At 32.0% G+C, this 68,821-nt stretch overlaps 8 protein-coding genes across 10 annotated transcripts in view; 7 read left to right on the top strand and 1 right to left on the bottom strand.

The window, feature by feature from the left end:
- LOC109329530 lies at window positions 3,634-4,647 on the top strand. Its single transcript, XM_019563216.1, has one exon. The coding sequence runs from the start codon at window positions 3,776-3,778 to the stop codon at window positions 4,289-4,291; it is 516 nt and encodes a 171-aa protein (XP_019418761.1). The 5' UTR covers window positions 3,634-3,775; the 3' UTR covers window positions 4,292-4,647.
- Window positions 6,606-8,510, top strand: LOC109328934 (autophagy-related protein 8C-like). Its single transcript, XM_019562578.1, has 6 exons — window positions 6,606-6,758; window positions 6,877-6,939; window positions 7,385-7,440; window positions 7,532-7,584; window positions 8,003-8,121; window positions 8,199-8,510. The coding sequence occupies exons 2-6, from the start codon at window positions 6,903-6,905 to the stop codon at window positions 8,291-8,293; spliced, it is 360 nt and encodes a 119-aa protein (XP_019418123.1). The 5' UTR covers window positions 6,606-6,758; window positions 6,877-6,902; the 3' UTR covers window positions 8,294-8,510.
- On the bottom strand, window positions 12,960-29,454 carry LOC109329868 (putative lactoylglutathione lyase). 3 transcript variants are annotated; one of them, XM_019563737.1, is made up of 10 exons: window positions 29,446-29,454; window positions 28,682-28,683; window positions 16,587-16,718; window positions 16,380-16,504; window positions 15,878-15,942; window positions 15,580-15,792; window positions 14,677-14,724; window positions 14,448-14,555; window positions 14,200-14,352; window positions 12,960-13,208 (listed from the first exon to the last, which is right to left on the bottom strand). In XM_019563737.1, the coding sequence occupies exons 3-10, from the start codon at window positions 16,694-16,696 to the stop codon at window positions 13,167-13,169; spliced, it is 864 nt and encodes a 287-aa protein (XP_019419282.1). In that variant the 5' UTR covers window positions 16,697-16,718; window positions 28,682-28,683; window positions 29,446-29,454; the 3' UTR covers window positions 12,960-13,166. The 3 variants fall into 3 exon arrangements, with proteins under 3 accessions (XP_019419282.1, XP_019419281.1, XP_019419280.1); XM_019563736.1 differs by lacking the exons at window positions 28,682-28,683; window positions 29,446-29,454 and adding an exon at window positions 17,944-18,023; XM_019563735.1 differs by lacking the exons at window positions 28,682-28,683; window positions 29,446-29,454 and adding an exon at window positions 16,867-16,915.
- Window positions 25,356-28,072, top strand: LOC109329867 (5'-adenylylsulfate reductase 3, chloroplastic-like). Its single transcript, XM_019563734.1, has 5 exons — window positions 25,356-25,511; window positions 25,607-25,753; window positions 25,844-25,967; window positions 26,599-27,406; window positions 27,522-28,072. The coding sequence occupies exons 1-5, from the start codon at window positions 25,424-25,426 to the stop codon at window positions 27,750-27,752; spliced, it is 1,398 nt and encodes a 465-aa protein (XP_019419279.1). The 5' UTR covers window positions 25,356-25,423; the 3' UTR covers window positions 27,753-28,072.
- On the top strand, window positions 35,041-40,302 carry LOC109330131 (high affinity sulfate transporter 2-like). Its single transcript, XM_019564175.1, has 14 exons — window positions 35,041-35,308; window positions 35,438-35,716; window positions 35,995-36,043; window positions 36,126-36,330; window positions 36,820-36,994; window positions 37,091-37,156; window positions 37,606-37,719; window positions 37,794-37,910; window positions 38,006-38,132; window positions 38,395-38,681; window positions 39,029-39,219; window positions 39,416-39,501; window positions 39,588-39,664; window positions 39,932-40,302. The coding sequence occupies exons 2-14, from the start codon at window positions 35,453-35,455 to the stop codon at window positions 40,070-40,072; spliced, it is 1,899 nt and encodes a 632-aa protein (XP_019419720.1). The 5' UTR covers window positions 35,041-35,308; window positions 35,438-35,452; the 3' UTR covers window positions 40,073-40,302.
- LOC109330132 (glucan endo-1,3-beta-glucosidase 1-like) lies at window positions 42,179-44,961 on the top strand. The gene is made up of 3 exons (XM_019564176.1): window positions 42,179-43,697; window positions 44,296-44,323; window positions 44,512-44,961. Exons 1-3 carry the CDS (start codon window positions 42,341-42,343, stop codon window positions 44,678-44,680), a joined length of 1,554 nt encoding a protein of 517 aa, XP_019419721.1. The 5' UTR covers window positions 42,179-42,340; the 3' UTR covers window positions 44,681-44,961.
- Window positions 51,966-56,528, top strand: LOC109329548 (transcription factor BOA-like). Its single transcript, XM_019563236.1, has 6 exons — window positions 51,966-52,289; window positions 53,032-53,108; window positions 54,181-54,220; window positions 55,011-55,146; window positions 55,823-55,952; window positions 56,105-56,528. Exons 1-6 carry the CDS (start codon window positions 52,004-52,006, stop codon window positions 56,297-56,299), a joined length of 864 nt encoding a protein of 287 aa, XP_019418781.1. The 5' UTR covers window positions 51,966-52,003; the 3' UTR covers window positions 56,300-56,528.
- The window catches only part of LOC109329159 (glycine-rich cell wall structural protein 1-like), a 1,871-nt gene continuing 607 nt past the window's right edge, over window positions 67,558-68,821 (top strand). Inside the window, exon 1 of the mRNA XM_019562832.1 lies at window positions 67,558-68,537. Coding sequence (XP_019418377.1) covers window positions 67,631-68,537 — 907 coding nt within the window. The 5' untranslated portion in view covers window positions 67,558-67,630. The remainder of the gene's footprint in view (window positions 68,538-68,821) is intronic.

Raw genomic sequence — 68,821 nt, 5'->3', positions numbered from 1 at the left:
TCACTAAATTGGAAATAGAATTACAAGACTAAAACTCAACTAGAGTTTCGTCTAATTCTTTACCGAAAATTCCCAGAAATTCATTTTCGAATATATAATTAATAAAAATATTAATAAAATCTTATAATTCAAAATCGTAAAATTCGCGGTGTTACACAAACCAACCATTGAAGATGAAAGAGAGAGAACAGATCATAATCTTGATCCTAATGAGATACTTATATGATGAATAAGAAAGAGAGGTAAATGATGAAGAATAAGAAAATGATGTAATATAATCTTGTATAGGATAAATTGGTCATGATACTTCATTCTTGAAGAGGTTGAGAATATCAAGAAGCTAGCTTTTGTACTTGAAAAGAATTCTTGACAAAAAAACAAACTCATTTGATCTGAATTTGAAGGTCGACGAAGAAGGTGATAATGAAGAATTTAGGGTCATATGTTGAAAAGAAACATTGGATGCTGAAGAATAACGCTAGAGCAATCAAAGAAATCAAGATACTATTGTCACATGCAGCATTGTCACCTATTAGAAGCTAAATAACACTAATGAAGGCCATTGAGATGAAAAAGAAGACACCACCATGTTTTTGATTGTTAAAGTTTTCCATGAAATCCTTCATGGAATCCTATGCGGAAGCTATCAAAAAATAATTATGCTATGATATATGTTAAAATGTTGTAAGAGTCATGAAAAGAAAACTTCTTGATGAATCAAGAAGCGTATAAAAGAAAGCTTAAAGAATCTTAAAGAAAGAAGAATGAGAAACAAAAATTGATAATATTCTCATTGAATGAATTGAATTGATTGAATAAGAAGTGAGTCAATATAATAAAAGAAAAAAAGAAAGCTTGTAAAACATAAACCTAATTTTCTAATTCTAACTTTCTAACCAACTATTATCTTCTAAAATAGCGTTTCATATATCTTTAATACATAGAAAGAAAGAAGGATTATCTAGGTAGAGCTTTTATATGCGACAGCACCACCTCTCAAAATCAACGTACGTGCAGGCTTGTGACGATAGGAATATACAATATATAATATATAATAGCACTGAAAAGGAAAACAAAAATATAAAATAAAATAAGTAATTATTAATAAATGCACTGGGACTGAGTTCTGAGTGAGTGAGAAATCACGTCATAGCTAGCATCCTCAGGGTGAGGCTGAGAATTGTTTCCTCTTCATAATTAGAAATGGTTTGATGTGACTCTCTCTCTCTCTTTCTCTCTCTCTCTCTTCTCTATCTATGGGTTTGCTCAATTTATGTGATGTGCCACTTCCTTCTTGTCTTTTCTCTATGCCCCTTTTGGATTTTTGCAATTTATCATTTCCATCTAACTATCTTATTAAATATATCAACTCAGATTCACCATCATTTTCATTTTTCTTATTCACAAACTTTATTAGAAACAACCTGAATTATAATCAGACTATAAAATTCTTATTGAATATATTAATAATAAATTTAAAATATAAATTGTTAATTTTAGATGTAATTAATAGTAAATAGATCATGTTGATAATTTCTAATTTTTTTGAAAATTGGAAGAAACTCTACGACCAATATTATATTTTCACTACTATTTCCTTTAAATTAAAAAAATTTTATTTTGTAAATATTTTCATCAATAAAAAAATGCTAAATCAATACATTTTTTATGTCAAAAATATATAATATTGATTACTCTTTTATACATAAGGATAGTAAGTACAAGATAATATCTTGTTATACATAAAAATAAAATTTATTTTTTTCTAAGGGATAAATATTCATGTAGTTAGTAAGAGTATCTTTTTAATATAGACAACAAAATGCTAATATATTCTTCGATCCATAACTGACTTTTAAGCTGAGAGTTTAAGTCCAAAAACCACTTTATCAAATTCTGACATAAAAGAAAGTTTTATATGTTATAACTACGAAAAAAATATAATATCAACTACAAATTATTTAAAAAAGATCGAAATTAAGTTTAAATCGTCCTAAATCGCTGAGCCAATTTCTAACTAAAAATTTATAAAATTTTCACTTTATTTTTAATACATTATCACTACTATAAAGTTTTAATATTATTAGTATTATTAGTGAAACATTTTTCGTGTAGTGTGTGAGAAAAGTTATTGGTCATCTAGAGTTAATATGTCATTTATGGTCATGGTCAATTATAATCTAGCACGTAATATTGCGCAGTTAAAAAGTAATAGAATAAACAAATCATTATCTGTCATATTAATATTGGTCATCACATATAATGCACCATCTAGTAATTTCTCGGCGAATGGTCGCTTATAAAGTTGATTAGGGTAAATTTAAATTTTGTAAAATTTATTAGAGGTAAAGTAAATTTGAAGTATTTACCCTAATAACATTATACATTTTAAATAATTCTAAGAAAAAACAATTTGAGATGAATAACTATATAAATTACGAGTTGAAGTGAGTTTAAAGTCGTACTTCGTTATTTTCCTATATTGCATACTTTTCTCCTTCCTTTGTAATACGCTCTATGAACTAGCATGGAAAAAATTAAATACACAAAGGTATAAATCTTATTATTTTATTAAAAAATGTTAAATAAAAAAGTTGAATGAGTTCATTCGGGAAATTCGAACGCAAAAGCCACAAGTTCTTGCTTATAATCCAGCATTTGAAGAGGAAAATGTTAGAAATTTAAATATCCAAAAACACCTTTACAATTTATTTATTTATCAAGCATCGTGATAAATATTAAAATTCACGTTAGACCTCACTGATCCAGATTCGTGGTATGCAAGAAAAGAACCGGACACAATTATAATGTGACAATGCATAATTTGTTAAATGTGTAAATTTATTCTTTGACACGCTTATAAGGTGACAATGCATGATTTGTTAACTATGTCAAAAGATATACTTAAATCTTTCTATTATTTGAGCATAGTTAATTTTATGCGTAACAACTATTTCTTTTTATATAATATATATTGTTTAAATTCAGCAGGGTAAAAACCCGACTGAAAAAAATATACACTATGATTTTGATGTATATTTGTTAATCGAATATAACAATGTTAACAATTCAATGCCACGAATAATCTAAATTTGTGTAACTTTCGCAAAATATAAGAGTATTCATCATTAATTCTATAACATAAATATGTATAGGAGATGCATAAATATAAGACGTACACGCACCTAGCATTTTTCTATTTTCTGCCCCCTTCTCTTATTCTATTTTGAGGTACATTTTGTATTTATAGTATTGGATTTCCTAGGCTTCTTCATTGTCCTAGTTAATATTCTAAGGAGAGATATCAACTGTTTTTAATTGTATCTTATGTCGAATCTCAAGCTAATTAAAATATTATCTTTTATTTTTTTAAATTTTATTTTATTCATATATCAATATTTAATTGATTTAGAATATAGAAGAAACATTAGCGGAGACATGTAATCTATATTTGGCTTAATCACAATTCCCACTTGAGATGTCTTTTTAAAAAAAAAGCCCTAGTTCCTTTTGGAGTTACATCGAAACAAAAGCAAATAGATTCCTGATATTATTCTCTTACACCTTTCTGCTTTTTTATTTCCAAGGACAAAAAAAGCCCATTTTATCTCATTACCAACCGCAATATCTTAAGGTGGAAAAGTTTTCAGTGGTCTCATCTATCTCTCTATATACTCAAATAGGAAACTGTGTCTTCATTCTTAGCTCATAATTCTACCTTCTTATACTGCACTTCTCTATTCCACAATCCATTTTTCTCTACTTGCATGAAACAATGGCAACAAATCAAGGTGGTAATTTTTTCAGTTGCAAAAGCAGCAAAGGTTTTGGTGGGGGTGCAATGGATCAGGACATAGATTTTGATGAAGATTTTTGGGGTGTAACCAATGATAAGGGTGGTTCTTCTTCTGCATGGCACAAAGCTAGTTCTCCAAGTAAGATTCTAAAGGCTAATAATAATGCATTACCCTCAAACAATGCTCAAGTGGTTCAAGGTTCTTCTTCTTCTTCTGTGCCTATAGATATTCCTGATTGGTCAAAAATTTATGGGAAGAAATATTGCAAGAAAGGGTCTAAGAATGGTGGTGTAAGAAGCAATGATGATGATGATGATGATGATGGTGATAATGATGATATGAGTATTCCTCCACATGAATGGCTTGCTAGAAAGCTTGCAAGGAACCAGATTTCATCTTTCTCTGTGTGTGAAGGGATGGGTAGAACACTGAAAGGGAGAGATCTTAGCAAAGTGAGAAATACTATTTTGACCAAAACTGGTTTCATTGAGTAGCTACTGCATGATGGAGTCATCACCATAAATCCATAATCATGATCATCACCATCCATGTCATATCATGTCATCATGTCATCATATAATCTTCATTTTGGCAGCAACATTATTAGACTTGGTACCCATGCAATCTTTTGTTTTGTTTATTGTTATTATTATTATCAAATTATTAATTATTAATATATAGTATATCATATTAGTATGGAATATGATAAGGAGTATAATGTCATTGCTAGAGCTTAAAAAAGTTTTGTTTGGATTATTTCTACTAGTAGATTTTGAGTATGTTTTTGGCCAAGGATGTGTAGTGAACACTGTGCACCCTATAAATGGAAGAGATGCTACTTATTTGTTTAGTTTCTGCTTGATCTATCATTGTCTAATGCTTTGTATATTGAAGTGAGATTCATGTATGTTCTAAATTATCTGATTCTACCATCCATAATTGAAAAGATGTTTTCATGATGTTCTTAATTTCCCTTTTGGAATGAAATTTGTTGTATTCTTCTTCACAAAATATCTTCCTTATAACCATGTTAAGGACTTTTGTAACAAGATTGAGTTCCTTACTTTTACAATTAAATCATGAGAGATGTGGAACATATATATAATATTTGCTAATCAAAATCATAGTCCCCAGTAGTTACATTTTTCGGGCATGTTATTGACTAGATTGAGCTCTTGATTTTTGCCAAGAAATTCAATACATAAAAGTAACACCTGGTCCAAAAGTATAGTTAGGGAGGTAGAATCTCTCAATCCAAGTACACCGAAAATGAAAAAACATATAACTATGTGATACTTTTATCTTTATGATAAGTATAAAAACAAGAATTTTCTTCCCTATTATTGGATTAGAGACGAAATTATTAAGAATGGATTAGATATTAACGCTTTTTTAATATAAACATAATTTATTATTGTTATGACTTTATTTAATCCTTGTAAACGACTTTCCTACTATATATTTTTCAAAAGCACCTTTTCTAGTGGATACAAGTCTTTTTAAATATGATATTGGTAATAGTATCATCAAGCATGACATGCTTATATATACACCCATCTTATATTAGGGAATAATTCCCACATTGCATTTTAATTCCCAAATCAACATTCCAATTCCAGCTTGAAACTCTTCAAAATAAACAAATCAATGACATTACTTTTCCCACCTTGCATTTTTTCCTCAAATCAGACATTTCAATTCTAGCTTGAAGCTCACTTTTTTCAGTCCCTGACCTCAGTAGCTAGGATTTTGTTGTATTAATAATAATTGGAGTTCCACAACCCAATATAATTCCAAGCATCCAAAAAACTATTAGGATTAGAGATGACAAAACCGGTTGTCCGACCCGTTCAGCTTGCTCCCGCAAATGCCTGTAAAAATTTAAGCGGGCACGGACATATTCACATTAGTTAAGAGACAAAATTCAATGCCCTTGCCCGTCTTAAAACGGGTTTGTGGGCGCGGACAATGTTGAATAATTAAAAAAATAAAAAAATCATATAATAAATGAAATTAATTAAATAAAGTAGTTCAAGATAAAAAATGAACAAAATATTTGATATTTTATATGAAGTTTAACAAATCACATTAGATTACAATTTTTTAGGGATTAAAAATCACATTATATCTAACTTATTTAATTTTTTTTTACATTTTTCTTAACGAAATGGACAAATGAACAAAATTTATATGCTCTACCCACACAAAAATGCGGGTTATGCGGTCGGGCCATGCCCATTTTGTCATCTCTAATCAGTATGTTTCATTCATTAGTAACCTCAAATACTATGAACTAACACGAATGCTTCACCTTATACTACTAAAGATGCCTTACATTCTCTTTAAGGATACCTCACCCTCTGTATAATATCAATCAAATGAAGAATTTCTCCTAAATTTAACGTGAAAATTCCCAATGTAATGCCAATTTTTGCATGATCAAAGTAATGTAATTTCACATAAATTTAACGTGAAAATACCCAAAGTGAGAACATAAAAATTGCGGGATCTATTCTAAATTTTTTCCATATACAAAATATAAGTTTCTCAAAAATGAAAGCAAGCCATTGAAAAACAACTTGGTTCACCTAATTTACATGGGCTTGGCTGAATGGGTATCCTAGGCCCAGCCAACCCATGATTTAAACTCACAGTCACAACCAACTAATAATAACAATAAAAATATAAAAAAGAATCTGGTACATTCAAAACGTCATCGTTTGGAAGGAGCTTCACAGCGAAGCTTACTTGGGAAAGAGGCAATCCAAGCCGTTTAAAGAAAGTAAAACTAAAATGTTCCGTGTTCCACTCGAACACAACAACATCAAATATAAGATAACAAAACCCTAATCTTTAAGATTATAAGGACTTTTTCTCTCCATATCAAATTTCAATTTTTCTGTTTCATCCAAAGACAGAAGCTTTTTCGTTTTCCTTCAATCATTGATCTTTTCGTGTTGGGTATGTCAATTAGGTTTTTTGAACCTTACACTCCTCTTTCTCTTTCTTAATCTTCCCCTTTCTTTTTTCCGATTTCAGGGGTAGAAATTTCTAATGTTTTGTTGTTTGAAAATTTCAGAGAATAATCATCATTTCAATTCCGTCATGGCTAAAACCTCCTTCAAGCTTCAACATCCTTTGGGTACAGTACGCTTTATTGTTATTGTTATTATTATTTTATTCTCTAATAATCTTATATTTGTTGGGAATGGAAACCCTTTGATTGGTTGAATTGAATTCTAAGTGTTTATTCCTTTTGGATTGTAAAAAGTTTACTTCTTTGTAGTTTGTACATTGTTCAATTATTTTTTTAGAGAGATTATTCTTATGAAATTCTAAAACCGTTTTTCAAATCCCGTTTGATTGGTTGAATTCAATGTTCATGTCTTTTGTATTGTAAACAAATTACTTGTTTTTGTGTTAATTTATTTCTCAGTTTTGATTCTCTACTATGATAATTATGTTCACGATTATTTTTCATATCAGATTCTAAAATCCCTTTTGTAAGAGGTTAGCTGTTAGTTGAAACAAATAAAAACATGCCAATTGAGTGAATTGGCTAACAGCTTATCATTTTTACATGTCAGAAAGAAGACAAGCTGAGGCTTCCCGCATTAGAGAGAAGTACCCTGATAGAATACCCGTAAGATTTTACGGTATAGAATATAGATTTTCATGGTGCTTTTTTTTTTTGTTGAAGCACTCTTGTTGAAATATATGGTGATTATATGCAGGTGATTGTGGAGAAAGCTGAAAGAAGCGACATTCCAGACATTGATAAGAAGAAGTAAGTTATTTTCTGATTCTATTCAGTTCCTTCTGTTCAATTTTCTGGCCTGAGATTGAGAATACAGTTTTGATGGTTGGATGGTTTTTACTTTTTTTGCTTGATTTTTTCTGTGAATATTTTTTAAGGTTTCTATTTTTGTGTGGTAGTATTATAGGCAATTAACCTCAATGTATACTGCATTCTGCATATGTTGAGGTACTCTTTTGATTTATCTATCTCGAAGTGAAGTTACCTCCAACAATATACATTGAGTTATATGAGTTAGTTATGAGTATTGAAACTTGAAGGACCAAACCTTGTTTCCTTTCCACATTACAGCAATCAAGGATTACAAGATATATTAATCTCGGCCAATGCATATGGTTGATCCGATTCTGTCCATTCTCAACTAATTTTGTTTCTCTTGATGATGTAGATACCTTGTTCCAGCTGATTTGACTGTTGGTCAGTTTGTTTATGTTGTCCGCAAAAGAATTAAGCTCAGTGCAGAGAAGGCTATTTTTGTTTTCATCAACAACACCCTACCTCCAACCGGTAAGTAGTCACTCAAACCCGAATGTCGTGGTTGCCTTTTTAACAATGTTTATGAACTAAATCTCTTGTTTTTGCAGCTGCTTTGATGTCTGCTATTTATGAGGAAAATAAGGACCATGATGGCTTTCTTTACATGAGTTACAGTGGAGAGAACACCTTTGGATCACAATAGACATGATTTGTGTCAACCTCTGTAAATATCTTCTGCAAGATGTAAATTCTCTGCAGTTAATTGCCAATAAATGGCCTATTGAGCATAGTTATTCTACACTTTGATTATGCTCATTCTCTTTCTTCCCCTACCCTCCAAATAATAACTTGAAAGAGTAGGATTTAAAGTGGAGACTATATTCTATTGAAATGAAAGAAGTAAAATGATATAGTTATCATATCTTATATATAACTTTTGATTTATTAATGAAAAATATACTCTCTCCTCCCTTTTCTTTTAAAATCCTATTCAGAAATATATTTATTTGCACGAGGCCGTGAATTATCATAATATAAATTATCCCCTTATCGTACTTAGTACTTCTCTATTCTAAAAATATTTATCTAGCGATGAAAACCTAAAACAGAAAAGTTTACAATGCTTTTTCTTTCTCCAATTTATCCTTATTTTTTCACTGCATGACTTGCCAACTCACCCTTTTTGTGTATTTCTATGTTATTAAACAAGCTTTGTGTGGCATTCTTAATTTATTTTTTTATCCACATTCATTCATCAACCTTATCACACATGGGTGATACTTGTGAGTTAGCTGTTCCATTAGACCTTGTGAATTGGGTCTTCTACCCTTGCACTTCTCTCTCTTCATTGGCTATTATAGAAACACTCTGATAAATAGTTTTGATTTACGGTCTTAATTATACAAGTTGTGACCAGACAGTTTAATCGATTAAATCTTATACATTACCTCTTATCCATGCTATTTATAACAATTACAATTCAAGCAAGAGATACGTTCATGAATAAAGTATCTCCTGATATAAGGAGAGAAATTATTTCTCACTACCACTAAAATTATGACATGTGCGTATTTAATCATTTTTTATAAAAATATTTTTAAAACTAATTAAAACAGTATATATGTTACACTTTTGTTGAGAGAGAGAATTATATCACAAAATAAGACTCGTGGAGCAAGGCAAAATTTCGCATTGCTCAAGTGTTCAAAATATTCTTTCCTTCCCAACTTGTTAGATCCACTGAATTTCAAATCTGGACATTCCAACTGTTTATACCATCAATGCATGCTGCATAAATTTATTGTATTGTAGCAAGAGTAAAAGACTTGTTCTAGACTGAAGAAGCATAGGCATTGCATTGTTAAAATGTATAATCCAGTCACTACAAACAGATGTGAGAGAAAACCATTAAAAGGCATATCCTAACATGTTATTCTACCATTAAAAGGAATTTGTTGTAACAAGTTTCTTAGTGATACCATAATTAAGAAACTAAGTCTAATATGAAGAAATTCAATTATGCAACATGCAATGGATATATTGTTTTTTATGTTCAAAACCAAATAGACATTGGAATTAGATCCATCATCTACATAAATTGTGATGGTATCTCTCAGCCATTACAAAGTTAGAGTTAACATCACATTTACTAAAAGTAAATTTTGTAATTTAAGAGAACCAAAATGATAGGACAACCCTGAAAGAATGAAAGATAGCATTTTGCTGACAAGAAAACTGATATAGAAGATTGGGGCAGCACTTGATATACAAATATGGAATAAAAAGAAACAACACATTAACAGAGTTTGTTTATTCTGTCCTCATTGGTTTCACCACTTCTGTAACTAAAATGCCCCAATTCTTAACCTCATTTCTAGTTCAACACTATTTATAAAATACACCCCACACAAAATAGAAACACATACATGTTATCTAAATGCGAACTGCATGTTAGTTCGCTTAGAAGTGAACAGCTTTATAGTTGTTGGATAATTTTTATTGTTACTGTGTCTTGTTCACCTTTTAGAAGTCGTGGTGACATTATACGACTTCAGTGTAGAAGTTGTGATGGTATAATTATACAACTTTTGATGAAGGTTAATTCAATTTAAGTGATTATGACTTCAACGTAGAAGTCGTGCTGACATATAACGACTTTAGTGTAGAAGTCATGATGGCCTATAACAACTTCAGTGTAGAAGTTGTGATGGCCTATAACGACTTTAGTGTAGAAGTCGTGATGGCCTATAACTACTTGTGAACTAAACAAAAGTTGTGTTGTGTTATCACAACTTCTAAACTAAGCAGAATTCATATTGTGTTGTCACAACTTTTAGACAAAAAACGATGACCGTTCACAAATTTAACGGATGAGATTAAAGACTATTTGATCCAACAACTTAAAAAACAGCTCACTTCAAAGCGAACTAAATTGCAATTTGCAAGTTAGTTGCACCTGTTATCTTTTTATATATATATATATATATATATATATCAAATGCTAAATAAGTTACTTTATATCATATATTCTCACAAACTCAACCAATAACGCATCCTAAAATTGTTGCAAATACTACAACAACATCAAACCTTAATATCACTAGATGTAGTGAACGATGTCATAATGTTCTATTATAAATTATATTTATTGACAAAACATTGATCTCTAAGGCTATGTTTAGTTGTAATGAAAATAGAAGGGAAAAAAGATGAGGAGAGAAAAGTAGAGGAAAAATTTCTTTTCATTCATTTGGTTGGAATAAAAGTAAAGGAAGGAAAGGAAAAAGCAATGGGGCCCACTAATTTTTCTTCTTCTCATATATAGAGTGAAAATGGAAGGAAAACTTAGCTTAAAATTAATAAGATTTATTTTTTGTTTTTGAACATTTCTTAATTTATTATTTTCCAATTTTTATTTCTTTGATATCATATAATTAAAGAATTATTTTTTATTAATATTTTTTTATCAACTTTTATTCTACTCACTTTTTCTTTTTAAACTAAATATAGTGTGAATTAAATTACAATATTGTTAAAATAATTAATTTTTTACATCAAGTTATAACTTTCGTTCCTATAGTGAAGAAAACAAATATGAATAGTAATGGGACACATTGAACACATATATAGTACTTTTCCATACTCATACTAGCACATTTTGTGGGTACCTATAAGAATAATAATTATTTGTGATAAGGGTTTTCAAATTTAATAATATAATTATATATTTTATAAAAGAAACATTCTATAATTAAAATTTATTATAAAATAATAAAAATATACTCAATATATAATTTTAAAGAATGAAAAAATTATAATATATAAAATATTTAATTAAAAAATGAATTTATTATTATGTGCATATCTATGGGCAAATATACTTGTATCCACCCATAAAAGCAAATCAATACATGTGATTTTTTTTTTAAAATAATTAAAATTATGTTCTTTCTCTTAACTTTCTTTCCATTTTCTACCATACCAAACAACTAAAAGTTCATCGCATTTTCCACTTATTTTCTTCACACAACTTTTCTTTCCTTAATTTTTCCTCTCCAAACTAAACATAGTGTGAAACTTTCCTAACCGCTTCCCCTGTAGTGCATCAAATTAATCATGATTCGAAAACATGACCTTTACGATTCACAAATTATCCACGAAAAGGGTAAACAGAAATGAAATGACCTAAGTACCCCACTGGCCTTTCAAGCAAGCATCCTCAGTGATCTTACCATCCCTACCGTACATCAATTCTTTCAACCCATCGATCTCTTCAGTATCATACACGTACACCTTCACAGACAGTTGCCCCGGCCACCACTGGGTCCCATCAAGGGACTTCCTTCTGCGACGGCCGCAACTGATCGCCGGAGAGGTTACAAGGGAGGAAGGAGTGGTCGAAGAGCCTGGTGAAGAAGAATGTAATCACCACGAGAAGCAAAGCTCCGATCTGGTGTGTGCGAGTGCACAGAGGATACTGGTGAGATGGCATTGGTTTCAATTTGTTGCTAGAGCTCCACATTAGAAGGTTCTAGGTTATGGTGTTGGTGGCCGAGGGAGTAGAGACTAATAATCTCCACTATTCCAGTAACTATTATGTATAATTCATATAGGTTTTTTTGATGAGTCTACTTATCATAAAAATGAGAAAAAAATACATGCACTATGCATCCATCATGAATATTTAATTGTTATTGATTTTTCAAAAAAATAATTTAAATAAGTAATAGATGATGAATTACATGTGTATGAATCTTTACACTAATCATACATAAATTTTATATTCTATAAAAATTTATAAACGGTCAATATTGTGCCTAAGTCAATTTATATACTCAATGTATATGTTTTTTATCTTATTTTATTTACAAGTTAATATAAAAAACTTTTATATCTTCTGCCTAAGTCAATTTCTCTCTTACCCTACTTAAGTAATTTGTTTATTTTATAGATTTTAGTGTAAAATTAAAAGCTTTCTGTATTTGGTTAAAATCAAAATGGCGAGAATTGCACATAAAAGATGGGAAAGACGGGGAAGGAAGGGGTTTAGGATTGGGATAAAGATGAATGTGCAAACCTTAGCTGAAAAAGAAGTCATGGAAATGGAAGGATACGAGTGGGTTTAACTTGAAGTTAAAAATGAACTTTCCATGATTGAAGAAGTCTTTATAAGTTCTGGTGCAGTTGCCATGATGAAGCATGTCTTCCATATAAAGTAAATTTTTCATTTCGCAACCGCTTCTAGTGATTTATAAGTAGAAATAATTTTATTTGGACAAAGGCGTTCATGGTTACTTTGACTAGAATTGAATTTGAAAAGTTTAAACCCTGAAATATTGTTGCGATTATGGGATTTTGATTTTACTCTGGACCGTATAGAATCTCAACCAAACACTTGATCAAAGGATAGCATCCAAATACGTGTTTTAACTGTGTTTTGAGTCAGTAGCCGAAGCAACATACTGAAGACTAATACATTGATAAATATACGTGTTGATCACTCATCAACCTGGACAACTTATTCACCCAAAAGCATTAGCAGTTCCTAATCATATTTCTTGAATGGCAAGCACTCTTCACTCCAGTTCCTTTAGAAAATCTTCATTGTCAACCAAGACCTACAAATGAATCATAACACATACTCAACATTGATATTGTTCGCGACAGAGAATATAACACAATGCACTTCATTTGGGTATCCACATGTTACCAAGAAATCATGTTATATTGAATGCAAATGGTTTTCTTCTTCTTTAAGTGCATAAAATATGTGGCAAAATCTTGGTTGTAAGTACAGGCAATAATTTTAGTATTAATCTCCTCAACTATGATTTCATATGCTAAACCACAATTTTCATAACAAATACTGTGTTAGGCATCAATGGGTACCCTTCAATTGTAAATATAAGTTGAGACATAAGATCCTATTTTTATCAGATAGTCAAAAGTTATTTAACATACCATGAGAAACGTACACTAAATTCAAATTTCTGATCAGTTTAAGTCACTAGTCAGAATCAATTTCTAGCTAAAGTTGAAACAATACATAATCTCTATTTGCTGGCTAAACATCTTGTTCTATACCACAAGAAACTTCTTGCTCTATATTTCGCATTCATAATCAATTTACATAAAGTTCTTTACAGACAACTATTTTGCTCCCCCTCATAAGCAAACTGAAGTACAGAATAAAGTTCTGCTATCAAAATCATGCAAGTTTAGTTCAAGCAACCTCTTTATAGTTAACCATATGTTCATATCTCTCCCCTTTCAATCCTAATGTTATGAAACAAGAAACAGTGTCCTCCAATTATAGATGGTGAGGCTCCTTGGGCCAATCCATAGTTACATAATTCTCTCATTTACCTTACGTACCGTGTACTGAATTAACCGTACCATGTATTGGTTTCGTCATAAAGAATGTCTCATACAATTAATGTAAAAATGAAGAATTGCATATCCAAGTGAACCACATACTCACTCAATTATATTGGATGTGGTTTAACATTGTAAATTTGTAATTGATCTATTATTTCAGTTTATGCTTCTACAATGAAACAAATAAGAACTTAAGTCACACCCTCACTCAGTATAAAAAACATGACTTACAGTTTTCCATCCATCTGGATCTAAGAAAGAAGTGATCTTTGTGTTGAGGCCAGGAATCGGCCCTGGTTGGCGAGTAATCTTCCCTCCAAGCTCTTGTGTAACTATGTTGAGTACCTCAGCACTCTTGTATACATCATCAGTACCAATAGCAACCTGTTATATAGAACACAAGTTTTATCATTCGGGGGTACAGAAAAGTGAAGACAACCAGTTTAGGTTTACAGAAGGCAATAGAACAATTAAATAACCTGTGCATAAGCATTTCCCTTGGTGTATTCAGTGACACCATAGTTATATGTCAACTCCAACACAATTGTCTCATGCTCCTCTGCATACCCAAGCATAGCTATAGTGTACTGTAGGACATGCAACATAATTTAGGAAAACTATACGCAAGTCATGGCAAAGACATGAAATGCGTCCTGGACTCCTGGCCAGTGACTAGATTGCCAAGATCGAGTTAAGTAGGAAATTAACCTTGTATTCGGGTCTATCCACCTTCTTCACCAGCTTCAAACCCAAGGCCTGTGTAAATGTGATCCCATAAGAACATAGCCTTAGTTCATAAGACACCATTGCTTAATAAATAAAACTTAAAGCATAACATATCAAACGTATATCCATGATTTTATTGTGTCCATCACAAGGAAAAGCTCAAAATTCCGAATCCATATCCTAAATGCCCACAAAGCAACATAACAGAGGATAAAATTTGGTCTTTCCGTGGTTGTCTAAACTAAATAGTAAGCCACAACAATGCAGCTAGTACTTATTCTAGTATTGAAAGTTTGAAACCCGTCAATGAAATGGATTACTCATTTTATCAACATAGGCACTTTACACACACAATTCATCCCAATGGCTTCACTCTCTACATTCCCTTCTTAAAAGAGAAAATATAAAAGGATAAGTACAGTACAGGGCAACACAGTAACCAAACAAGAATTCAACAGAACTAACTAAAGCCTATCATAACAAGAAAAAATCACTTATAGAATGTGATTGGATATACTGAGTAGTGAGTAACAATACACTATTTTGAATTATTTTACTGCTTTAGCCCAATGGCCTATAATTGCTTTCCTAGTTTGCCATGGAACTTAATCAAGGCAGAAGTCAGATTATCAGCAGATGGAGATTGTTCTTTTGTTGTGAATTGTGATATTAGGGAACAACAAAGAACCATTTGGCCTATGCAAGTAAAAGCATAAATAGATAAATAAAAAAGATAATAAATAATTTTATGAAAAAATAATAAGTTATAGCAGACAGACATGAAAACTTATAGAACACTTTTGAATTTTGACAGAAATGAATCTGGTTTGTATTAAAAATTAAAATACATGGTCGTGGAAAGAAACAATTGAGTTGAACAGTTACCTTTTCATAAAACTTAATTGAGCGTTCTAGATCGCCAACACGAAGCATTACTTGACACAATGGCTCCGGGGTTGAAGCTCTTTGAATGATCTCAAAAATATAACCATCTGGATCTTTCACAAAGGCAATGACAGATGATCCGCCCTTAACAGGACCAGGCTCCCTAGTGACATTTCCACCCTTAGCACGAACATCTTCAACAAATTTGTAAACCTAAAAGTGGAAGAGACAACACTTATTTTTCAGTACATGGGGTAAATAGATGCTCAAGCATTAGTGAAGGCAGACTTCTACTTACATCTGGAGTTGCAATAGCAAAATGTCCAAATCCGGTACCGATATCATAAGAGCTAACCCCATAATCTGACAATAATATCAAACACGGAGAATAAGATGTTTCATGTCCAATTCAATCCATCACTAAACAGATGGTAAGCAAAAGATACATTACATTGAGTGCATTTGTCTGTGCTTAATTTGCAAGAGGCACTTTGAATTGAAAAGGTGAAACTGTTTAGATAGTTTTTTAAAAACAATGGAATGAAAAAAAATCAGTTTATTTTTATAATCCTAGTCAAAAGCTGAAATGAGTAACTTCTTAAAAATCAATTGAAGTGTTTTTTTTATAATCAAATCCAAACAAAAAATAACTTCTGGTTTTTGTAAAAAACTTAAAATCACTTTTGTTCGAAGCTTATCAAATGGCACCCACAATCACATGATTACTTGAAAAACAACATGTATGTAAGAATTAAGAACCACCACTTGCATGAACATGAAAGTTTGACAGAGAAAGTTACTATATGTTAATTCCACAACAAAATGGGATTGTTCAGGGCCAAATCCAAGAAAAGCATTGGCATATTTCTCCTCCGGAACATCTCTTTTCCTCAAAAGCTTCATTCCAAAAGCTTCAGTATAAAACCTGAGAGAGGAGTAAGGAACTTTTAATCAACTAAACTAACACCACAGTAGATATTAACAACCCAAGTAAAAAAAATACTAACTTGATTGTGTGATCAAGATCACCAACACGGTACACGGCATGCAGGAAGCGATGCCTATCTTTCTTTGGCCATTCCAACAACTCAGCGTTAGGTTGTGTAGCCTCAGCCATATTCAATTTTGATGCAAATACTCTGTAACACCATCCACAAGTAGGATTATAAATTGATATATTCAAAACAAAATTGTTGCCCAGAAAAAAATGATCCAATCAACTCATAAAGGGCGCTTTGTTTAAGCTTTTTTTCACAATATGTGGTCAGCTTGAAAGGAAAAAACAACCCTAACATGATATGCAGTTCTCTTCATCACGGGTAGAGATATATGATACATGATACGCGGTATGCTACGCTATCATATATATAGTATGTTGAGGGTATACTTAGTTGATACTTATTTCTGACTTCGTTACTTTTTAGCATATACACTTTAATTTTTTAAAACTTATTTATTTTTTTATGAATATTTAAATAAGTTAAGTTAAATACATTTAAAATAAATTTATAATCATGGTTAAAGGATAAATGTCCACTCATTTCTAACTAAAAAATGCCAATTTTATATTAGCAAGTAAAATAAAGCTTATATCTCAATTAAAAAAGGCCCATATTGTTAAAAGAAAGATTATGACTTTCTTTCTTCCTCACTTCTAATGTGCCACCTACTGTTATGCTTCTATGTGTTGTGTTCTGCTTATTCTGCGTCAAGCCTTGCGTATGGATTCGCATCCCACTGTGTTTCAAAACACAGAAGAAACGCGAATCAGTTCTTGTGAACTGGTTCGTGGTTGGGTATGAGTGAATTATGTGAGTATGGAAAAAACACTTTTGACACTTGCAAATTTGTTTGGTTGGGTTTTTACAAAATGTAGAAGGGCGCAAAAAAAATCTAAAATTCATCTTTTTTTCGAAGCTATATTTTCCAGCTTCGCAGATAAAACAGTTGCTAAAAAAATCACTTTTACAAAGCCTAAACAAACGGCCCTAATTATCAATACAAATTATATAGTATACTAACAATCAAAATGACCCTGCTGCAGCCTTCACGCGTTTTGGATTGGCAACAAAGTCATAGTTCATGCAAATAGAATTTTTTTTTTGACTACTTGATCTCCTAAATGAACAAAAATGAAATAATAAAAAACTGAAGCAAGTGGATAGAAAAACAATTAAATTAATAAAATTAGGGTTACTACAGGGTTTAGGAAAATGATTTGCTCAACAATTGAAGTAGATGCAAAGTGATGTCATAACAGGAACCGTGATCGAAAAATGTGAGGTAAAATTGGTACAGTTATAAATGAAAATAGAAAGTTAAGAATAATCAAATTCCAAATCAAAGGAGAGAAGATTAACTAACCAGTGAGAGTGACAGAGAGTGCACGAGAACAAAGAGCTGTTACAAACGAAAAGCTCTTTCTGCTGTAATAATATTTCATCTATGTGTTAGGAAGTGAGACAATAACAGCCTGTGACGTAGGAGGTGTACGTGGCGACTGCTTATTTGTTAGTGTCACAATAACAACACCAACTTCATGGAATCCCGGAATTTTGTGTTTTTGTAAATATACATTACAATTATTTTTTCCATAATTATAAAATTTTACTTTTTAGTGAAATTATTCCCTCATCATGTTCAATTATTCTCTTCATAATGTTCAATTTTCTCTATGTTATTGCTCCATAATGTCTATAATTGTAGAAATGGTTGCAAATAAGTATCCACGTTTTCAAGTGTCTTAACGAGATTTTGGGTCAAACAGTAGCATCAAATGGAATAACCTTAGTTCCCAAACAAAAATAAAAAAACTAGGAGTATATGGAGAAGCAGCTGACTATATCCCTAAAGGAGAGAATGGATAGTGGTTTAATATATCCATGACGCATATTAGGAATAAAATTATCTTCATTAATGAAGAGACAAATACATATTTATCTCTTTGTTTAAAAAGATAAATATATATCATTAAAAGTTGTATTTCTATTTTTTTTTTTGAAGCATTCTCCTTTGCATTGCATTATTAATGAAGTTTATCTTAACTAACTCAGTTAGTAGTCCATAATCTTCTTAATTATTGATTTCAAGCATTTTATTTATTATCAATTTATGATTTATTTGACAATGGGAAAGCAACATGGAATCTCCTTTCCTATATTTTGTTCTCATATGTGGTCCATGTCACCTTGCAGTGTGCATGGTGAGTGATGACTCTGGTCCCATTGCATTTTTCTCATAGAATAAACCTTTCGAATCTCCAAGGGTTAGGTTATTCTCAGAGATTGTACTTTATATCAATTTTATGAACTATGTCAATAAGTAATTTATACATTAGTTCAGGAAAAAAGTTATATTCAATTATTTTAATTTACAATACCTTCTTCATCCGTGTTTTTTCCATGTGATAAATAAAATAATTATTTTACACATAAACTTATGTTAGAACTCAATGTAAAATAATAATACAATTATATTAGGATGCTTGAAATATGTTATTGTTTTAGTCTCACATTGTCTAATATTGGAATAGAGTAACCAATGTTATATATTGGACTCAAGTCCCTTGTTATAATGTGCACTCAATGGTCAGTTGGGCTCATAGGTGTGTTAGGGTTTGTAATCCTTATTCTCTAATAATATTTTGGTAACCATTTAGCGCTCTCGGTGACATAGACACAATTGGCCGAACCTCATTAACAAATTCTCGTGTTTCTTCTCTTATATCTATTCTATGCCCTTTATTTTATTGCTTGTGACCAACGTTGCGCAACGATCACTTCCGTTGCACCAACAGTTGCATTAGAGCCAATTGGTATATGACTCTTAACCCAAGCGCTAGATAATGGCTAAAGAGTGTGAAGGCTTGATGGCAAGACAAGGTGTGTCAAAAGTATTGCGCAAGGATAAAGTAGACGAGTTGAAGAAGAAAACATGGCGGAACTGTGGTGTGGGCGATATATATTGATCCAGAACCCTAGAAGTTCATTAATCGGTTAGGATCAAGATGGAGATTGAGACTCATGCGTTGAGTTTGACCCAGAGACAGGTGCTGACAATATCTCTCTAGATGTTGAGAGAATGTTCTCATTTGAGATGAGAAGTGAAATATCCTAATGGCGTGTCTGGGACGTCATAATGAAAGATGTTAATTGTTAACATATCCACAAAAACACAGAGGCGCTGATTGACTTTGATGTAAGGTGTTAAATGGATATTGACTTTGATGCAAGTTGTAACACGAGCATTGGTAGAGATGCAAGGGTGTGACATGGGCATTGGCTTGGATGCAAGGATGTGACACAGACATTAGTTAACATTGACACAAGGTGTGTTGTGGATATACTTTTTATGGTGGAGTATGATAGTTCTTTTGAATTAGGATTGTCGGAGTAAACAATGGTGGTAGCGATTGAGGCTAAGCTCCAAGGTTTAGTGTGACAGAGTATCGAATATGATGATTGTTGGTAAACTTTTGTGTAGATGTTCCAATATATCGAAAGACTTCCTAGCAATAGGTGGTTAGACGGCGTATTCCATTTGGTGGCGGTACGGGAAGCTGCACTATAAGTTTGGAGAGCTAGGCTCTTGGTAACATCGTCAAGGATACTCAGAAGGTCTATGCTACAGGGGAATCGTTAAAAAGAATTAGACATTGAACAAGGTGGATTCATATATTCGCTAAGGTGAAGATTCTTGTGTAGATTTCCTAAGGGGCGAGATATTCGTTTATTTCAATCAAGGTGGAGATTGTTGGGGATGCTTGAAAGATGTTATTGCGTTAGTCTCACATTGTCTAGTATTGGAATAGAGTAGAGTAACCAATTTTATATATTAGACTCAAGTCTCTTGTTATAACGTACACCAGATATAAACACCAAATAGAAACACTCAATGAGCAGTTAGACCCATGGGTGTGCTAGAGTTTGTAATCCTTATTCTCTAATAATATTTTGGTAGCCGCTCAGCGCTCCTGAGGACATAGACACAATTGGCCGCTCAGCGCTCCTTATTCTCTAATAATATTTGATTGCTTGTGGTTAACACCGCACAACAATCACTTTTGCTTCAACAACAAATAGTGTACATTGAATTAATTTTCTCCAACTTCTTAGTCTCCGATATGAATTAGAGAACTAGGATATGAAAGTTGAATAATCTCAATACAATGAATAACCTGGAAAAAATTTAAATATGGAGAAAATAACTAATTGTTGCCTAAAGACAAATAAATTAAACTACACCCACATTCTCTAATGCTTTACATTATATAAACTACAACTCACACTAATGTAATGAAGGGAAAACTTAAAATGTTTCTAACTACGATAGGTGGAAACAAAAAAAATTGAGTTCATTATATAATTTCAGTCTCTATTATTTATTGTAAATACAAGGTAATGTGTGTCAGACTTCCTAAAATAACTTATTTAAACCAAGCAAGAATCCCTCATTTAAAATTTGATTTTTAGATTGTTCTAATTATTGAATGAGAAAAATATGATGAGGTAAAAAGTGTAAGAGTTTTTTACATCATCAATACATCATCCAACATTTATTTTTCAACAGGACTCACTCTTAAAAATAAAAGTAATATAAATGAATATTGAATAATACATAAATTGTTAATAAATTTGTCCACTATCATTACATAAATATTACATTCTTATTCAATTAAGAATATAATATTTTATGTACCGACAATATAAAGTTTTATAAACAGTTAGTGCATTATCTACCATTCATTTGAATTACTTTTATTTTCAGTAATAATTAAAAATAAATAGTGGATAATATAATAATAGTGTTAAAAAAAAATTATAATGTGAATCTATACATCTTTTCCCTTCTATTAAACTAACGCCTTCTCTACCCACCGAGAGAATCCTGAGATTTGGTGATGGTGCATTGTGATTGGTTTACTCTAAACATCTTCTAGTACTTTTTATCTTTGTATAGAACATTGTCATGATTAACAAAGAGAGATCTATTAAAGATTTAGGTGAGTTCCTTCAAATCTAAATACTAGAATATCCACTTACAAAAAAAGGGAGAACCAATTGGATCTTCATATTATGAATTATTGCTTTGTAATAACCATATCCCATCACTTTCCAAGTTGGTTAATTTTTTTTGCATCATACCCTCATATTGATTATGACATTCACTTCATAACTAGTGGCCTGAGTCCACTATGCTTAAAATTAAAGTACTAACAGCCACACAAATAAAATAAAAAAACTAGTCCACGGAATTTGCTTTTATTAGGTCAGGGTGATTAGAAAATGAAGGAGGTGACAAAAATAGGTACATATTTACTAAAATTTAATTCAAAACAGACAAAATTGATGCTCAAGGACCACATGTTGGCCTGCTTTGAAGAAATTGAATAGGGACTAAATTGGAATAATAAAGGACAAGAGCACAAACAAATAAAATAAATAGCTATGCCAAATTTTATGAAGAGATCTAGAAAAGAAAAATATTACAAAAAGGTACATGCTAATGTGGAACATAATATAAAGAATTTGAATCCAAACCCTGATATATGTCTAATTTTTTGCATATAAAAAATAGTCTCAAATCTCAATCCTTGGTAGAGCACCCACAAAAGTATTGATTGTGGTCCTCTTTTTAATTTTGCATATCTTATAGTAATTCTTGTCGTGTGTCCCCCATATAGTTTGGCCTTCTGTACCAAATAGCATAGTCATGTCCCACAGGACCTCACTGTTTTGCATTTGAATATAGGTTATTTGGAAGATAGTAAATCATATCTCTCCTTTATTGATGCTTTAAGAACCTTATACATATTTGCATTATACTTTTCAATTACACTCATATTTATTGATCCTTTTTTCATTTTTAAATTTAATTTGTAATGTACATTAAATGATATTGTTTTAATCAAATTATATCAAAATTTTATATTATTTAATATTTTATTAAATTATGTAGGCAATCTTAATTGTAAAAAATATGCAATGGCCAAGTACAAATTTCCCTCTTAGCCTTCATTTGGTACGATAGAATTAGAACTGAAAGAAAAAAATGAGAGAAAAATAGAAGATAAGGGGAGAATTTCTCCTCTTTGGTTATGAAGATAGAAAGAGAGGAGAGAGTAAAAAGTATGTTAGACGCACCGTAAGTCATTTTTCTTATAACTTGGTGAGATAGTGGATAGAAATGCGATTTTGCATGAAATGTCAAATATACCCTTCATTTTTTCTCTACTTGTTTGTTTTAACTTTAAAAAGTTTAATATATACGTACTGATGATGTAAAAATTTATACATAGTCATTATACACTATCATCATTCTTTTGTATTAAGTAGTTTAATTAATAGTAAATGGTTATATGAATGATATAGTGAAAATGTAAAAAATTCTTACACTATTATTAAATACTAGTAATCTACATAAATCTTTTTTGGATATAAATTTTTTTATTAATTAAAAACAATTAAAATTATAATAAAAATATATAATAAAATTAAAATTTTAAAATCATAATCTTTATTTCTAATTAATAATAAAACAAATTTTTCCCCTTTCCTTTGTTTAAGGATATTTTTGTACTCAAAATATAATATTATCTTTCTCTTATCACTTCATATCCAACCAAAGAGAAGAAAATACATATTTTTATTCATTTTCTTTCTTTATTCTCTTCTACCAAACATTACAAAAATCTATTCTATTTCTTCTTACTCTCTTTCTCATCTATTTCTCTATTTTTATTTTCTTTTACAACCAAATAAAGCCTTATAGAAATTCAAAGGTACTAATGTCAAAAATAAAAGTTTGGGTTGTATTAGGTTTGGTAATTATTGTATTCATATGGAAAAATGTAGGTAATTATGAATTAATGGAAACAATGTATTGTTTCAAGCTGATGTTAAACACCAGCATACGTTGATTCAAGTGATACATGTTTGATTCCCCTTAAGCAATATTTTGGGTTCGAGTTTTGTGGATGAAAAAAATATCTGCTGAAAGAGTTAGCCCCACGTACTTATGGATGTTCCCGGCTCGGACAGAATTGCCTCAAATGCGAAGATACATGTGAGAAACAAAAAAAATTGATATAAAACTCAATTTTGAAAATTCTACCTCTTTAAATCATATATTTTCCGTAGTAGATGTTATAGTATTTGAATGGAAAAAATATATTTTAATTTATATAATTTAAAGTTAAAAGGTATAGACTTTTATATTTTTTTGTACCACCTATTATAATCTAAATCCAGTAAAATATGGATCTTTCAAAAAAATTGTTTCTCTTACCTATCCAATAAATGTACACCATATAATATAGTTTTGTTTTTAAGATTTTTCTATTTAATTAAATAATATATTTTAGTTTTGTTTTTAAGATTTTTCTATTTAATTGAATAATATATTTTAATTTGTTTGGAACATAAATGGGAATAGACACCATCTACATTCCATTAATAAAAAGTTGTTGAAAACAGACAAAAATCATCTCAGTCAAATAAAAAATATCACTTAATTAAAAATAAAAATAAGCCAAGTCTAAACGGTTATATGAATGATGTAATCACCATGTAAAAAATTCTGACTATTAGTAAATACTACTAATCTACATAAATCATTTTTAGATATAAATTTTTTTATTAATTAAAAACAATTAAAATTATAATAAAATTAAAATTTTAAAATCATAATCTTTATTTTTAATTAATAATAAAACAATTTTTCTCCCTTTCCTTTGTTTAAGGATATTCTTGTACTCAAAGTATAATATTATCTTTCTCTTATCACTTCATATTCAACCAAAGAGAAGAAAATACATATTTTTATTCGTTTTCTTTCTTTATTCTCTTCTATCAAACATTACAAAAATATATTCTATTTCTCATCATTCTCTTTCTCATCTATTTATCTCTTCTTATTTTCTTTCTCCAACCAAATAAAACCTTATAGAAATTCAAAGGTGCTAATGTCAAAAATAAAAGTTTGGGTTGTATTAGGTTTGACTTTACCAATAACAATACTGGTAATTATTGTATTCATATGGAAAAATGTAGGTAATTATGAATTAATGGGAACAATGTATTGTTTCAAACTGATGTTAAACTCAATTTTGAAAATTCTACCTCTTTAAATCAGATATTTTCTCATAGTAGATGTTATAGTATTTGAATGGAAAAAATATATTTGAATTTATATAACTTAAAGTTAAAAGATATAGACTCGTATATTTTTTTAGTGCCACCTATTATAATCTAAATCCAGTAAAATATGGATCACTCTAAAAAATTCTGTTTCTCTTATCCTATCCAATAAATATACACCATATAATATAGTTTTTTTATAATTTTTTTATTTAATTGAATAATACATTTTAATTTGTTAGAACATAAATGGAGATAGACACTATCTACATTCCATTAATAAAAAGTTGTTGAAAACAGACAAAAATCATCTCAATCAAATAAAAAATATCACTTAATTAAAAATAAAAATAAAAAAATATAAATTAATATTTTTAAATTACTAAAAAATACTAATTAACTAGAAACATGAATATAATAATTTATTGATACACAATCTGTTAGTTGAAAACACCTAAGAAAAAGTAAGCCAAGTCTAAGCTGGCCGCGCGACCTTACGGTTGACACGCACCACGGGCTTCCTATTATCCAATAAAACAACACCACGTAAGCATAACGAACGAGTCCGAAATTACGTCCAGGTTCATTGAACCTAAAATGCCGCCTCATATTTCTGTTTCTTTATATTGAAATCACTCTTTCTCACTTTGTTTCAGGAAAGAACCTAACTCCATAGATCAGTTCATAGAGAAGAGATTCATTATTCAATGGCACTCTCTGTTACTTCCTCTTCCTCTTCAACCATTTCTTCAACTTCCTTTTTCTCACGTCTCGGTTCTTCTACAGATTCCAAAGGTTTGATCATTTTCTTACACATTTCATTGATTTTGGATAAATTTAATTCAAGTGTGATTTATTTAATGATTTATATTCTTTTTGTGTGTTTTCAGCTCTACAAATTGGTTATTTTCGTAATTTGGAGAGATCTCATGGATTTGTAAATTTAACTCAAAGACGAAGCTTGGTGAGGCCTATTAACGCTGAACCTCAACGCAAGGATTCAGTTGTTCCTCTTGCAGCAACTATCGTTGCTCCTGGTACTTCCCATTTCATCATAATTTACATTCTGTTTTAGTTGGAGGTGATTAGAGCGTGTTGATTGATGATGTTGTTTGGTGAATTTGCAGAGGTTGCAGAGAAAGAGGAAGAAGATTATGATGAATTAGCTAGAGGTCTTGAAAATGCTTCTCCTCTTGAAATTATGGATAAGGCCCTCGAGAAATTTGGCAGTGACATTGCTATTGCCTTCAGGTAATTCCTGCCTCATTCAATGCGCTGGTTTTATCAGAGATTATTTTGATGACGCACGTGATCGATTCTGTTGCATGATATTTGAGTATTTTATTTATTTATTTTTATATCTAAAAAATTATTAGATTTTGTTTGTTTTAATTATTTGTTGTTGCTCAAATTGCTAGTGTTCCTTGTAATGTTTGCTTCTAATTGATCGTGTTGTAGGCTATAGCATGAGTCTAAGACTAAGGATTTGTAACCTTTTAATTTTATGTAATATCAATCATGCATAACTAAGAGTTAAATCTTTTTAATAATGTGTTACCGTGTCAATTTTCCTGTGATTAATTGTAACAGTGTATAGTTTAATTGCTGACACTGACAGTGTTTATTTCACTTCATAGTGCAATACGATTAAATCCCTGTAACAATCCCATTCATTCTAGTTATTGTTAATGTTTCTAAACATGTGTTAGTGATATTTCAAAAGCTGTACCTTAATTTTTTTTGCAAATTATGTTTCATCCAGACGTATTGGAAAGTTGTGCTATGTTTTAAGCCAGATTGTTACACATATTCATTGTTACATTTGTAAGTAATGAATGTGCTATCTGCATTTGGAATTTAATGTGAATCTTTGCTTTTGCAGTGGTGCTGAAGATGTTGCTTTGATTGAGTATGCCCATTTGACGGGTCGACCCTACAGGGTGTTCAGCCTTGACACTGGGAGACTGAATCCTGAAACTTACCGACTGTTCGACGAGGTTGAGAAGCATTATGGAATTCATATCGAGTACATGTTCCCTGATGCAGTTGAGGTTCAGGCATTAGTAAGAACAAAGGGTCTATTCTCATTCTATGAGGATGGCCATCAGGAATGCTGCAGAGTAAGGAAGGTGAGACCCTTAAGAAGGGCCCTTAAGGGTCTCAGAGCATGGATAACAGGGCAGAGAAAGGATCAATCACCTGGTACTCGGTCCGAAGTACCTGTTGTCCAAGTTGATCCAGTTTTTGAGGGACTGGATGGTGGAGCTGGTAGCTTGGTGAAGTGGAACCCTGTTGCAAATGTTATAGGTAATGACATATGGAACTTCCTTAGGACAATGAATGTGCCTGTTAATTCATTGCATTCCCAAGGATACGTTTCAATCGGCTGTGAGCCATGTACAAGGCCGGTCTTACCAGGACAGCATGAAAGGGAGGGAAGGTGGTGGTGGGAAGACGCTAAAGCCAAGGAGTGTGGTCTTCACAAAGGTAACATAAAGCAGGAAGATGTTCCAAACCTTAATGGGAATGGGGTCGCCCATGACAATGGCGCTGCCACAGTAGCTGACATTTTCAATACACAGAATGTAGTAAACCTGAGTAGGACTGGAATTGAGAATTTAGCAAAATTGGATAACCGTCAAGAGCCATGGATTGTTGTGCTCTATGCACCATGGTGCCGCTTCTGCCAGGTAAATTCATATTCCGGGAACTTCAATATTGTTTTAAGATTGTGTCATTAAGGTTCATTTGGCTGCTTGAGATTTTCATTCTCTCTAATAAGATGTTTATTGTAAACTGTAACAGGCTATGGAGGAATCATATGTTGATTTGGCAGATAAGTTAGCAGGATCAGGGGTGAAAGTTGGAAAATTCAGAGCAGATGGGGAACAAAAAGAGTTTGCGCAGAGTGAATTGGAGTTGGGAAGCTTCCCCACTATACTTTTCTTCCCAAAACATTCTTCTCGTCCCATCAAATATCCTTCGGAAAAGAGAGATGTTGATTCATTGGTGGCGTTTGTGAATGCCTTAAGATGATGATGATTATCAAATGAGTATATTTTCCAAAGGTTCCGTGGTACAATACCCGCAATAATGTATTCTAAGATTTTTGCAATTTAGGGAAGGTGGGAGTTGTAGTTTTGGTAGCAAAACGAAAATTTTCACCTAGTATCCTGTATAGTTTCTAGATAACCTTCCACAAAAGTATAATTGTGGAAGTGGTTTTGCGAGGAGTTGATTTGCTATTTTTCTAAATCAGTAGCCTGTTTGGTTGGATTGGTATTTTGTAGTCTGCTAGTTAGATGAAGTTGGTTCTCCAGCAATATAAATTTTTCCAGAGTTTTGGACTTCCCAAATAACATCGTGTCTACTTTGTATTTTCCTTTTAAATTTTTTCTGCGAAATGTTTTCTTTTTCTATCCCCATTGCATCTCTCCGCCGTTTTTCTCCACCCAAGGGACGAACTTACGCATACCAAACGGCTAAAACACTCCTCTGTTTCCGCTCCAAGATAGTTCATATTGAGATTGGGTAGCAATCGGTTTGCTACTTGGTTTGCAAGACCTCACACAATCACCATTAATAACTCTGGAATTTGACAACTCGTATTGACAATCTGGCGTATCAAAGATGTGTTTCTGTTTTCTCAATCCCCAACTCAACCTCCAGCACTCGATCGGAATGCAGATTATTATTCCCATTCCGTTGAGTTTTGGGTATGCAGATTATTCTTCCCATTCCGTTGGGTTTTGGGTATGCAGATTATTATTCCCATTCCGTTGGGTTTTGGGTATGCCCGAACGCTTGTCAACCTCCACCTGAAACATGTCCCTTATTGAACATTTTGGTTTATGCAAAAATCAATAGAATCTTACACCAATATAACTTTTATTGAACATTTTAAGGGTTGGACTCTACCAAGGAGGGTAAATTGTTTGGAAAAGTACATATAAATTGAATAGTACTTCTGAATTTTCATTGATGAATTTACATGAGTTACAATGTGAATTTATACAACTTTGAGGATTGCTTGTTATGCAAACAATCCTTCATAACAAACAAACTAAAGCTTAACAAACTTAACTAACTATTCTAAAAATATTTAACACATACTAAAATAAAAGTGCTTCTAGAAGTAACATGTTGATATTGAGCAGAGTACCTGATATAGGATGATCTTCATTATTGGTGGAGTCAGTTCCTATATGGCTTATGTTGAAGCTCAATATGGCTTGATTTGCTATATTCTCTTAACATGTGGAATGAGTAGATAGTTTTTATGCTACATTCTTTAATACTTGTGCTGATATATTATTGATGGAGCCATTGCCAATTCTTGGTTTGAATTTGAAGTTGGGTGGAAACTCATGTTTGAAATATTAAGTCTCTGCAATGTGTCTATCTCTTCCACAAAATGTGCAAACCTTGTTGTTGGTTGATCTTGTGTACCCTTTATTCAGTGTGTCTGGGCCTCCATTCATTGTTCATTTGTTGTTGAAGTTTGTGGTTCCTCTCCCAAAGTTTTTGTTGGACTACACTTTCCAGTTATGTCTTGAGTTGATATTGTTGATGATAGGTTTATTTTCTCATGGATTGTGCTTTCTAATTATCCTTCTTTTTCGAGTACCATTGTGAAGACTTTATTTATGGTGGGGAGTGGCTCCATTAGGAGAATTTAGGATTTCACAGTATTGTATTTATCATTGAGCCCCTTTAAGAAGCAAATTACATATTCTGCTTCTCTTTGACCTTTGATAATTTTCAAGAACCCACAAGTGCATTTGGTTATGCAAGTGCACATAGGAAAGGATGTTAGAGAATCAAGTTCATCCGAGAGGATCTTTATACCTGTAAAGAATTAAGAGACATTCTTGTCTCCTTGTTTAATGGAATGGGCCTCTTGTAACAAGTCGGAGGTCTTGAAATGGTCTCCTTTAGAGTACCTTTCTTTAAGGTCCTTCCATAATTTTTTGAGTATTGTCTATGTAGACAATGCTTTGTGATATGTGTTGTGAAAGGGATCTAGTGATCCAAGAAATTACCAGTGTTACATCTCTCCCAACCATCAAAGTTAATGTCATCTTGCCATGGCATTTTGGTAATGCCATTCACAAATTTGAATTTGTTCTTTGACATCAATGTTCTTCTCATGACCTTGCTCCATGTCTGGTAATTGCTTCCATCCAAGGTATGAGACACCAAGAAAAATCTTGGGTTTTCTCCTAGATGCAGATAATAAGGACTTGTTTGAATCAATGATAAATCTGCAGGTTGAGAAATCTGATGCACTTCGTGAGATTTCGTGTTCTCCATTTTTGAATGAAGGAGTAAATCGTATCAAGAGAATTGTATGGCAAGAAAACAAGAAGAATGGAATGTAGTAGAACTCTCATATTGAGAGTTCTGATACCATATTGGAAAACAACATATAAATTGAATAATACTTCTGAATTTTCATTAATGAATTTGCATGAGTTACGATGTTAATATTTACAATTTTGAGGATTGCTTGTTTTGCAAGTAATATAACAAACAAACTAAAGCTTAACAAACTTAACTAACTATTCTAAAACATATTTAACACATGCTAAAATAAAGGTGCTCTACTACAATCCATCCTTCTAGAAGTATCACCAAAACTGATAGCAAATATCAATAAGATACAAACGACCTCCTCGCTCAAGCGCTAGGAGTGGCCCGGGCGAGGAGCCACCGAGAAGTTTGGGATTACAATTCTTTGATTTGTCACTTGAGCGACAGTTGTCGCTCAAGCAAGAGAACTCCTCGCTCAATCTTCGCTTGGGCGCCTCGTTCAGAAATCCTGATGCATGTGCACTTCTTTGCATGATGAAAGCTTGGTCAATTATGATGATAACTTCATTATAAATGGCTAGGTCTTTTATCTTACTCTTCATTCTCTCTCAAGCTTTCTTTTCCATAGTATCCACTTTTGGGGTCTGTTAATCAAAATTTGATAGAAACACCAAGGTGACCTATGTGATAGATATCTTTCACATAAGCAGCTGCATCTAAAACCATGTGAAGGAATATGTTATATTTAGGCAGTAATATATATTTTTCGTATCGTATTATGAGATTTTTCACACACAAAAATATGACATTGCCAAGAAGTATCTCTTTATACTTTGCTTTGTGTTCTTGAGTTGCTTATGGTATAGGCTCGTTTCTAGAGTTTATATCTCATATTGGGTCTCGTAAGTCATATACATAAACAAGCGCAAATCCAATTCTCGTTCTTGGAGCAACATAAGTGAGATAGGTGAGGAGCCTATTGACCCAAACAACTCGAAGGACGTTCTTATTTGCCGTAGGCTATGTTTGAGAGTTATGAGAGAAAGAGAAAGAAATAGATCAAGGGGCAAAGATAATGGAGGAAGGGATAAGAAATGAAAACAATTTTCTCAATTGTTTAGGAGTGTCAAAGTTTAGAAGAGAGAAGGGTAAAATAATGATAGTGCCAAAATTTTATTTTTACTTTTTCATTAAAAATATAATTAACCATGAGAATGAACAATAATATAATTTTACTAATTTCATTTAAATATTTTAACATTTTGTTAGTAGAAGAACCACAAATTTTGGGAACTATGAAATAGACACATGGAAGGTTTATATGACTTTAAAACCCTTTCAAAACCTTTCCATTTCTTTCATTCAACTCCCAAATAAGGGAGATAATTTTTAAAGTCATTCATTTTATTATCCTCCAAAACTAGACTCCAACCTTAGTAAAGATTACTCACTCAACCTTCAGTTTTGATGGTAGGTTTCATGGGAACAATTTTAGAAGGAAGAGGCTCTTTAATAAGATTGCACCCCTTCAACAATATAAACCTCTTGACTTTGATGCAAGTGGTCATGAAACATCTATCTTCCTTTTTGCTTCTGTGCATCTTAAAGTGCTACTAGAAGCTTGTTAGGTAGAAAACTTGATGGCAATGGGACTTTTTCATAGTGCATACTCTTAAATTAAATGACAAGTTATTATAGCATAATATTATATATTCTTTAATAAATTCTAGACAGTTGCACAAAGTTCGGCAAAACAGCTCTAAATCAATTTACTCGCTATATAACTACAAATTTTATACCACAATCTCACATTTTTAGTTAACTTCACACCTATAATCTACCATATCATATATAAGCTAGTTTTTCTCTCCAAATAATACCTTAATTAATAAAAGTTTAGTGAACCAGGAGCCAATCAAGTAATCAACTTGGTTCTGTTACGAAAATAATATATAAATGAAATGAATGGACTCTTTTATCTCCGGTATAATATCATGATATTTCTAATAGTTCAAATAAATATTAATTCTAAAATGTAATGTGGAAATTATATTTATTACATAAAGTCAAAATAAATCTAATTTATAAAAAATTAGAATAATAACAATAGGATATAAAGTTTGGAAGAAAAGACATGTATTGGCTGGATTTTGGACAAGGACAACAAACAATATGTATGTCTAACTAAAATGCCTATACATCATTAGTTTGAATGAAGTTTTCTTTTTAATCAGTGTCCTTATAATATTCTACATATGTTTGGAGAATCTAACACCTCATTATTTTGTATTTTGTCAAAAAATAAAGAAGAGAATGAAAACTTTGTAATCATAAAATATATTTATAAGATGACTTTTAAGTCTTTTGTTTTTATTTCTTTTCCTTTAGAAATAGAATAGTTTTATTATTGGAAGTCATAATATGAATACAGAAATAGTTACACCAATATTGTACTAATGAGTTAATAAAGTAATTTTTTTTAAAAAGGGAATCTACACCATTTTGAGTTCATGACTAGCCACTACGAGGAATCTGACGGGGAAGATGGGATGGAATCAAAAAAATATTAATTTTTTAAGACCTGTTGTTGTGGTCATATCATATTTTTAGTAAAAATATAAAAAAATGAATTTTTTAAGTTAAAAATAAAAAATTATACATGTTACATCACGTGGAGGACCGTTTGCATAGGTGGTAACGACGTCGTCCACCGCATCACCACTTAACTGATGGAATTGGATGAAAATATTTCATCCAAAAATTGAGTAATGGAAAGATTTCATCCAAAAAATGAATAGTTCAGAGGCTCAAACTAGGAAAAAATGTTTACTGACAAGTTTCAGTGACATTCACAAGTAAGTGTAGCATGTTAGAAATTTTGGGTAACATATATGGTTTCTAAATAGAACATAGATTTACTTTCATAAGTCATATCCCAAAACATACGATGTACTAATGAAAAATTTGTGTTTGTTCAAATGTTTTGAACCATTACTTTTTATTAGCCAAAATAAAATGATTTAATTTAAGTAAAATTTATGATTATCGATATAATTATTATGAAATTTATTATATAGATATCAAATATATTATTTCTATTTTTATGATATACAAAATTTGAAATAAGAAAACTAAACATCATAGTCATGAAAAAAAGAATGAATTCAAAATGAAAGATAACTATTATGGTTATTATAGACAAATACAACACAACATAAATAAAAACCAATTCTCCCATCTTCCTAAAATCCTAGTAGATAAGAAACTTGAGGTGAAGAACAATCTATAATTGGAAGATTACATAACCTATATATTTTACACAAACATAAATTGAATATAAAACAAAGGATGTAAGTTACATCATCATATATTGTCAGTAAAAATATCTAACTATGTTTCTGCTTTATATCCTTTATTCTTCTTGATGATTTAGAAAAAAAACAATTTTAGTTAGATAATAAAGTATTCATCACTTTTAATATTCATCTTTAACTAAATCTCCCATCCATTAATTTTACAAGATAGCATGCCCACCTATTTCATGATCATACCCAGCACAATGATAAAACCATATACATCAAACTTTGTCATCTAACTTTTGCATGATGCCTTTAAACGTATAGTAATACAGTATATTCTTAGTCTCTAAAAAAAGTAAATCATGTTAACAAAATCATCATTGAGTATTTAAATTTGAAAATATTAACCCAAATCATTATTAAAAAAATGTAATTCAAATAAATAATATAATAACATAAATATTTATGTAGTAGAATCAGACAGCAAGCAACTCAGCTTCCTCTGCTTTATGTGGTGCAAATTCCATCATGACCCTATTCTTTATGGTTTATGAAAAAATCAACCCTTTAATTTTTTATTAAAACTTTGGCACAGTCTCTATACAAGATGCACTTAAGCGAGAAAACTTCAACCCCTTCAGCTGTTCTTGAACTTGGACACATTCACAGCAGAAATTCAGCATGTTCGTTTCTGAAGACTTTAGCTTTAAAGTACCCATGTACTTATACTATCTCCTGAATTGGCTTATCCACTCTTATTGCGACACATAACAGAATTTGAAGTTGATTCCTATCAATGTGCTGTAAAATGTGATGAGTATTTTTTGGTACATAAAATGTTAGGTCCCCTGATAAGCAAGCAGATTTTCTATCCCATATAATGTGTCATTTAATGTAATTGGTTAGAAAAATACTTAATTATTAAAATTTTAATTTAAATATATTTTTTTCAATCAATCACATCAAATGACACATGAAATGATACATTTTATGAAACATAAGATGAGAACATGATCATCTGTCTCTTAAAAGTTGATGTCCTATGTCCCAGACCAATCAATGTTTGACAATAAGTAAAAAATATCACCTCATTTTAATCTTATTTTATTAAAATAATATATTAATTCTACATGTCTTACTATAAATGGATTGAGACAAGAATGAAGACACCAAGTTAGGATAGGATCTTGTCTCATAAGATGTGCTCCTAAGGATAATGGGGCAAGTTACACTAGGTCCAAAATGTATCATATTATCATAAATGAATAATATTATGCAATTTTGCATATCTATCCAGGAGAACAAAAAATATCAATTATAATGTGTTCGGAGATCTTCTTCCGATATAACATTCTTCCTCGAAGAAAGTAAAAGAAACATATAAGTAACTTCTCTTATCATCAAGAAAACATGCCACCTGGACTCATATGGATCTTTCGACCACTTGTGATACTGAGTTGAGCGGCTCTCATACCACACAAACTAGGTTAAAGAAAAACATAAAATTAAATTTAACATCACATCTTAACCAAAAATCTTAAGACATTCTAGGTTAAACTTATATTCTTTTCAACTCATTTTCTTCTATACAATGTAGCATTTCTTCTCACAACATGAGGATATATAAAAAACGGGTGTGCATGTGATCATCCTCAACTTAATGTGGATCAGCCAGTGTTCCCTACCCGCTGTCCCTTGAAAAGTATTGAATCATTTGTCTGTAACATTTTTAATATCAATTTCATATGGTTGACTTGAAATAGCTTATGGAATTGTAGTAACATTTTTAAATAACTTCAGACACAGCACACGTTAGGTAATGTTGATGTTTCCAACATTTCTGATTTTTGACTTTATATAATCCTTAACCTCCTTCCAATAACACCAAATTCTTGGGTTCTCAATTCACACATCATCTTTTGTGTCCTTTGTATTCAATTTGTATTCCTTATCCTACTGAAAAAAGGTATATAGATACTGGTTTGATTCCTTATAAGAAACTAAGCCAATTTTGACTTAACAAAATGTGAAAAATTGCACCTTTTCAAGAAGTTGACTAATGAAATTTACATTTTCTGAATACTAATAACTTTGTGTGTGATTTTACAGGTTGTGTCAAAGGCAATGGCACATCCTTTGCCAATTATTCACAAGGTGGGAGTTCCTCCTAAGCAGACACTTTTCCAAGAGTTTGAACATAATGTGAAGGAAATATTCTTCTCAGACAACCCTTTAACCAAATTTAAGAACCAAAGTGGATCCAGAAAATTTGTTCTAGGTTTGCATTCAGTTTTCCCTATTTTTGATTGGGGAAGAGGTTACAACCTTACAACATTCAGATATGATTTCATTGCTGGAATTACCATTGCAAGTCTCTGTATTCCTCAGGTAACTAGTAACCACTTCTGAATAATATTATTATAGAATAATTTTTTTAGTCCATATTGGGGATCATAAACTACAATGAAGTGGTACACGGTAAGTGAAAATTGGTATGCAGTTTGGAGGATTACTAGGAAAATTTGGTAACTACGAATCTGGCTGAGTTTTGTAAATTATGTTCTTGCTGTATTAATATATAATAGCCTTATTTTATTATTATCCCAAAATATATTGGTTTGTGTTTTGGACTATTGCTCTTTAACATATGAATGCATGCATAACAGGATATTGCATATGCAAGGCTTGCAAATTTGGATCCCCAATATGGACTATGTGAGTATTTTGAAATGTTTAAAGCAACTTGAAAATGTTAGTAATTCAGGTAAAGGTATCCTATCTTCATTATTATGTGCAGACACCAGCTTTGTGACACCTCTTGTGTATGCTTTCATGGGAAGCTCAAGAGATATTGCCATAGGACCTGTATCTGTGGTATCCCTCTTGCTTGGGACTATGCTTACTGAAGAGATTAGTGACTACAAAAGCCATGAATATCTGAGGCTTGCATTCACTGCCACCTTCTTTGCAGGAGTTACTCAAATGACACTAGGAGTTTTAAGGTACAAAATCCGAGAGCAACATCGGTTTAGTCCTTGAAAAGTTGAAATTGATAACATCGGTTAATTTAGTTCCTAATATTACGAAAAAGCAAATTTAGACCCTTACTTTGACAACCACCAATGTAGTTTCTAATGTCATTGTATGTAGTTAAATGTAATGAGGCATCTCACATGACACATTATATGCGAATGACTATTCAACCTTTGAAAAAGGATAAGTCCGAAGGCAACCGTTGTAGCTTTGCAAGAATTGAATTGATCAGTTGACCAAAGTTTAGGGACCAAATTGATAAGTTATTAATTTTAGTTCTGAATTGATTGATGATTATCAAATTCAGGGACTAGATCAGGTTTTCCATTGACCAAAACCGTCAATTTTAAGGATCTAATGATGATTCCCCCCTGTTAGCTTAGCACATGATGATTATGTATTATTCTTTCTTAATTTGCCTAAATTCTTCTTCTGTTACATTCCATTTGTTATTGCAGGCTTGGTTTCTTGATTGAATTCATATCTCATGCTGCTATTGTGGGATTCATGGCTGGAGCAGCCATTACTATTGCACTGCACCAGCTTCAAGGCTTGCTTGGCATACAAGGCTTCACTAAGAAAAATGATGTAGTTTCTGTCATGCGCTCGGTTTGGAGTACAATGCACCATGGGGTATAGATTCATTATGTATTAAAATTCTCATTTACTATAGACAAAACCTAAGAGTAAAAACTTGCTCACAAACACTAGCCATAATCTTTGGTACAGTGGAACTGGCACACAATTGTGATTGGAGTAGCATTCCTGGTCTTCCTTCTTGTAACCAAGTTCATTGTAAGAATGCCTGCAATCTTCATTCCTTCCTTACTTACTTTTTCGAGCTTTCATAATTACGAAGCACAAATACATCAAATTTCGAAATAGTTGTCGCGTCCATATGGCACAGGTATACGTATTAGATATTTCACATACAATTTAAGACACTCTTAACTATATTTCACAACTTTTTATATTTACTTTTAGAAGTTCTACATCTATGTTGATAGAAATGCCACAATGTTAATATTTATTGTAGTTACAATGACTGATGCTAACTTTAACAAAACTAGTATTCTTTTTTAATTTTAGATTTGTGCTTTTATGTTAACCTTATACTATATTTTATGGAAGTCGTGTAGTGTCTTATAATTTTCAAATTTACAATATGACCTTGTGCTTGTCATGTCCTCCATTTCCAGATATTTTTGCCTCTAAGTTCATAACTATTCTGTGGAAATGGACAGGCTAAAAAGAAAAAGAAACTCTTTTGGTTGGCTGCAATTGCTCCTATGGTCTCTGTCATAGTATCTACAGTTTTTGTGTACATTACAAGGGTAGACAAGAAAGGTGTATCAATTGTAAGTACCATATAATTGATTGAATACTTCACACAAAATTAAGCACTATAAAACTCAAAAGTATGCTATCACAGGTGAGACACATTGAGAAAGGTGTGAATCCAATATCTGCTGGTGAAATTTTTTTCAGTGGCAAATATCTTGGCCCGGGTATTCGGATTGGTATGGTAGCTGGTATGGTAGCACTCACCGTAAGCAAAATTAAAAAAATGATTCTGATTTGTCATCCTTTTGTTTCTTTTTCGGAAACTATGCTATAAACTTATGCCAAATACTTAAACTTTAGGAAGCTGTTGCTATTGGGAGAACATTTGCTGCCATAAAAGACTATTCATTGGATGGTAACAAAGAAATGTTGGCTATGGGAACAATGAATATCATTGGTTCACTCACATCCTGTTATGTAGCTACAGGTATGAAAGAACAAAGCAGAAATTCAATCTTGTTTGAGCCTCTATTAAAAAACAGGTTTACATCATTTGTTCCACAATTCGTGTCACTCTCTGAAAGACGCATCGGTTAAACGATTAAATTTAATTCAAATTTAACTATTTGGCCAATCTGAAGTCTTTTGCACATGGTGGGCGGCAAAGATTATAGGATAGAGATTTCTCATTAGAAACATTGTAATTTTTTTATTTGTCATCTTACTTTGTGTTCCTGATCATTATGCAGGATCATTTTCTCGCACAGCAGCGAACTTTATGGCTGGTTGTAAAACTGCTGTATCAAACATTGTTATGTCCACTACAGTGTTGTTGACTCTGATACTCATTACACCACTATTCAAGTACACTCCAAATGCTGTGCTTTCTTCTATTATAATAGTTGTGGTGCTAGGCCTTGTGAACATCGATGTTGTTTTTCTGCTATGGAAGATCGATAAATTCGACTTCGTTGCTTTCATGGGAGCCTTCTTTGGTGTAATCTTCAAAAGTGCTGACATTGGCATTCTAATTGCAGTAATGAAACTTTCAAAAGCAATTTCTAGCATATTTGTGTCTTCAATTTGCCTCACCGGTGGAATACATCACACGTACCACTATCTTGGCCAACTCCTATGTCACTACTCTTATTGGCCAAATAATTATAAAAACTACTTTCTGGAATAACCTCTTGAGGATAAGGTTGTATACATCTGTTCTCCTCAGACTTCAATAAGCGGTAGATTGTGCACTCGGCCGCCTTTTTTAATTATAAAAACTATTTTCTAGACGGGTTAGAGAAATAATGAAAAGAGTTGACACATATAATAGAATAGGTGATGTTATCCCCACAAACACATTTTGCCTAACCTTTTATAATGCAGGTGGTATTATCTTTTGCTAAAATCCTTTTACAAGTGACAAGGCCAAGGACTGTGGTACTTGGGATGATAGCAGGAACTGGTGTTTACAGGAACATCCAGCAATACCCCAACGCAACCCAGATTCCAGGCATGCTAATTATCAGGGTCGACTCTGCAATCTACTTCTCAAACTCGAACTATATTAAGGAGAGGTAATTAACCGCAACTCGTATTATATATAACTCGTGCGTTTGTGCTTGTAGTAATGTGCATTGCATAATGCGCTAAGCCGCTAATAGTGTAAAAAACACTCGCACTATCAATGTTGAACAGTTGCAGGACTCATTCAACTCGATTTAAAATGGTAACCACAAGTTGCTAATATTCAATTTGTAATACAATATGCAGAATTTTGAGATGTTTGGCTGATGAAGATGCCGAAAGGACAGGAAGTGAATTACCAAGAATACAGTATCTCATTGTTGAAATGTCACGTAAGGCCTTCAATGAATTCAACTCATCCTATTTTTCATGATTAATTTTGATTAGTGAATTTATTTGTGCAACCATATTATTGCAGCTGTTAGTGATATTGACACTAGTGGCATTCATGCATTTCAACAATTATATAAAAGCCTTCAGAAAAGAGAAGTACAGGTAATACACAATCACATAATTCAACATTTCTGCATCAATAGTTATTAATTGCTTAAGAAAAAAGTTATTAATTTCTAAAGGATTCCTTAAGGACAAATCTTTCATTACTATGCTCCTCATGGTATAGCTTAATTCAATTAAATGAATTGCTTATGTGCAAAAAAGTTAGTTATACATAATATTATGACATTGTTATGAACAAATAACAAAATAACCTACAGTATATAATTTTGATGGTTCATATTTGTATGGTTTTTTTTTTCACAGCTTGTGTTGTCAAACCCGGGGCCAATTGTAATGGAGAAGCTCCATGCATCAAAGTTAACTGACTTAATTGGTGAAGATAAAATATTTTTATCAGTGGCTGAAGCTGTTGCAACTTTTGGTCCAAAGGGTGAAGATTTGTAAAAAAATATTACTGTTTAAATTTGATTGATGGTGAAGACAAAAGTGATTAAAAGGTGGGAAGCTGTTCAGTAGCTTATAGGAATTTGGAAGGGTAATGACAAAATAATAATAATGCTGATTTGTGTGATGTATTTTTTTAATTTCAGTCCCAATTTATGTATAGAAACAAAGGGAAGAAAACATATTTCTGTTTTGATTTTGAAAGAAAATTTTGTATTTATGATGATTAACATATGTTCACCTTCTCCCTTTATACTTATTTTTTGTATTATCAATAATATCCTCATCATGGATAAGAAACTAATTTGAAATATGGGGATATACCTCCCAGCATGTGTCATTCATGAAAATTAAACACTTCACATTTCAGTCATTTTGAGATCTAACAAAGACTTATATTGCAAGATTAACGAAGAAATCGTTATCTCCAAATCTTAGTAAAACTAATCAATAGAAAGCTTAATCCACTTTTTCATTAACAAACTCACTGCTTTTTTAACAGAAGCATTGCCGGGCCATTTTACTCTTATTAATATATAATCATTATATATTAAGGTCTGCCTCTTTTGAACTTTTTCCAGGTAAAGGTTTATTCTTTTCTTTACTTTATCAACATCATTCCTCATGTTCTTTCAATTTACCAAAAAGATAGTATTTTATTGAGCATAACGTTGGGACATGTTAATGTGCTTGATCAAGGGGATAGAGATTATCTATCCTAATTCTTATTCCACTTTTCTGTTTCGGTCCAATGAAAAAGTATCACTAAATTAAAAATAAAAATTATAAAAAACACAAATTAACATTTTTATATTAATTGGATGAAACTAATTAGCTCGAGACATATAAACATACTCATTTTAGAGTAAAGAATCCTTATTCTTAAAGTAGGCTTTCTGGAAAAATATAATGTTACTCTTTAACTAATTAAGTAATTATTATGTTTCTCAGTAACTTTTATGACCCTCTGAAATTCAATCCACCAAAACTTTTTTAAACTGTACTAAAATATCATCCTAAGAGATTCCAACACTGATTACAGTCAGAATTAAAATTCAATTTTTGTAATCAATATAATCACAAAATTATAGTAGCAATAACAGTGTAGACTAGGATTTAAAACCTAGATGTTACCCTGCTAATATAAAAGTAAAATACAACTAGCATATATTATAGTTTTGTATAAACTAATTTTACACTAACTACTGAAATTTCTATTCATTTGAATGCATATTCCTAAAGGCCAAAGTTAAGAAAATATATACATGTTTACGAGAATCTTTTCAGAAGCACACACCACAAGCATTCATGTGTTTTGAAATTATTTGTAAAGCTCCTTATATCATTAAAGTTATTCTATATATTAGTGGTCACGTTAGGGAGCACAAGGTGAAGATGAACATGTGATTCAATCTATATAGTAAAACTTATATGTTGTCTCAATTATATGTTCTGAAATCTCTGTGAAGTTAAAGCTATTGTTCTCCACTATAGAACTGTTGAATTAAAATCTTCTCCACATGTTTTACTTTTATGTATTACAAAGGGAAAATGGTTATTGTCACTACATAAGTATGGGCAGAAATAATAACAGGTAGGACCAATCATTCACTGTTAAAAATCTTGTCTAAATTATTTGCTCAGAATTTTGGTGTTGGCTCCACCAAATTTCAGGAAGGACAATTCTATGCAATAAATCTGTAGAACCGAGTCACCGACGAACCATCTTGAGTCTAGAGCACAAGTGGTAATTTTAGATTTCTATCATTTTCATCATTCTGTTTTCCATTTACTTCCATTTTAATATTAATTTCCATCTTATATACATACCCATCAACTTTTTTCATAAAGTGATGTTATGATAACTAGCCAATAAGTTATTTCAATTTATCCTGGTTTATCTCGGACATTCACAGTCTAAAATGACCTAAACACTCATCAGATTAAGAAGGTGAACCAGAACCGCTTACAAGTTCGGCTAATCATCAAACTAGTTGACAGTTGGTATGGTCAGACTTGCATTTCCAAACAACTAAAACCTATTGAAATTATGAACTACTGAAGTACTAAACTCCGAAAACAGTGGCCCACAGAACGCTCCTTTCCACTTTTCAGTATCTTCTGTAAAAAAATTCTTCAGTTTGAGCAAACCAAATTAAGAAAGACCCCACCCACCATGTATACTCTATCACCAACTTGAACCCAATTCGAAACCCAAAAACCAAAAAATAAAGCCCCTTTCCACTAAAACACAATGCAAAATTTCCAATGGCATTAACCTCAACCCCATTTTTTGTTTCATTCTTAATCCTCTCAACATTTATTATTCCAACTTTTGCAGCTGAATCATCAACTTATGAAGAAGAAAAGGAACCATTTGTAGGAGTAAACATTGGCACAGATATCTCAAACATTCTATCACCACAAAACCTTGTATCATTCTTAACACACCAGAAGATAACACACATTCGTCTCTACGATGCAAACCCTGACATCCTCGGAGCCTTGTCGGGTTCCGACATCCACGTCATCATCGGCGTACCCAACAACCAGCTCATCGGACTTGGTTCTTCTAACACCACCGCCGCCACGTGGATCCGTAAAAACGTTGTTGCTTATTACCCAAAAACCCTCATCACCGGAATTTCCGTCGGCGACGAGGTCTTAACCACTGTACCTTCTTTTTCTCCGATTTTACTCCCTGCACTTCAATCACTCTACAATTCTCTTGTTTCTTCGAATCTTCACAAAAAGATTATAATTTCAACCCCTCATGCTGCTTCTGTTATTCTAAACCCTTTTCCTCCTTCTCAAGCTTTCTTCAACCAAACCCTCTCTTCTGTTATAACCCCTCTTTTGAATTTTCTCTCAGAAACTGGGTCACCATTAATGTTGAACCTTTACCCTTACTATGTGTTTATGCAGAACAAGGGTTTTGTTCCTCTTGAAAATTCTTTGTTTAAGCCTTTGAGTCCTTCTAAGGAAATGGTGGACCCTAATACCCTTCTTCATTATACTAATGTCCTTGATGCTATGATTGATGCTGCTTATTTCTCAATGAAGAACCTTAATTTCACTGATATTGTTGTTCTTGTTACTGAAACTGGTTGGCCTTCGAAGGGTGATTCGAAAGAGCCTTATGCGACGAAAGAGAATGCTGATACTTATAATTCGAACTTGATTAAGCGTGTTTTCGGTCGTAGTGGAACCCCTTTGCATCCTGAAACTACTTCTAGTGTGTATATTTATGAATTGTTCAATGAGGATTTGAGGTCTCCTCCTGTTTCTGAGGCAAATTGGGGTTTGTTTTATGGCAATGCTACGCCGACTTATTTGCTTCATTTGTCTGAGATTGGGACTTTTCTGGCCAATGATACTACAAATCAGACGTATTGTGTAGCCATGGATGGTGCTGATTCGAAGACTTTGCAGGCTGCATTGGATTGGGCATGTGGACCGGGACGAGCGAATTGTTCTGAGATTCAACCTGGCGAGAGTTGCTATCAGCCTAATAACGTAAAGAATCATGCTTCGTATGCATTTGATAGCTATTATCAGACACAAGGAAAGGGTCCTGGGGCTTGTGACTTCAAAGGAATAGCCATGATCACAACCAGTGATCCTAGTAAGTGCCTACTATTATGATTCTCTCTAGTCTTTTGGTTCAATTTAGAGAGACTTTATATTGCCATTGAGTTCGATTAGGTTAGAAACTTAGTCCTTGATTATAATCTGCTATCTCAATATGAAACTAGATTTTATAGGCTCAAGTATAATGATCCTCGTTAGAGTTTTTTCTGGTCTGGGACCTTCGGCATCCAGCAATCACTTGGAACTCTAACTAATCAAAGTCAAGTCAATAAGAAGAGGGTAATAGCAATGGCATGCATTGCATTGTTTAATAGGGGAACCATGAACCTTCTAATAATTTGGTACTATCTGGCGTGTCTGAGCGCCTTTGGTCGGCTGTTTACCTTCACAATTGCAACAACTCTGTACAATGCTTCCGTGTTACCTTCATATACTAGAACTACATTACTAGTCACTCATACTGTTAAATTTTTCAGGGGAGTTTATTGCAATATTCATGCTTGCAAACCCCAATTGTATCAAAATATCAAATATATGTTCCTAAATCTTGTATCTGTTTCTCTTTGTTGTCTATTGCAGGTATAACATTTTTTATTAACCATTTTTAATTCTTTTTGTGGGACACTTTGCAGGTCACGGGAGCTGTATATTTCCTGGAAGGTAAGCGATACTGTCTACTTAGTTGGCCTATTGTTTTTTAGTTGTTGTGATCCTATAAATAAAACCTTCACCTTTATTCAAATCTTGTTTCTTTCTCATAAAAATAAGAAACACTGTTTTCTTTTGTATTTTTTCATTTAAAAAACTACTTCTTTACCTAAGTGTCTTTTTAACTTGATTTGATGCAGTAAGCAATTGACCAAGCAGACAAAGCAAGTGGTGAATTCTACTCAATCAAGCAATGCAGGGGAGAAGTTAAGGTTAAGAACCTTTAGCAGCATCAAAATAAGTGCAATCAGTAACATTTTGCACATTTACTTGGTTGCTGTTTTTCCCTTAATATTATTCATTTTATGAGGTGCAACTAGTTCAAATTTTTTGGGGTTATGTAGGATTAGTCTGAATTTCTTAGAGCAAAGGTTAAAGAGAAATGGAACTGTGGATAATCTGCATGTCTAATCTTAGTGCTTAAGATAGATGGTTTCTTTTAGAAAGTAGGGTGAATAATTTCACATGGGTTTCTTGTAATTAAATATGCATCTCTTGAAATTATATTTGTTAATTAATTTATGTAGTATGTGTAACATAATGTTAGACTTTATCATTGAATTGGGGGACTCTGATAGTTTTTTTTATCTTCATAATTTAAGGCATGCCACCTTAAGTAATTGTAACTTAGTGAAAGACAAGCATGTTGTAGGAATCAAGGCTAAAACAATTCTTAACGGTACGTTTGAGAGTTTTGTTTTGGACGAAAAGAGAAAGCTTCAGAACTATATCATAAATGTATTTCATGGCTTTTAAGTTTTCATTTTCCTTTCAAAACTAAATTTACAAACAAACCATTAGTGATTTTAATGTTTCTGTAATTAGTTTGTAAGTTTATACTATTTAGGGAAATTCAAATAGGTAGTTTGAATTATAAAAAATTGGTAAAAGTGGATAAAATTTTCCTAGTTTTTATGTTTTTTATTATACAACATGAACTATTTTTTTCTTGCCAATTACCTTTAAACTTTATCTGTTAGTGAAATAAAGATAATGTTAAGTTATTAGTAAACTAACTAACAATGAAACCAGTGCGATTAGACTTATAACAATAGCAACACAATAGCACATATTTGTCAATTGAGATTACATAACAATGAACAATCACTATAATATTGGTATAAAAAAAATAACTATTTGACAATTGCGATTAAAAAATGCATAAATGAGAATTTTTATTGCTAGTAATTTAACATTGCCTTTATGCATAGATTAATTTCATTGGGCGTTAAAGTTGAAGAGGTATTTGAGAATAAGAAATAGTTGATGGTAACTATCCGTAAAAAATATTTAAGAGATTTTTATATATTTTTCCATAAAATTTGTATAATTTGGTTCTAGTAATAATCTGTAGTTATGTCCTTCACACACATCTACGTGAGGGTGTAAGGATTCGTTTAAGTGATGCATTCATTTGAGGAATAATTGGAAAAGGCCATACTTGGGGCAGTAATTCTATTTGATGGTATATATGCACACTTCTTTGTGGCAAGAGGAGAGGTCGTAGACCTTTCTAAATTAGATATAGTAAAGTCTTAGGTTAAATATTTTGGACAGATTTCTCACCTTAAACATCTAAATTAATTTTTAACATATATAAAATTGTGTTAACAAGTGGTCTTACCGAAATTAACTTCTATATTAATATATTAATTCTTAACTATATCTTTATTGTAGTTTAGCTTCAAAGTTCAAACACTTCCTAGTTTTGGCTTTAGCCTCTCTTTGGTTGAAGAGTGAAAAATAAGATAAGAGAAAAATGTGAGAAAGACGGGAGAAAAAAAAATGAGAAATATAATAAATTGTGATGTTGTTTGGTAGGAGAGAAATAGAAAAAAAAAAGAGAGAAAAATATAAAAATGGATTTTTGAATTACACAAATATCCATATCTTTGCTCACAAAAGAAAAAACTGCTTGTTATAAATTGTCTAATTATTGGAGCTCTAATGAAGAAAAAAACACTAATGAGTAATGAATTTTTAAATAGGGCAAAAATAATAAAAAAATAACAGAAAAAGTTAGGGATATTTTGTCATTTCCAACGAAATAACTTTTGTTCCAAACATTCTCCCCATTAGTGGAGAAATAATTTTTTGTGGATCTCATGCCATTTTCTTCTCTCCTTCCACTTTCTTTACTAAACCAAATAAGAGAAAGTCGGTGTTTCTCATCAACTTCCCTCATTCCTTTCTCTTTCTCTTTCTCTTTCTCTTCTCAACCAAAGAAAACCTTAGTATCGGTTCTTGGGCTGAAGACCCCATTTGCTCTATATCAATATACTTCATTATGCTTAGCAACATCAAAAAAGTTGGCTCAAAAAAAAAAGGTGCATTTTGAGCCTAATTTATTAAATTTTACAACTACTTATATGGAAATCTTACCAAAAAATTTATGCAGTTGTAACATGCCTAAGTGTGGTATATATTGTTGTGAATGTCACTAATTTTCAGTATACAAGCATGAAATTTACTAAGCTCAAGCCTTTGACGTGTTAGTCTCATTCTTTTAATTTCTTTCTTTGTGGAATGTAGTGATCGCTATATTACGTGACAATAATTGAATTTCTCACATCGTTCTTAAGTAACAGTCATGTATCAATTATGTTTTGTATTGTTGGTTCCGTTGAAGTATCAAGCTGAGCACATGAAGGTTGACTTAGGCTTACGACAACTATGATTGCTCAAGCTTGTCTGGTTAACTAAATGAGCAAGACTTTAATTTGACTTTGACTTCATTAAATAAAATCTAAGAATTTGGTGAGATCACATGTCTCATTTATTATTCCAAACCAATCAGTTATTTTTTATTATTTTTTGTTTTTAAAAATTTACTTTTATTAACATATTAATATGTGATTGATTTGAGACGATGATAGATTGGTTTTTAAAAATTTACTTTTAAAAATCTAAGAATCTCCGTAATGATATAAGGAGCACAGTTGTAGCAGTATCTACTGTATTTCCCTACAATTGCGGATAAACACAGCTTCTAAAAACGGAATGACACAACAACACTACAGCGACAATCGCGAAATGGAGGTTGAGGAGTGGTACTTATAGTTTGAAATGAAGGTTTTAGAGAGTGAAGTGGTGACTCCAAGACGTGATAGAGAGAGGTTTGCAGTGGAGTTAGACTGTGAGGAGCAGTATTCACTGTATTAAAAGAGAGACAAGAGTTAGACAATAACACATTGTAATAAGTATGTAATGACACTTCTATCATTTTATTCATGAAATTACAATTTTTATCATTAACAATATGACTAAAAACAACATTTTGTCTATCCATTAATGAAAATATCTTTATTTGACTGTGAGAGGAAGGGGTAACGCATTGAAAATGACATTTTCATTACTAGATAATCCAATATCATATAAAATTGTGACATGTGGATTTTGATAAAATTGATAGTTTAGATTTTAAATATAGGTCTTACATTTCAATATCAGAAATGATCACAGCCCTAAGGCATTAGAGAGATAGAATTGCATTTGGAGGCTGAGTTATTTTTCTAATTTTATTATTTCTCTAAAAAAAATGTGAGAAATAGGGAAACATTAGACAAGGTATTTTGTATAAAGCGTCCCCTCAAGTGGGTTTTTAAGGTTCAACTCTATTACTGTGTTAAACATTATTAAGAATGTGAACTAAATTTAATTATTTCTTTGTTTGTGTAATCTAATTATAACCTCGTTGATTATCTGTGTGTAGCCATAATAATACCACAAATAGTATGTGGGACAATGGGTAAGCACTATCCACACCTACTAAGTTAGTTGTTATCCTTAAATCAAATCAAGTATTTAATAAGAGGATGGAGTATCTTCGTGTGAGGAGATAATTTCTCTCCTTACACCAGTTAAGCAATTTAAACATGATTATTTTTTATTTATTTTAAAAATAAATAAGAAAACAAAAAGTAGAATAATACAAATGTATATTAATGAATGGGTGTGATGAGATAACTTTTCTCCTCACATCAGGACATAAATTATTCTCATTTAATAAATATATGTATATTTGAAAAACAATACTAATAAAAATATAATATAATATTTCATAAATAAAAATTTGTTACCCAAATAATCGGTACTTCCAAACATTTATAGAAAGAAGTCAAAGAATTTTTAAAATGCGATATATTAACATTACAATTAACGTAATATTAAATAAATTTGTAAATGAGTTTATACCACAAGCCCCTAGCGTTAATAACTCAAGATGTTGATTCATTATTATTTTTTATCAGCAGATGATAATATTTTAATATTTTTACTTCATTCATTACAATTAACCTTATGACCCCTAGATGTTGATTCATGAACTAAAATCAAGTTTAACTTCAAATTTAAACTTGTCTATTAAGTTATAAAGAACTTGATCGAGTTTAACGAACAAACCGTTCACAAGTAACCCAACTCATCTATAATCACTATATACTTCAAATTATTTTTCTTATATTATTAATATACATTTATTTTATATTATTAAAAATGTTAAATGACGTCCTAATCGAAATGAATATAATATTATACCATTCATCTTTTCCATCGTCATTTATTCTGTCTTTAAATACCAAGCCACGAAACACAGATCCATAGTTATCAATATCTCTACTTTACCCCTGCATAATATAATGTCTATCAAACTTACCATAATGTGTATTTTCTCATTAGCCCCTTTATAAAGTGCATAAAACATTCACGCTAATGTGTACAAGCTTAATTCCTCACTTTGAAACCTTAATTCCTGCATGCGTTCGTGCAAACGTTTGCGTTTACGTTTGGAGAAACCATGTAGATTATGTGCACGAGAGATCATTCATGGCATATAAAGATAAGGTCATTGTGTCCATATACGTGCATTTGTTTTGAGATTAGGTCAGCCATTTTGGTATTCTCCATTTTTATTCATACATATTCACAAAATTGCAACTACAAAACGATGTGTAAACATGTGAAGAAACCACGACATGCAACATGTATACGTGGCAATTGTTGTTCTAATTTGATTGGTCTTAGAAACAAGGTTGGTGTGAGTGTGCATGACAAGCATGCGTTACAAATAAAATTACCTAAATATAAGGAGACTTTCTGTTGTGTCCTGAATGAATGAAACTTTATTTGCCTTTCAGGTGCATTACATTGTCTTTACATTAAAATAGGTATAACTGGAGTTACTATACTTGGTTTCGGTGGGACATTGAGTATTGCTTATGTCATGTCTCTCTCTACACAACTTCACCATCTCTTAAGCTTCATTTTCTTCTAAGCCACTAACTTTCTAAAGTATCCTTAAAATGTATACCATTTCATATATAAAATTTGAGACAGAAATTCATAACTTTCTTTCTAAGTTTTTGTTTGCAAAGTTTATTTCATGTTATCTTAGTAGAGTTTTTTCTAATGAGATAAATTATTATATAATCAAGCATCAATAATTTCACATACATTAAAACGGTTAATTTTAAATACATTCATGTAATTTTAATTCATTATGATAATAGGAACAAACCATTATTTTGAACATTTAATTTAGCAAGGTTCTACCCTTTTTAAAATGTAGAACTAAAAATGTATAGAAATTTTAATCAAAGAGTACAATATTTGATTTTTGTTAAGTATTAAATATACCCTTTTTAAATATATTTTTTTCTATTTTTAATATTTAGCCATACCTAAAGACTAGTTGTTAATATTTCTATTTATAAGTTATTAAGTAGTTCCAAACGGAAGAAATATTTTTTATATTATTAATATGTATATATAGAACATGATTATTAATTAAAAATATAATTAAAGTAAGAGAGAATAATGACTATTAAACTTAATGTGATACAATCATGACTCTAGGGATTCGATGTCGGTCATGTATAGGGGTAGTCAAAATGTACATTGATAAAAAGTTAGCTATTTTTTTTATACTACTAAGAATATTCTTTCACCTTTTGATAATGAATTAATTTTTTAGAGGGCGTGAATCTCATTTCTAATAAATATTGCTATTAAGAATCGAATATTTTAACTTTTTGATCATCCTATAGATCTAAGAGACATTATACTACTAGATCAACGATTTATTGGTAGATATAGCTTGATATATAAAGTAACATATGATATGATGATGAGATATATATTTAGTACTCCCACGGCACCTTTTATAAGATCTTTTGGAGTTTATATTTTGTCCTCTTTATAAGATTTTTTGAGTTCCATGTACAATAAATGAGTTTCCTATAATAATATCCTTATTTACTCAAACATTTTTAGTGAAAAGAGAAATTAGCAAAATACATACAATTATTGACAAAGGGGTCTCATAAAAATGACAGAAGGAAGTAGTATAGAGAAAGATTTTATATTCGGAAGTGCACGTGGAAATCTTTTCAATAAGGGTAACATAATTGGTAGATCACTGATTTTTTTTTAAGTATGATGTCACCTTGGTTTTGATATTTATTGTAAGTGTGAATGAAAAACTTTATATACAAAACTCACTTCATAGCCTCTATGTCTTAATATGGATTGATCTCCGGTTGCTAAATGAAGACCTTTTGATGGAAAAGTTAAACTTTTATTCATTTTGGTCACTACATATATTCCCAACTAAATGCTTTTGGAGATAATTTGCTCCTATTCATCTAAAAACCAATATAACATTATTGTCTATTTTTACAATTCTACTGTACTATAATTATTGAGAGATAAATGAAAAATTATGAAAATAACAATTACATAAATTTAATACATATAGACATATTATTACGTTTCTTAACTTATATGTTACAATCTTATTTTATGTAAACAAAAGTCTCTTTTACGGAGAAAAGGATAATTTGTAATGATCAAGATTTAAACCAATAATATCACACCTTCTTTTGGCTTTCCTAGTTAATTTTTTAGCTAGGAAAAGTAAATCAAACACTAATATATGTGGTATTTGATTAGTACATAATAATAGACTTATAAGGGCAAGCACACCAAGTTTCAAATTTATTTCTGCACTCATGTACGTTTAATATTTAATAATATTTTGTTATAGCTTGGCTTAATAGTATTTAATTGAACAAGATTCTTTTCCTTACGAGACAAAGAATGTCAGGAAAAGACCCAAGGAATGTCTAAAGAAAATAATATCACGAAGAGAACAACATCTCTCTGATGGAACGGTCTTTTAAACTTTCATTTTCACCCAATCATGAACACATTTTTGAACAAAACTATGGTTTCTGAGTCTCTCATTTTCTGTGTCTCAAATTTTCCTTTTTTCCATCAAAACTTTGAACGACTAAACAGGTCCAAATAGAGAAATATAAATTTGTTGTATCAGATTTTGTTTCATACATTGTCCCGAACTAACGAAAATATATCATGTTGATTGTAAACTTTAAATATTAATTATTATTGTTATTTTTGCTTTATTAATATTGGTTCGAGTCAGAATATTGAGACATTATTTAGGACAATAAATCTATATTTCTGGATAGAGTTACCACATAAGCTTCACTAAGAGACAAAAACACCTCAGAGTTTTGCTTAGTACTTATTCCCTCTCTCTCATTCATTTCCGCATAGACCACCTTGTTCCTTTTCTTTAACTCACCTCTAGAGTAAAAAAAACAAAACTCAACAATGAATGCTGAAACTAAGAACTCTCTCAAAGTGAAACAAACTCAAACCATGTCTTCCTCTTCTTCTTCTCTTTCTCCTTTGGGCAGTGTTGTTAACAACATCAACCCTTCAAAATCATCTGAAGTGAGAGGCAGAAAAAGGCGTATTGGTTCTCAAAAACAGCTTCCAGAGTTAAAAACTCCAATGGTTAGGGTTTATAATCGATCAAAGTTGCCTCGTGTTCGTTGGACCCCAGAACTACACCGTTGTTTCGTTCATGCAGTTCAAAATCTTGGAGGAGAAGACAGTAATTAAATTCTTTCAAATTTAAACTTATGAACATTGCTTGGATTCATTAATTTTCCCTTCACCTGTAGCTTCCATTTAGTGGTCAAATTTCAGTTACTTATATATCAATGTTTTGCCACTAAATACTATAAAGTATTATGACATTGTTTAATACATATAGTCAATTATATCGGATGGGATATATGATTTATGGTTGTTTTTTCATGTGTAACAAATACTTTAATTTTCACGGAAATGGTAACTTTAGGGCAATAATTTAGGAAATTAAAAGGGGATATTTAATTTTATAACAGAACAATTAGCTTTTGTTTGATTATTTTTTGGGTACTATTAATGAGTATTTCTCTTACATTTTTAGCTAAGAAACTAATACCTTTTAGAGTGTGTGACTATCCCTTCTAACAAATGTCGTATACATAAATTAAACGCTTAACCTTTTGGTCACCTTAATTTTTAATAGGTTTTGTTCATTTTATTTATAAGAAAATATGTTATTATGAAATATAAGGGCTACCTTAATTTGTTCCATTGATGTGCATTTGTTTCAAAATATTGTTGTTTCAAAGCTTAAAGATTAACGAAACCATTACTCAAATTAACATTATCAATGCTCGTATTCATTGACTGTAATGACTGTAACAAAAATTGATCAAAATAAATCTAAATTAATTTTTTAACTTGGGTGCAGATTCATGAACATTTTTAATATTGTTGATATATATATGGATTTGGATTTACAGGGGCCACACCAAAGATGATTTTGCAGCTAATGAATGTGAACTGGCTTACTATATCTCACATTAAAAGCCACCTTCAGGTAACAGTCTCTTTTCCATAACAAAGGGATGGAAAAAACAGAAATTCTTATATTTTGCAGCTTCTTCCTCCATTTTAGGATTATGCCATTAATTAAGTTTTGAATGAGGCCCACACTATCAATAACCATAATAAGTGCATTAAGGATTTTAAATTATTTATATAAAATGATTTTAAAAATCATCAAACTTCCTAGTTGACTCTCTTACAAGTAGCTTCACATCCACATTAATGTGGTTACATTTTTTAAGCAATTATTATCCTCTATTACGATAAATGCAAGTAATGGCAACAATTTAATAGTTCGAGTGGAATTCAATTTTTTTAATGTTTATTTTATATTATATATAAGTTATTTTTATGTTTCTTTTTAGGAGGAGTATTGTTAATGAGTGTACTGATGATATTTGTTAAGGAAAATAATAAAAATAAGTTTAGATTAAAAAGTTAGATTCACTTACTTATTCTTAGAGTTTTAAATTCATAATTTTCAAAAAAAAACTTTCTTTATTTAACATCCCCTTTTTTAAAAAAAATTTTGCTTTTCAAAACAACATTAATAACTACTTTTACTCAAATAATTTTTTGAACAAAATTATTATCATTTTTCTATTATATTTTTTCTCAATTCCTCAATTTATTTTTTTGTGATATTATTTTTTCTATCTCCACAATAATAAGGGTATTAGGTATAATTGATAAAATAATTATTTTTTGAAAAAAACAACACATATAAAGGGGTGAAGAGAGCATGACTCTACTCTTATTTAGTTAAGATAGATAATGAGTGAAAATAAATGAATTATTATTCTAGAGAGATAAGTGATAAATTTAAAAATATTGCATAAATTTAATACAATAATATGATATAGTAATTACATTTTTTCATACATGTCCTACACACTTAAGATCATAGGTAATAGTAAACAAGAATAAACATATTACCAGTTCACTTGTTACACTTTTTTAATTTCATGAAAAAAAAAACATTTTTCTTCAAGAATAAATAAATGCATTTTAAAATTCTATCATAATTGGTAGCCAGTTTTAAGTTTGAACTTCCTCGTGAACAGATGTACAGGAATATGAAGCAAGAGCAGCAGATGAGTCAAGGTATAACTGTACTGTACTTCAGTTACTTGTAAATTGTTATATAATATATATAATACTTATATATATATATATCATTATTTTAAATTACAATTACAGTTACACTGTACATCATAATTGTGAAAAAATTATGGGAAAATGCAACAATTGTGATTTTAATACTACCATAAATACTCCCAAAGCCTTAATATTGTGGTACAATTACCCAACATAATTTAAAACACTAATAAATGTAATATATAGTGGTTTGTTAACCTGAAAAAAATAATTTTTTTTTAAAGATATACAATACTAACAGGTCCTTCACAAAACAATTTTAATATATATTGAAAGACATTAATATGGATCTTATAAATGGAGGAAAATGGTAGGGGTAGATGACATTAGACATTTTGTTTGGGACAGTAGAGGAAACTGTATCTGAAACATTCATGATGTATGAAGAAAATAAAGGAACCAACAAGATATAGCGGACGTCACCTTAACTGGTTGATTCCCTTTTCCCGTGCCCGAAAAAAATAAAGTGACGTCATATATTCTTCCAGATTTTGTTCCCAGAAAAATAACAGATAGTGTTTGACTGCTACTCATGTTTCATCATCAGTTCCCTGACCAACTGAAGAAGAATATTTCCAAAGAAATTATATAGCTTAAAAACATTAGAATTTTTATTTATGAGTTGAGTTTTCAAAAGAAATGAAGTAAAAATGAAATGTTCGAAAATTTTACTCATATATGTTTCCTTAATAGAATCTTAACTATATATATAATAAAAATATATTTCTACCAACAGCAAAGAAGAATTTTATGACACCACATTTCGTTCCAAGATCAACCCTTGAATCAAATTATAGCCATCAGAATATTCACCAATGGAGCCGTGGAACTGATCATTATGCAGAAGAGCTTGCTCTCATCCAAGCTCAAGGGTATGTTTAATTTTTTTTATTTTTTTATCATCTATCTATTTTTATGCTACACATAATTTTTTGAATTTTATATTTTGGGGTATTATATTTTATAAATATTTTTTAAATAGTAAAAGATGTAGGTACACTTGGACATCAAAAGAATAAAAATAAATTGGTGAAAAGTCAGCGTCATAGTTTAGTTTGATTTTTTTATTTCACATTTAACATATATAATTATGTAGTAAGCACTATCTTAATATTATATATAGTGAGAGATTTGTTGTTTTGGAACATATTCCATATGTTGTCTTAGGCTTAAAAATATATTATATCGATTAAAAAATTTAAATATTTATTATTATTGATTTTGTTTTATTATCATTCACTTGATATAATATATTTTATATGAGATATAATTTAAGATAAAATATCTCTTTTCCAATTGAGTATGAATTAACATATTTAAATCTTTTATTTTTAGTGAACATTTGTGTTATTGCTTTGGTAAAAATAGTGTGAATGTAATAAATGTCTCATATGGGCCTGACATTTAAAGAACCTGGACTATATTCACACCCAAACATATGGGCTTGAAAATAAAATAAAAATATGGCAGTAAAATAAAAATTAAGTTTGACGTATATATTACAAACTTACAAGCAATTGATCACGTTTATTCCATGTCATATGCCAGGAATCATCATGAGCTGAAATGTTACTATGGAAATAAAGGAACTGAGTCAATGGTTATTTGTAAAGGAGATGAACAGAAGAAGCACACCTACATTGTCTTCAAGGATCTTCTTGGAAGCCAGAGTGTCCAAGTAAGCTTCTTAATATCTCATTCACTTCAATGTTTGTTATAAATTGCATTCCATAATCGCAATTACAATTGTAATATTGTGTTTCTGAGAGTCTCGCAATTACGGTTGCATCGGTTGTATTTTCCCACAATTTTTGTTTTGTTTTTTTCCAGGAGACTAAAAATCCTCCTGGAATGGAGTCACTAGGGGCTGCAGCTGCTTACAAAAGCTACCATCAAAGATTGGGAGAGCAAAAAGATGAAGATATGCTGTCCCTATCATTAGGTTCAAGACAAGGCTTGAATGATCAAGAGCCAAGGCCAGATGCAAATGATGTCTCTCTTGAGCTTAAACTTAAGCTCAATTAAAATCATGCACCTAATTTTTAATAACAACAAGCTTTGGTGCATGATGTTGGATGAAGTTGGAAAACTAATGCTAGTTTCCTAGTTCTATATTCATTATATGCACAAGAAGTAGAGAGTAAACTAGGAACATAAGAGTAATTACTATTATATGTAATTATAATAAATAATTGCAATAATTCATGTATTTTATCCAAAGTTCTTTGGAACTTGGTTAGATACCTTCATGACTCCAGCGTTATTGTACTTCTATTTATGGTTTACTGCATAAGCTATTATTATATTTTCCTATTCGCCTTTTTTTTTACTATGATTTCTTTATGGAGGACTATTATGTTTACGTAGTGTTTTGATCCATAACATTCTCTTCATTGGCTATGCTACTGTTTTAAGTTTCTTTTGCACAATAGAGCTTTTTCTGTTTTGGTTGTTTTACTTCTTTCCTTTTTTGTCTCTTCAATTAGTTAGTTTCCTGTTTTAGCTTAGTTAGTTTTTCAACCAATTTAGTTTTTATTTTCATTGTATATATAAATAGTCTTTCTTTGGCTATTCTTCATCAATGAGAAACGAATTGTGTCTTTCTAGTTTCAAGAAATCATCAATTCGAAGAAGCCCCTCCTCCTTCTTTTCAATCATCTTCACAACATTTTTTATTGCTTCGTGAGGAAGTAGACCCTACTTTTCTTTTCTTCTCTAAAAAATATACCATTTTCTGCTTCTTTTCTTTCTCTGCTCATCTTCAAATGATAGCTTCAGATTTTGATGAATCTGGGACCAACCCTTTCCTTACTTCATTGTCATTGATTCTCAGAACCCCTTAAACTCATACTACCTACACCATGGAGAGAATCTGGGTGCTATTTTTGTTTCACCATCCTTAGAAGGTGCCAATTACCATTCATGGAGTAGGTCCATGAAAAGTGTATTGTCATCCAAGAACAAGTACAAATTCGTGGATGACTCTATCACAAAGCCAAATATCATTAAGGCTAGATATGATATATGGGAGAGGTGCAACAACATTGTTGTTTATTGGGTCACCAGATCCCTCATCTCCCAAATTGCTCAAAGTATAGTGTATATAGATAGTGCTCAAGACTTATGGCAAGATTTGAGAGACAAGTTTTCTAAATGGGGGACTATTCCAAGATGTCTGATTTACTACAAGAGGTTCACTCAATTAAACAGGGAGATAGAGATGTTTCAACCTATTTTTAAAGACCTTTTGGGTGGGAGGAATTGGAATCCTTGAGGTTTACACCTACCTACACTTGTGACATACAATGCAGATGTAACCTCTTCAAGAGCATCAAGAATCACAAAGAATCTGAGTATGTGATTTGCTTCCTGAAGGGCTTGAATGATCAATATCAAACCACCAAATCCCAGATTCTCCTTATGAAACCATTACCCTCCATCAACAAAGTCTTCTCTTTAGTTGCTCAAGCTGAAACTCAGCTAGATGGACCAAATCTTCCTGAGTTAAGAACCCTTTTTAGCTCTAGGGACAGAGACTAGCCTTCGAAGTCCTCTTTTGGCATAAACAGTTCCTCAAATAGCAGAGGAAGATGGAGAATTGGAGGAAGATCTGATAATTGCAAAAGCAATTCAGTTAGAATCTGTACTTATTGTGGAAAGGAAGATCACACTATAGAAACTTGTTATCACAAGCATGAATATCCACCTAACTACAACAAGTCCATATCAACAGTTGGAGCTGCAAAAACCATTACAGAAACCAAACAAATAATAGATCAGGATCATATAGACAAATCCAAGAAACCTTGCCTACAATTAAATCCAGAGCAGTATGCTCAACCTACTAGTCTTTTTCATCAAGCTGAGGTGAAACCTTCAAACTACAACATCAATCAGATTAGCAATCCAGAAAATGGTGTTCAATTCAACCAAGAGGATTCTGCTCACCAGTCAGGTAAACTTAGTTAGTGGATCCTTGATACAAGAGCCACTGACCATGTAAGTCCTTTCCTATCCAGCTTTGATACCTATCATGCCATTAGACCCATCCTTATAAAATTACCTAATGGATCAATGATCATAGCTAAACATTATGGAAACATTATTTTTTCTCTTGTGCTGCATATACCTGAATTCCACTTCAATTTGATTTCAATTCACAAACTCACCATCTTATTACATTGCAGATTAATTTTTGACAACTCTCATTGCCTTATTCAGGATATGACTACCTTAAAGATGATTGGACATGTTGAAGCATTAAGAGGCCTATATGTGATCAAGACACCTTCAAGACCACTTAGTTTTTTTCAATATTTCATTCATAATATCACTGATAATGTTCATGTTAATTCTTCTTTTGATTTGTGGCACTCTAGGCTAGGTCATCCTTCTAACAATGTCTTACACACTATCAGTAAGAACTTACCTTATATACATTTTGATTCTGCAAATATATGTGAATTCTGCCACATTGGTAAGCTTGCAAGACTGCCATTTCCAAAGGGTAAGTATAAAAGCAAATTTCCTTTGATACAATACACATGACTATTTGGGGGTCCTATTTCTACCCTATCTATCCATGGTCACAAATATTTTCTTACTATTATTGATGAATACAGTAGACACACCTGGATTTATCTAATGGAATCCAAGGATGAAACTAGGCTTTTAGTCAAAAACTTTGTTGTTTGACAAAGTCATTAGGGTCATTAGAAGTGACAATGGCCTAGAATTCTCTATGAATTCCTACTATCAAAGCCTTGGTATCATACATCAGAGCAGTTGTGTGGTCACACCTCAACAAAATTTTGTTGTGGAAAGAAAATATATACATCTCTTGAATGTCACAAGGTCCTTACCTTTTCAATCCCATCTTCCTAAATCCTATTGGAGCTATGATATTAAACATGCCACAAATCTTATAAATAGGCTCCCTAGCAGGATTCTTAAATACAAATCACTCTTTGCCCTGTTAAACAACAAGGAACCATCTTTAGAGAATTTAAGGGTTTCTGGTATCCTCTGCTTTGCTTGTACCATTAGCCAAAATAGACACAAACTTGACTTAAGGGTCAAGAATTGTGTATTCCTAGGATATCAATTTGGCACAAAAGGTTATCTGTTACTTGACTTACAATCCAGACAAATTTCCTTTCAAGAAATGTTATTTTTCATGAGCATATATTTCCTATGCCCACCTAAATGGCTCTAACACACACCTAACCAATGACACCACCTCTAGACCGGAATTTCTATTATATGATGACAGTTTGATGCCCAAACCTAACACCAATTCCCAACAGCTTAACCCAGATCTAAACACTGATACTTCTCACCATCATCCCACATCTACAACTATTCCTCCTTTAGGCTCAACCACTCCCCCAAGAAGATCCACTAGACAGAGACAACCTCCTACTTATCTCAAGGATTTCCATTGTGATATCCAACATAATACATCACCAACTATAACAACAGCCATCAACCACCCATTATCCTTTGTTTTGTCCTACCAATCCTTTTCTGGTAAGCTTGCAAGACTGCCATTTCCAAAGGGTAAGTATAAAAGCAAATTTCCTTTGATACAATACACATGACTATTTGGGGGTCCTATTTCTACCCTATCTATCCATGGTCACAAATATTTTCTTACTATTATTGATGAATACAGTAGACACACCTGGATTTATCTAATGGAATCCAAGGATGAAACTAGGCTTTTAGTCAAAAACTTTGTTGTTTGACAAAGTCATTAGGGTCATTAGAAGTGACAATGGCCTAGAATTCTCTATGAATTCCTACTATCAAAGCCTTGGTATCATACATCAGAGCAGTTGTGTGGTCACACCTCAACAAAATTTTGTTGTGGAAAGAAAATATATACATCTCTTGAATGTCACAAGGTCCTTACCTTTTCAATCCCATCTTCCTAAATCCTATTGGAGCTATGATATTAAACATGCCACAAATCTTATAAATAGGCTCCCTAGCAGGATTCTTAAATACAAATCACTCTTTGCCCTGTTAAACAACAAGGAACCATCTTTAGAGAATTTAAGGGTTTCTGGTATCCTCTGCTTTGCTTGTACCATTAGCCAAAATAGACACAAACTTGACTTAAGGGTCAAGAATTGTGTATTCCTAGGATATCAATTTGGCACAAAAGGTTATCTGTTACTTGACTTACAATCCAGACAAATTTCCTTTCAAGAAATGTTATTTTTCATGAGCATATATTTCCTATGCCCACCTAAATGGCTCTAACACACACCTAACCAATGACACCACCTCTAGACCGGAATTTCTATTATATGATGACAGTTTGATGCCCAAACCTAACACCAATTCCCAACAGCTTAACCCAGATCTAAACACTGATACTTCTCACCATCATCCCACATCTACAACTATTCCTCCTTTAGGCTCAACCACTCCCCCAAGAAGATCCACTAGACAGAGACAACCTCCTACTTATCTCAAGGATTTCCATTGTGATATCCAACATAATACATCACCAACTATAACAACAGCCATCAACCACCCATTATCCTTTGTTTTGTCCTACCAATCCTTTTCCCCTACTCATCTCAACCATACCCTGTCAATAACCATTCACACTGAACCAAAGACATATAACAAAGCTGTCAAATCTCAACATTGGATGACAGCTATGCAAGATGAGATGAATGCCTTAGAACTAAACCAAACTTGGTCCATAGTGTACCTCCCACCTGGAAAAACAACTATAGGAGCCAAATGAGTTTATAAGATCAAATATAAATCAGATGGCAGCATTGAAAAATACAAAGTCAGGCTTGTAGCCAAGGGCTACACACAAACTGAGGGCATTGATTATTTTGAGACTTTTATCCTATAGTAAAACTCACCATTATTATGCTTCTCTTAGCTATAACATCTTGCCAAAATTGATATCTTCATCAATTGGATATTAACAATGTATTCTTACATGGAGATCTCCATGAAGAAGTTTATATGCACATCCCTCTTGGTGTTGTTAGCCATCAACCAAACCAAGCCTGCCACATACAAAAATCCATTTATGGATTGAAACAAGTTGGTAGACAATGGTACACCAAACTATCTCCTACCCTCCTTACCTTGGGATACACACAATCCCGACATGTTCACTCCTTTTTCACTAAACACCATGCTGCTCAAATTACAATTTTACTCATATATGTTGATGATCTGATTCTTGCAGAGATTGATAAGCTTGAAATTTTGTTTGTCAAAAATCATCTTAATGTCCTATTCAAGATTAAAGACCTTGGTCCTCTCAAGTATTTTCTTGCCTTGGAAATTGCCATATCCCAAGTAGGCATTACTCTTTCTTAAAGGAAGTATGCCTTAGACATTCTTTCAAACACTAGTTTCCTTGCCTCAAAGCCTTCCATCACTCCTATGGTCAGAACTTCCTAGCTCCATCAAGCAGATGGTGACCCTTACCCAGATGTTGCTCTCTATAGAAGGCTTATTGGTAGGCTACTTTATCTCACAAACACAAGACATGCTCTTAGTTATGTTGTCCAGCAACTGAGTCAGTTCATGTCTTCTCCAACTCACACTCACTATAAAGCTTTAACAAGGATTTTGAAATATATAAAATCCTCTCCTGGACAAGGTCTCTTCTATCCATCTTCTTCAACACTTCAATTCAAGGCCTTCTCTGATTCAAATTGGACAGCCTGCATGGACACAAGGAAATCCATTACAGGCTATTGTGTATTCTTAGACAACTCCTTGATATCTTGGAAATCCAAGATGCAACAAATAGTGACCAGATCCTCTTCAGAAGCTGAGTGTAAGGCACTTGCAACCACCTCTTGTGAACTTCAATGGGTCACTTACTTGATTGAGTCATTTCTTCTACCTCATACTACTCATGCTCTCCTTTTCCGTGATAACGCTTCTACTTGCCACATAGCCAACAACAATGTCTTCCATGAAAGGACTAAACACATTGAAATTGACTGTCACATTGTTCGTGAAAAACTTCAACAAAAACTGTTTTAGCTTCTACCAATTCCTTCGAAGGAACAATATGCTGACATCCTAACTAAGCATCTTGATCCCCAACCTTTCCACTACCTATTATCCAAGCTTGGAGTCATCAATATATACTCCAGCTTGAAGGGGGCTATTGATCCATAATTCATTCTCTGCATTGGCCTATGCTATTGTTTTAAGTTTCTTTTGCATAGTAGAGCTTTTTCTGTTTTGGTTGTTTTATTGTTTTAGCTTAGTTAGTACCAATTTAATTTTCGTTTTCATTGTATATATAAATAACCTTTCTTTGTTATTCTTCATCAATGAGGTATTTCATAATCTTTTGCACTATAGTGGTTATCATACGGACAATTCATTTCAATATTATTTTTTTCAATGACATGTTGAGAAGTTATATTTTTTTCTTCTATTTTTTGCATTTTTTAATGAAATGGTTATAAAAAATCTAAACAATGCATTTTAAGAACAATACCTATGAATAATCACAAAGCAATAAAAGCTATAAATTTGAGGGAGTCTTTTTCATATTTACCTGTTAGCTCTATTAATTATCATTAATGTATTCAACTAAGAGTGCAATATATATGTATTATTAGTATAAAAATTTATACATAATTATTATATCATTCATAATTCATTTGAAATATTATTTAAAGAGTCAATGATAATCAGAAATATATGATAAATAATATTAGTGTATACATTTTTCTCTTTCACTAACTATAAAAAACAATGTAATGTGATACTTTTACTCGCTAAATGTAATGATGTGATATTTTTTCATTAAAATCAAGAGTAAAATTAACGACTTCACTCTTAGTATTAGACAGGATTGCGATTCCTATTTTATTGGATGGAGAGTAATGGTGGCCATTTTCATGATTCAAAAGTTTTCATGACTTTGAACCCCAAAATTCAATTAAAATTATCTATAAAAGCGACAATTATACTAATATATAAAGAAAAATATTAGCCTGTATTCAACAATGATGTACCGCATCAACATACATCTATGTATAGCTAAGCACTTTGAGACTGTACTCCACTTTGGGATTATTATAAAAGCTTAAGTGGTTTTTATTGAAAAAAATGCTTAAGTGGTTAAGTATAAATATGACTTACATGTGGAAGAAATTTTATAGTGGAATTGATTGATCAGTAGTAGTGGGAGTAGTTGAACTCCGCCGAATACATAACATTTTCTTATATCTTAGATATAAATAAAATTGATTTGTTTATTGTTAGAAGACACGAATTAGAAAGAATCACGATCTCCTATACCATAATAAGTAAGATATTGCGAAGATTTTGGACAATTTCAAAAATCTTTAACATAGAAAGTTCTATAGGTAATTGTTCTTAATTTAATTAATCTCCTCAAATTAAAGAAACGTGCCCTTCATTGCATGATATATTATAGTACTCTTCCAGCTTTGTATAACGTGACAAATAGTAAACGAACTCTGAAATCATAAAAAAGAAGATTGCGATCAAACAAGCAATTATCTTGAGACACATAACAACCATATATACTCTTAAGACTTCAATAATCTTTCCAGATCAAGAAAGCACTAAGGGTCTCTTAAAATCTAATTACAATATTTAACTTAAATTCTTTAACTTGAAAATGATTGACTTTCTTTTTTGTTTAGAATAGATTATTATTTTACATCATTACATACATTGATGTATTTCAAGCAGTCAACCACTATAGCAAGAAACATGACAGGAAAGTAGAAGTACACATCATAAGGCTCGGTCGATTTTCTTAGTTGTAGTTTGTAAATTTTAGAGATATATAAGGAGAAGAGAGGGTTCAATCCTGCTAATACATAAGAAAAAAAATGTTATTTTAGTTTTCCATTCATTTCCCCTCATAGTCCAGTTTCTTCTCAAATTCAATTAAGGAAAATCTGGAGTCTCACCAGAAATATCTATACCTAACGCACTAGGTCTAGGTGAGTCCTATGCTTAGAAAAAGTACTTAGTATAAGTTATGAATACATATTAAAAGAGGGAATTATTAAGGATTATACTCATACTTGTATCAATGGGAACCACATGGTATTTTTATTATATCTATTTAGTAAAATTTGGAGAAAATAAATGTACGTAAGTGGATAGGTTATTTACAGAAAAAACATGATTTATATGTTTTGAAAACTAAAAAAATAGGTAGTGAAATTTATATTCTCAATGTCGGTGTGATAATTAGTATTGTCATATATGATATTCAAACCTAAAAATGTAATACACAAAGTTGGAATATAAGAATCATATATACAAATGTAAATGAGCAAAATATATTTAGTATCATCATATCTTCAGTATTAAACTAAGGAAAAAAGTAGTGAACTTTTTTAGTGCTCTTCGTTAGAATAGCATCCAATTAACTTAAGCCAAGCTGTCTTATATTTATTTTTATGTGTCAATTATGTAATTTTAGGAGTGGTGCAAGTGGATCTATGCTTGTTCTTTGGCAGGCATACACTTCAAGCTATAAGCCACTACCAAATCAAACAAACACACCATAATGAATAAATATCACTAACCAAACTCAATATAGTTTTCATTTCTCACATGGCTGCTTTTGCGTTCACTTTGCTTATATGACAGCAACTAATTAATGAATAAAGAATCTCTCATGTGTTGTATGGGAGAGGTGTGTTTTTCTTTTACTTTACTTTCAAGAATAAAAAATTCATATCAATATAAATAAAAGTATCTAATTATCACAACTTTGCTATTAATTTATACAACATTTGCTCATCTAGTATCGGAGAGAATACTTATTCCTTGAGCTGGAAACGAGTCGAACTAGAGTTCAGCTAAGTTCAGCTCGATAAGGATTGGCTCAGCTCAAAACTCGACTCGAGTTCGATACGAGTTATTTTTTTAGCACGAATTCGGCTCGGTTAAAGTTCGCGAACTGGTCGTTTCAGTTCGAATGGTTCATTTGGACAACTCAAATAATTAATTAAAATTTGAAAAATTCTTCAAAAGATTATATTTATATAAAAAATAATGTATAAGTCATAATAAACATAAAAATTAGTTTATATAAATATTATATATAAATAAATAAATATATATCGAGCTAGCTCATCAACCTAACGAGTCGAACTATATCCAACTCAAGTTCGGTTTGTTTATTTAACGAGCTCAATTTCTAGCTCAAGTTCAGCTCATTTGGGGCATGAACCAAGGTTATCAAACTAAATAACGAATCGAGTTTCGAACGAATACCGAGTTGGTTCGTTTTATTGTGAGTACTACTTATTCCTAATGAATGAACATATATCAATGTGTCAATAATTAGCAATAAGTGAGTGCACATATTTGATTTAGAATTAGAAGCACTTTTTCAATCTTTCTTCGGCTTTTGATGTTTGGAGAAGATCCTATATATCACCAACTCCACTACATGTAATTATATATACTATAATGCTATTTAACTCCATTAATTATATCCAAAATCAACATGATAACAATCATATGGAGTTATGGTTTAGGAATAGTGATAAATTAATTAATTTGTGATTTGGCTAAAGTTGTATTTTCTGTCGGCCAAGGTTGACCAAGCAAGAAAATAGTTGGACCCTTCTTGAATTGAATGTTCAATTCTCTTGCTCATCGTTAAGCATTACTGGTTCCTAGTATCTATTTTTATGAGGTTGATCAATTTTTTACAGACTTTTTTATTACAAAAACAGGTTATAATAATGAGTTGTAGTGTGTCATTGTGATTATGTTTATTGCTACTATTGTCATATACATTATGACACTTGCAATGTGATTTGTATGTGATTAAAAGTATTTTTGAATTCAATGTTGCACAAATGTGGTTTGATGCGACCAAAGTATGGTCTGACATGATTGTGTTGTGGCTGCATTATTGTATGATTTAGTGTCATACTGCAACTGCAATATGATGCAGCTACGATAATCACTACAACCACAATATTGCGGCTATCAAATGATGCGGTCCATAAATTGAATCAATTACGTGATATTAGGTGAAAAAACAGAACTATGAAGTATTGATATTGATACGAGTATCAAATACAATACATATCTGATACATCAATACAAAATATCTTGAAAATGGAAGATACAATATGCTTAGATACAAATATAAAATATGCACATAAAATCCATAAAATATAACAAGTGTTATGAATTTCCAAATAAACAAAATATTTCTTAGACATCACTAAATATAAAATAAAATTCATATTGTCACAAGAAATTATTACTTAGTACCGACGATAAGAACAATGTCAATCTTGTTTAATTGATGAGTACATTATGCATATACATTTCCTATTCATTCCCTATGCAATGTATATATTCTGTCTTTTTTCTTTTGCTACAAGTCTATTTATTAGATTGAATATTATGTTTTTCTCTTAATTGTATTTTTTTCTCTTTTAAAATGTTATTGAATGATAGTTTGGATGTCTATATTGAGAAGACATTTTAAGAGTATGAGAAACAACCCAAAAAGTATAGAATTAATAAATTATTTATTTTCAAAATAATAATTTTGATAGAATGTCAATATGGAATAAGTATTGGATACCAATATATGAATGTTATAGTTGTTTTTGCTTGAAAGATATAATCTTATGTCACTAGAGATGGAAAAACAGGCATTGCCCGCAGGCGCGCCCTTATAGCCCGCTTTTTTTTGCGGGCAAGACATACAAAATTTGCTTATTTACCTGTTTTCCCCGCTAAGTTTGTGAGCATTTCTGTTGGGCATACGGGCGGCCCATGCCCGCAGGCCGCCGGCTAGCCCGTTTTAAAACGGATAGGGCACTGAATTTTGTCTGTTAACCAATGCGGGCATACCGACACCCATTTAAATTTTTGCGGGCATTTACAGGCACGGGCTAAACGGGCTGGGCGGTCGTTTTGCCATCCCTATATGAGACATTCATGATTTGTGACCATAGATAGTTGGACAGAAGCCATGTAACTATACTCTCCCTAGTTACCATTTTTCTAATAATGAGGACAAATATTTGTTTTTATTATATTTTTAAAAATAAAAGTATTATTCCATTATATTTGGAATGATAAAAATGTTTTATCATATTATTTTTTTTCTTATTTTTGTAGTATTGTATGGACGGATCCTCTGTACCCCATAATTGTATCTTATAAAAGAGGATCCCAACCCCAAATTATAGTATTATTAGTATATACTTATGGGTTTTAGTGGTTGTGAGTCTCTATATAAAGCAACCATTAATTACAACAGAGAAAGTCAAGAGTAGGGTACAACTTAGTTAACTCTGCTTGCGCATACAAAGAGGCTATATGGGTGCTACTAATGCTAAGTTTTTGTGCTTGGCACTAATTCTTTGTAACACTCTTTATGCTGTGAATGCTATTGGTCAGGGGAACAGTTTTGCTGATCCTAGTCGATGGAGGTTTGGTGGTGATGATGATTATTGTTCGTATAGAAGTTGGAGGGGATGCGGTAGTTTCTCTGGAAAAGGTGGTGGTGATTCTAAGAGTGAGGAAGGCAATGCAGCAGTTTCTGGTAAGAGAAGTGATGTTGCTAGAGGAGGCGGCGGAGGTGGTGGGGGTGGAGGTGGGAATGACGGAGTTGGTGGGGGTTCTGGACATGGTGAGGGGTATGGTGCAGGTGTAGGAGGCAATGGAGATGGTGCAGGAGGAGGTGGTGGTGGAGGAGGAGGAGGAGGAGGAGAAGGTGGAAGCATTGATGGAAGTGGTGTAGGATATGGTCATGGTAGTGGTTTTGGGGCTGGAGTAGGCATGGGAAGTGTTGGAGGAGGAGGTGGCGCTGGTGGTGGAGGAGGGGGTGGTATGAGTAATGGAGGTATAGGTCAAGGTAGTGGATTTGGCGCTGGATTTGGTGTAGGAGGGGGAAATGGAGGACCCAGTGGTGGTGGTGGAAGGGGAGGAGGTGGTGGGAATGGAGGTGGTACTAGAGAGGGAGGGCAAGGCCGTGGCAGTGGTTTTGGTGCTGGGGAAGGAATGGGCAGCGTGGGTGGAGGTGGAGGTGGCGGTGGTGGTGAGGGTGGTGGTGTCAATGGAGGTCAAGGTCAAGGTAGTGGTTTTGGTGCTGGTGCAGGTATTGCTGGCACCGGAGGAGGTGGAGGTGGAGGTAGTGGTGGAGGTGGGGGAGATGGCAGTGGAGGTGAAGGTCATGGCAGTGGCTATGGTGCAGGTGCAGGCACAGCTGGAACAGGAGGAGGAGGTGGTGGAGGTGGAGGTGGGGGTGAGGGTGAGGGTGGTAGCAGCAATGGAGGGCAAGGTCATGGCAGTGGTTATGGCGCAGGTGCAGGCAGTGGTTTTGGTGCTGGTGCAGGTATAGCTGGCACTGGAGGAGGTGGAGGTGGAGGTGGAGGTGGAGGTGGTGGTGGAGGTGGTGGTGGAGGAGATGGCAGTGGAGGTCAAGGTCATGGCAGTGGTTATGGTGCAGGTGCAGGCACAGCTGGAATTGGAGGAGGAGGAGGAGGTGGAGGGGGTGGAGGAGGTGGA

This window comes from Lupinus angustifolius, chromosome LG16 (genome assembly GCF_001865875.1).
Source record: "Lupinus angustifolius cultivar Tanjil chromosome LG16, LupAngTanjil_v1.0, whole genome shotgun sequence".
Lineage (NCBI taxonomy): Eukaryota > Viridiplantae > Streptophyta > Magnoliopsida > Fabales > Fabaceae > Lupinus > Lupinus angustifolius.
This window is presented reverse-complemented; position numbering and strand designations above follow the sequence as displayed.

Bases quoted from the DNA above. Each gene is read 5' to 3' on its own strand.
- LOC109330132 (XM_019564176.1), top strand. From the start codon at position 42,341: ATGGCATTAACCTCAACCCCATTTTTTGTTTCATTCTTAATCCTCTCA. The intron at 43,698-44,295 runs GTAAGTGCCTAC...GACACTTTGCAG, and splicing joins GATCACAACCAGTGATCCTA to GTCACGGGAGCTGTATATTT. The intron at 44,324-44,511 runs GTAAGCGATACT...GATTTGATGCAG, and splicing joins AGCTGTATATTTCCTGGAAG to TAAGCAATTGACCAAGCAGA.
- LOC109330131 (XM_019564175.1), top strand. From the start codon at position 35,453: ATGGCACATCCTTTGCCAATTATTCACAAGGTGGGAGTTCCTCCTAAG. The intron at 36,044-36,125 runs GTGAGTATTTTG...TATTATGTGCAG, and splicing joins GGATCCCCAATATGGACTAT to ACACCAGCTTTGTGACACCT. The intron at 38,133-38,394 runs GTATGAAAGAAC...ATCATTATGCAG, and splicing joins ATCCTGTTATGTAGCTACAG to GATCATTTTCTCGCACAGCA.
- LOC109329530 (XM_019563216.1), top strand. From the start codon at position 3,776: ATGGCAACAAATCAAGGTGGTAATTTTTTCAGTTGCAAAAGCAGCAAA.
- LOC109329868 (XM_019563735.1), bottom strand. The intron at 14,556-14,676 runs GTTAATTTCCTA...CATGTCCTACAG, and splicing joins TGGATAGACCCGAATACAAG to TACACTATAGCTATGCTTGG. The intron at 13,209-14,199 runs GTAAGTCATGTT...ATTCATTTGTAG, and splicing joins ATCCAGATGGATGGAAAACT to GTCTTGGTTGACAATGAAGA.
- LOC109328934 (XM_019562578.1), top strand. From the start codon at position 6,903: ATGGCTAAAACCTCCTTCAAGCTTCAACATCCTTTGG. The intron at 6,940-7,384 runs GTACAGTACGCT...TTTACATGTCAG, and splicing joins CAAGCTTCAACATCCTTTGG to AAAGAAGACAAGCTGAGGCT. The intron at 7,585-8,002 runs GTAAGTTATTTT...TTGATGATGTAG, and splicing joins CCAGACATTGATAAGAAGAA to ATACCTTGTTCCAGCTGATT.
- LOC109329548 (XM_019563236.1), top strand. From the start codon at position 52,004: ATGAATGCTGAAACTAAGAACTCTCTCAAAGTGAAACAAACTCAAACC. The intron at 52,290-53,031 runs GTAATTAAATTC...TTGGATTTACAG, and splicing joins AAATCTTGGAGGAGAAGACA to GGGCCACACCAAAGATGATT. The intron at 54,221-55,010 runs GTATAACTGTAC...TTCTACCAACAG, and splicing joins AGAGCAGCAGATGAGTCAAG to CAAAGAAGAATTTTATGACA.
- LOC109329867 (XM_019563734.1), top strand. From the start codon at position 25,424: ATGGCACTCTCTGTTACTTCCTCTTCCTCTTCAACCATTTCTTCAACT. The intron at 25,968-26,598 runs GTAATTCCTGCC...TTGCTTTTGCAG, and splicing joins GACATTGCTATTGCCTTCAG to TGGTGCTGAAGATGTTGCTT. The intron at 27,407-27,521 runs GTAAATTCATAT...AAACTGTAACAG, and splicing joins CATGGTGCCGCTTCTGCCAG to GCTATGGAGGAATCATATGT.